At 37.2% G+C, this 59,753-nt stretch overlaps 1 protein-coding gene across 4 annotated transcripts; it reads left to right on the top strand.

Moving 5' to 3' along the window:
* Window positions 1–2,584: 2,584 nt before the first annotated feature.
* Window positions 2,585–37,140, top strand: LOC136714335 (zinc finger protein 644). Of its 4 annotated transcripts, none has more exons than XM_066691771.1 (7): window positions 2,585–2,629; window positions 10,087–10,132; window positions 25,301–28,318; window positions 28,700–29,272; window positions 32,073–32,198; window positions 32,430–32,532; window positions 35,418–37,140. In XM_066691771.1, the coding sequence occupies exons 3-7, from the start codon at window positions 25,315–25,317 to the stop codon at window positions 35,608–35,610; spliced, it is 3,999 nt and encodes a 1,332-aa protein (XP_066547868.1). In that variant the 5' UTR covers window positions 2,585–2,629; window positions 10,087–10,132; window positions 25,301–25,314; the 3' UTR covers window positions 35,611–37,140. The 4 variants fall into 4 exon arrangements, with proteins under 4 accessions (XP_066547868.1, XP_066547867.1, XP_066547870.1 ...); XM_066691770.1 differs by lacking the exon at window positions 2,585–2,629 and adding an exon at window positions 5,314–5,430; XM_066691772.1 differs by lacking the exon at window positions 2,585–2,629 and adding an exon at window positions 8,083–8,203.
* The last annotated feature ends 22,613 nt before the right edge of the window (window positions 37,141–59,753 follow it).

Here is a 59,753-nt window from a genome sequence, read left to right as displayed (position 1 = left end):
TTCAGATGTCATCAAGTCCTATAACAGTACCTGTTGTGTAAGAATATCCTTCCCCCACCCTGGCCAGTATTATCACCCAACACAGAACAGACTGGACAGTGCTGGGATGAAGCTGGGCATTACAAAAGCACCAGACATTGCCACAGATCACACTAATCTTGGCAGCATTGGTGCAGAATGTGATATATGGCAAGGGCTTTACTTGCGGTAATAGGTGACACATAAGGATATGTTTTCTGGTAACTACCCCCTGTACTTTTTAAAAGATCCCCAGACAGTATTATTAATTTCTGACTTTTGTTATGTGTCATTCATTACACTGTGTAACAATGGTTTTTTTTTTTTGTTCCTGTGTAGTAAGTGTTATTTCCTAATTGCTTATGCCTCAAAAGTATAGAAAATGGCTATTATTCCCCACAAACTTTGCTTTTGTGACCAGGACAGTGATATTTTGAAATGTACCTATTTCCGATGAGAAAACGGACGAATTTTTGTCTTTTCGTTCAAATTTCGTTCACATTTCATTCACATACAGTATATCGTAAATCTAAAAAAATGACTCACTTCGAAATCTTTTGTAGTCATTTTTGAATTGCTTTAGTATAAATACATGTTAATTTGGATTCATATGTTGTTTTCTTCTGACTTTATTCATCCGTTTTCTCATTCGAAATAGGTAAATTTCAAAATATCACTGTCCTGGTCACAAAAGCAAAGTTTGTGGGGAATAATAGACATTTTCTAAACACTTGAGGCATAAGCAATTAGGAAATATCACTTACTACCCAGGAACAAAAATTGTGTTACATAGTGTTATCCAAATGGGCTTAAGTTAACTAAGATTAATTACTACCACGTAGGACACAGTAGTAAAAATTCAGCCCATTTCTACCACATTATTAATCCTGATCACAGCATATAATGGGAGTTCCCTTGCTTATAAGTACTCACACTTTCTGAATAACTGGTCTTTCAAAAAATAAGTTGTCCAAAGGCAAAATGTAGTCTTCAGGTTCCAACATGTTTCACTTCAGAACAGAATTTCTGTGGAGGTCAATAAATACTGTCACGGCACAATTTGTATAATGAGTATTTCATTATATTTGATTAATGAAGGTAAATATGTATTTTTGTTGAAATGGTCATAATTGAGACAGGTGCTGTTTCTCACTGTTGGCACCAGAAAAGCACCAATTAGGTGTTACTCTCCCAGTGAGATGAACACACAATTTGTATAAGCATAATTCCTTTTGATATTTACTAAGCCGATTATGAGGTTTCAGAGATATGAATATACAGAAACTTGTTTAAACTCTTAGGATTATGCAGTTATCTATAAATAATACATAATTGTTAGTTTGTTTATTAAGGTAATAAAATATGAATGAGGGTTAACTGTGGTTGTGTTCCTTAAAGCAATAGGAGAATTACCACATTAAAAGTAGAAAATGTTGGAATCTCAATGCATAAAATTTTATCTTTAAAAGTCACTTGACAAACAGAATTCATCAGTTCCTACAACCATATTAGTCATGTGTTCGTACTCATGCATAATTTAACTTCAAGGCTTAAAGCATAATTTGATGCTATGCTTCAATGAAACAAATAAAATAAAACATTGGTACATAAATAAGGAAAATATTGATTCCTGCTAAGGGGGCAAAATAAGCTGCTCCAACATAATCTCCGTTTCATAAATCCATTCTCATTACTTGAATTATACATCCAAAACCCTTTTCAGATAGTATACATAAAACATCTAATCAGTGAAAACTGATTAATTTATGTAATGGTTCCCCTCCCATGATTTCCATATTTAAACATTACAAGGCACTCTAGCATACTGTAATATTGTTATGCTATGCTATTTTCTGCTTGAAAGTGTAGTAATAATCCCAATTCAACCCCATGGTTTGCTTATATACCTGAACTGTTTGTAATAATCCCAATTCAACCCCAAGGTTTCCATACATATTTTCTGCTTTGGAAAAGTAAGGATTCATTTATTTTCATTGTTAGATTGGAAAACACAATTCAATTACAAATGTATTTCTTGAGGACTGGGTTTCCAGTACATTTTCATTCAAATGTTGGCTACTGTGTGACAGATAAACAATAGCCCAAATATTCTTTAATTTTCCAGCCTAAACATGATTATAATTCAATTACATATATGCTAAAGAACTGCATTTCTGCACCTATGTATATATATATATATATATATATATATATATATATATATATATATATATATATATATATATATATATATATATATTTATCGTAGATCGAAGCAATTGAAAACATCTTGGGGAGGCCTTGTATTATAATTTAAAAAAATAGATATTGAATCTGACAAAGCCATTTGTAATGGAAAAAATGCACAATCCAGGCTATTCTGTCTAGGTCCCAAACGAATGCATTGCGGAATTGGTTTAAGTAATCTCGAAAGATATTATATATTATGGTATAACATTTGATCACTATGATTGCCGAGTAGTAGCATGTGTTAAAATAAGCGATACCCACTGACCCTCCGAGGAACAGAAAGCCACGCAGCCGCAGTCGACTCGAGTTGGGCAGATTCGAGTCGACTGCAGCTGCTGGGCCGCACCAGGACGATCGATAGGTATGACTTTTAATATAATTGAAGACCAAGCGCAAAGTTAATAAATATAATCTGTAAGTCATCTGTCAAAAACGTCTATTTTTGAATCTGTAATGTCACTGACAAGCACCCGTAAGATTTTGTTGCTCGGTAATGTAATATTTGGTTTCATTTAACCGGCGTCTCTACACCATAGCCTAGACAGTATTGTAGTATTTTTGGTCTTTCTCACGGTTTAGCTGAGATTATATACGTTCATTGTCGTACATAACAACACAGTAATTAGATTAAACTCATTGTTATTACATGACCTGGTAGGGGTGACGACATTTTCCTTACGTCTAAAGATATTGTTTTAAATTATATATTCATTTCTACCGATTTTTTTTTTAATTCATCAGTTTATTGCCTATATAATTATATATCTACACATGTATATTTTGTTCAAACTTACATTTCCTATTTGTATGACCATTTGTATAACATGTTTTCTCGTCGACGTCTTCAAAAGAAAGTCAAACGTGCACCTGGAACACGTCAGTGCGCATGCGCTTCCCGCCGACCACGACAACAACAATAATATAAGTTAAAAGGTTGTGTGAAGTGTTTATTGTTATAAAGTTTCAGTTTGGACGAGTACATCACAATAATAATATATGAGACAATGAGCAAAATGAATTAGGTTTTACAGTGCATCTTTGTAAAATAACCATTTTAAATTACACAAAGTTACAAAGCACACATTAGTATTACCTTGGTTGGTGTCTAAGAAAAATGCAAATTATTGTATGAAATAACTGTACTTTAGTATTTTGAAATGAAATGAATGTGTTCCTTATTGAGCGCATCAAAACATTTTAGCTGATATACATTTGATGAAATAGTATCATGTATTGTGTGGCTTTATAGCAATACTTGATTATGTTTGGTTAACTAAAAGCAGTTTTTGCTGCCTAAAATTCAGAAACCCAGGCAGCTGTGTGTGCATCTCTTGTTAGACTGTCTCCATGGTGTGGGAATGGCAGTGTAGAGGCTGGTACTGAATGGTTGCCATGTTCCCCCCAAGAGGAGCCATCACCTCAGTGCCTGAGCATGATTGTTTCAGGTGGGGATTTATTGTGAAGCCCTTTGGGATCCTTAGTTTTCATAACAAGAACTGGAAGGCTGTGATATCACGGGAAATATCAGTTAGACCCCACAGATCTATCTTATAGAACCCAAAAATATATAATTAAAACAGTAATGGTGTTAAATTGAGATCAGCTTTTATTACCGCGTGAATACTGCGGCTGTAGTTTCACGGCCTGACCTGTGTAGCTGCATTGCTCTGCATGTAAACAATGAGAACAGGAAATCAGTGCTGAGAACAATAGGCCAAAATGGAGAGTTCTCCATTCAGGTCTGAGTTGAGGCAATGGATAGAAACCTTTCCTGCGCCGATTCAGCCTCAGGCAGCTGTGAATTTTCTACCTACTGCACTGAAGCTACGGTTTCCATGACACCGTAACTTGAAATAACGTGACACCGTTCTTCTCGAACTGTTTCTATTAAGCTGGAAGAGTGTTCTTGTGATGCTGCGCATGGTAAAAGCCTTCACGGTTTTGCATATTCAAGTCTAAAATAATAATGACATGTTTTATACTGTTATACAGTCTGTTTCTAATATTTCAGTGCATTACTCTGCCCATGCCTGACAGTGCAAATATGAAAAGGGCACATTGCTTTGTGGAAGTGTTTTCTGTACTGACAGAAACATACAGATCTTTATTTCATGAAGCTTTTATGCTGTTGTTATAGTTGCTGATGTTGTTCAGTTTCACCTTACAGAAGAAGATTAGGCTGCATCTGTTTCTAGATATTGACATACATTTCACTGCAGGGAACATAGAACAAAAAGGGCAGATATTAAACATACAATTTATTTCATATATATAATATGTATATGTGTGTGCTTATATAACACACAATGATGTATGTATAGTTGTATTACAGTTGTACATCTCTAATTAAGTTTGGATATATATATATATATATATATATATATATATATATATATATAGATAGAGAGAGAGAGAGAGAGAGAGAGAGAGAGAGAGAGAGAGAGAGAGAGAAAGAGAGAGAGAGAGAGATTTAATTGTCTCCATAGAAAGGATGATTTAAACCAGATAATTTGCTTATGGGTCACTGAAAAGCAATATAAATGTCATTTCTAAAATTCTCCTGCAGGTTTGGGGTTTTGCTTTAAAGGATATGTTCCTTGGCATTATCTTACACATTATTTGTACCCCCTCCCCCCTCCCCAAAGAGAGTTGCCTTGAAGAAATTTGACCTCTAATCACCGAGGAGTCCTAGTTTAATGGGGATACGTGGGTATTATAAGTACATAAAATGTATATTAGTTAAAAGTCGGTGTCTCCTTCCACTCCCACCATTTTTCCAATCTTCCAAGCTGCCACTTTTAACCAAGAATTTTCCTGCTGTCTGTCTGGAATCACCCACTCCTCGAATGGGGACGTCGCTGTCTTTGTCGTTTCGGTACAACTAACTAAATAAACATAGATCAAAGTAAAGCACAAAACAGGGGTGAGAAACTGTATTAAAACGTTGTTCTAATTAGCCACACACACAGTAATTCACTCTTAACGTTAAACTGCTATTTTTGTTAGTCGAGGTAGTGCAGTGAACACCCCTTCGAGACTAATGGTTTAGCCTGCAGAATAGCAGGCAAAATGGCGGCTGTGAAATGGATGGAGGACGAAAGCGAACAATAATCAAGTGTAACGATTAAAGCGTTTACTGTTTACATTTCCTGCAGTGGAAAGGTAGGTTCATTATTCTGATACAACAATATAGGTTTTTCTATTTATTTTTCAAGCGCATTTCTTGGTTTTACGCATGCGGCGTCCTGTTGGTTGGGTCCTTGCTTTGGTATGGAGCTTTAATGGACACGGCAGCAATACAACAGCAGCATGAGATAACGAGCAAAGGAGCCAGACATGTCTGATGCAGTTGGGTGGATGGACACTACTTCGATTCCTTTCTGTACTGTGCATGCTTTCAAAGCGGGGAAATGAATGGTGCATCCCATGTTAACAGTCCGGGATTTGGTAAATTTGCATACTTCCAGCAAAACTTTGAAAGCTTAAAAAAAAAAAAAAAAAAAAACCCTCTGCAGCTGCAACGACTGTCTTAAAACTTGACGTTTTTTTCACCCTTGTCTTACGTGGCTGTTGTCAGAGTTGATCCAAGACGGTGCCAATCACCAGCAATAGTAAAACCGTTTTCCATGTCAAAACGTAGATTTGTACTTTTCATTGCCGCAGCCTATGGTTTTGATTTGACACTTCAAACCTATAAATGAGCAAACTGCATTGGCATCTTTCAGACCCTCAAAGGTGGGCTTTGGCGTATCCATGCACCTTATGCATTTGTGTTTTGCATGTTGCATCTTCTCGTTTTCACACCTTAAGACAAGCAGTTGTGTAGCCTACTTATTGTACATGCCAATGTTGTCCATTACAAGCTCTTCTAAAATGCTCTCAGGCATTGTTAAATATTATTTGGTATTGATTCCTCTTTAACTGAGCCTTTTACCCTTATTTCACACTTTTTTTTTACCATTATTGTCCGTCAGATAACCCTTTTTAATGCCAAGAACATGCACTGTGTCTACAGTGGGCTGCCATGTTTTGCTGTCTGTGGTCTTCAGATATTTGTATTTTCATGTTTACTGTATTTTCATACAGCGTGCCTATCATCTATGTTTTTATAACCTGATTTTGAAGCTCTAAGTTACAGTTAAAATTAAATCACACATCAGGGCTTTGTGTTATGTAGTTTTGAAATTGGACATTATTTGCACATGGCTTTTCAGAGAAGTGACATAAAAATACAAATAATTTAGCTTGTATAAACACCTGACGTGGTTGAAAAGTCCCAAGCTGAATAGCAATACACAGGGCATTCTATTTAAAATGGTAAGTTTTATATTGAAAACTATAAAGCAAGCAGTCCTTTCCAATTAGGTTTTTACATAAACAGTCTTCAGCCTATATAATTATATTATTTAACTGTGGGAACATTAAGAAGTTTGGATGAGATCCTCACATATTGATTCCCTATATAGTTTTCAGAGCCATATTGCAATTTTCAAATGTTACATCCAACAGCTTTAGATCCCAACCATAGGACTGTTACAGAATGCACAGCATTGTTATGGAGTTTAATGAAGTCATCAGCTTTACCTTATATATTATGTGTTTTAAAGGAGAAAGAAAATCTCTTCCAGGAAAACTGAATGTGTGTATTTTCTCTTCACTTCTTGCAACATATTTTGTAAATGCTGCAACTTGCATCTACAGGTAATGATTTCCTTTTAAATAAAATATACTTTAAAGTTAACAGACCTCTTGAATTAATCTGTGAGATATTCTATGTGTGTGCAGTAAACATCATAAATTGGTCATCTTGTTGAAATGAAAAATCACCTCACATAAAATGTAGGTTTTTTTAATGAAACCAAGGCCTGAAGAGTGCATTTTCTCCCGGAGAATCTGGATTCCTGCCACTTGTCAGAAACAGCAGATTGGGTAGAACTGTGTCACTGCGGAGGTGTCACTGTTAACTCTAAACAGTAACAGCCTTAATAGGAGACCAAATGCAGATTTTGCCAACACCCTTGTAAGGTTTTTTTTTTTTCTTCTTACTAAAAAATGATACTCAAGGAAAAACATCAATTGAAAGTAAGCCATCAGAATTTAACTATCTTTATAATAATTAAATTGATGAGGTATAGGCTAGTTGTTGTGTCTTCATATTTTGCATTTAGGCCTAATTAATTTGAGTCAGAGACCGTGTACTTCTCATACTTCACTAATATTGGATTCTTTTTCATTTGATAGCCAATTCTTTTCTTGCCATGACTTGCATCAATTGCCATTAAATCCGAGGTGAAATCTTTACCCTTGTGAGGGGTTAAATCGGTTTAACGGAAGTCTGCTGCCTTCCCTGGCTCGAAATGTACTGTAGTTTCGTTTGTGTCCTGGATGCCTTAAATGGTCTTTCTTGCATCATGTGACAATAAAGGCACAGTGTGTGCCACCTACATTTATATTCAAAAGAATAACCCATTAAATGGGGCATTTTAGAAACCATGAAGCAGTAGATTACACCTCATATTCCATACTTTTTATTGAATTTAGTTTATCCCAATAGGAAAATAATTCCCACTGCACAACTGTATTTCCCTCCTCTGTTTGTGTGTATAGGATTTTTAGTTGTATTTTTTCCTGAGCAGTTTGTCCTGACATTTAAACTAACTGTTCTGTTTTAATATTTATAATTTTAATTAAAATAATTACACATTGTGTAAGTCAACCCCCCCACCCCAGGGGTCTTGTTTTAAAGGGTATTGAAATAATATATTTTCAAGAAACAGGTTGTGACCATTTGTGATGGTGTACTTCTATTTTCTCACTGAAGGTTAACACGGAAAATATTTTTCTAATGAAGTTGTAATGAACCCCTAAACCTCTGAAGAGTATTGCATAAATTATGGAAAACACTTCAAGAGCTTGAAACGAAAACGAAAAGAAGGTAACAGAGAACTCAAGAAGTGTAATGCATAGTTTGAACTTGAAGAGTGGTTTTCTAACCAATTGCCTGTAATTTGAACAAGAAATATGTAGTATGTGACAATCAACCAGTTGTTATATTGGCATCTTTTATGTTTGACTTCCTTATATGTAAAAAATTATGGATGTGATTAACACACTCCAATCCTCTTTGTTGACCAAGTGTGTCACAGAGAATCATAAAACGCCAAACACTAAATACAATAAAAGACAGATGTACATTAATAAGGAGTTTTTTTTATTATGGAAGGAAGTTGTGGTCAAAGCTAAGCATTGCTCCTATGGGTCTGTGCAGTCTCTGATGACATAGTGGGCAACATAAAAATATATTTATGGGTGTTGTGGCTTCTGCCTGTTTGTAAATAAAATTTTAAATATTACGAATTATTATTTCTTTGACCTTCTGTTCATTTACTGACGTCAGACATACCACATTATTGACAGTGAATGAAATATCTGAATTTGGGACTAAAGGATTATATATTCTATTACAGATATGATTATTTATTAGTAGTTCTCTCACGTTTTGACCCTAACAGGCCAACAATAAAGGTGGTTATTGTGAATGTAGACACTTGTTCTTCAAACACATTACACAGTTATATATATTTCTGTATGCATTCCTTTTCAGAAACTCATTAAATTATGCTCAGAATGTACAGATCAGTACAACAGCCATCTAACTGCACAACATCAATACATCCACAGACTAATTTGGTCAAACAAACTGTTTATAATGGGAAATGCAACATGTACAATTAGAGACAAACATAGGCCTTTGGACAATGCAAATAAGTCCAGAAAAATCTATTCTTATCATTAACAAAATGCTTGTAAATGGAACAGAATCAAATATTTGTACTATGTTCACTTTCTTCAATCAGTAGAAGACATGAGAAGGGAAGATTTCATTGAAGACTTTAGTTCTTCTCACAGATTAAACATACTCAAGGAGATTGTAGAATGGGCCTTGTAAATCTCTCTTGATATAACTTGTAAAATGCAGTATTCTTTCAAAAATGGATTGGGAATCGATTGCTTGAATTAGTAATTAGTCTGAAGAACAGAGACTTGAATTATTTTAATAATTTTGAAGAATCTGCATTGAAAATCAGTGTAAATGCATCAGTATAAAATGCATGATTTAGGTATTTTAGATTGGTACACAAATTATGGCCCATCTATCAGGAAATGAAACATAGATTTAAAAGTCTTTACTGCTTTAAATAAAAATAAAAATATTTTAGTAAAGCACTTGTCATCCCCTGACACATCACCTGTGGGAATTAGGCCAATGCATAGCCCATCAGCAAAAACCTTGGCTATTGGCATGACCCCATCGTTTAAGGGGTATTTCTTTTGTTTAGTTTTTCACTTTAAAGATCTAATGGCTCAACAATTAGTGGGGCAATCCATTTGGGCTTCTTAGAATTGGATTAGCATCTTCAATTATTCTTGACCATCTACTTGTAAGCTTGGGGCATGAATGCAGTTCACAAGGCTTTCAGCACTATGTTTATTCACAGTCCTTACAGAGCAGTGTTTTCCAAACTGCTGAAGTACAGTGTGAATCAGATTAAAATTATTAGGTAGAATATTAGACTGCAGATTTGATTATATTTTAATCTGCATTATGTTTATTCAAGCCTCTACATTTCCTAAAAAAAATTCAAAAAACAGTTTCCCTTTGCCCAGTCAAGTCGGTTTATGATGATATGTTTACACATTTGTTTTCCGCTTCACTGAAGATGATTAGAAAGCTTTTAATTTCGTTTTGTTTTGTTTTTATTGCATGTTAATAGCATGCAAGTTTGTCAGTGCATCTCTTTGTGTTTACTATTGCAGATATAGATTCAGAAGAGTTTAAAGGAACACGTGCTGGAGTGAACTGGTAAGATCATTTTTTTGACTTTCCTCATTTTCAGAATCCAGTTATTTAATCAGTTATAGTCTCTGTGGAGAATTCATAAAATAGACATTACAGGTATATGTATTTGACTATAGGAGTTTTAGTCCAAGATTTTCCTTTTTTATCATAAAATAATATATATTATTGGAAGAGTTTATTTTGTCTTCCATACCTACCATCACTAATTGTTAATCTACTGGGCTCACCACTACAACTCCTACACCAGCAAGCAAGAACTTAAGACCATATACACCTGTCATTCACCATATGCATTGTCAGGCCTATACGACCAACAGGAGAAACCTTGAATGACTGTAGAAGTCACCTAGTCCCTATGGGGTTCGGCCATTCGTGTTCGGCCCCTTGCAGAATGCCTGACCCTCTGTTAATGACATGGTCCAAACTATAGAGCCATCTCTGCACTATAGCGCCACCCTCCTTCCAATGGTGGCCTTTAAAGCTCAATATTAAAAAAAGCATGATTGGAAAAACTGTAAAAATTGATCAGACAAGTATACAAGTAGTTTTAGATCTTTCTTAGTTTATGTTAAATAAATTCATAGGTGACCAGAATTGTTTCAGAACTACTCTGTCAGGTGCCTAAATACTTTTAGTGACAGAAAGCTGAACCATTGATCTGTCTGAAATGCAATTCCTACATATTGCTTCTCTAAACTTTTCTGGGGGTACTTCATTTTAATATATGAAAACACTCTATATTATTGAAACATCCACTAAAGTTATATGTTGTCTGCTTTATGTTTTATATATTTAATCTGGACAATAAATAAAAGATACCTTTGTCTTAATTTTTCTACCTGCATATCTGGGTTCTTGTTTATTTTCAAGAACAGAATTTACCCTTTTCACATTTTGACACATTGAAATAGTGATGGAAGAACACTAACTATTTTAAACATTAACTGGGTTTAAAATAAAATCTAAATTCATGTGGATTTTGTCAGGTTTGAATTCTTGTTTTTTCTTCAAGAGTCTTCAACACCACCCTCAAACACCTGTAAATACTTTGGTTTTATGTGTGGATTCTGTGGGGAAATAACATAACCGCAAAATTGTGCATAAATTACTAGTTAATTATGTGAAGACATTCACATTAATAATATAATGAAGAAAGAAATGCTGTTAATGGGGGAGAAAGGTGACTGACAAGATGCTGTTTTACACTGAAATGTGGCATGATGCTGATGTGTAGTAGTTATCATGTTTGTCTATTGCAATGTTTGCACCTCGAACTGTAATTCTGATATGTAAAGTGCTTTGAGACTGTGCCTGGGTGTGATTGCCGGTCCTTACAAATTTAAAGCACAGCTGTCAGTAACTTCTAGCAGTGCATCCCAAGTTTTCCTTTTTTTAAGCTTCCTAGCTGTGGCAGTTCTTCAGACACATTTTTCCAAAAACCTTACCTGGAATCACATCTCAGAACAAAAGGAGAAAAACACCCCTTAAAAATGATCTTTCTTTTTCAAGAACTGAAAAAACACGTAAAATATTTTATCCTACAGAATTTGTAGCTGGTTTTAAGTAGTAAAATAATACTTTTCCAGTATCTGATATTAAAATATTTCTATCCACTTTTATATATTTGTTTTCTGAGGGAATATTTTTAAGTATCACAGGAATTCTCTTTGTCAAAGATCACCATTACAGGAATGTCAAATGTAAAGGGCCCACTAGGTAAGAAGAACCATAAAGCCAGTTCCAAACACAGATCATAATCTGGTGCAGGAGAATGAAAATCTGCCCTTGAAACCCTTTTTTATGGTGTTTCTGTACAGTTTTGAATTTGAGTGTAATTAAATAGATCTTTTGCCCCCCTGAGGAGTATTTATTTTTTTCTCATGTGAAAAAAAAGGAAAAAATGTAATTTGCTATATAGGTTAAGCGCATACATTATGAGCTCGATTTCTTTTGAATTCGTCCATTACAGAACAACTACAAAAAGGCTTAATGGCCTTAGGAACCTAAGTGACAAAATAAAATTTAAAAAAGTACAATGTAACGAGTATATTTGGAAGGAAATGGCCAACTATTGAAAGAAAATTACCCATTTACCTGAATAGAAGTATTTGATCAATGTATGCTACAGTACTCATTTATGGCTTCGAAACCTGGTCACTAAACACAAGAATGTCACAGAAAATGTGGACGACACATAGAAGCATGGAGAGATGTATATTTGGAATAACAAGAAGATATAGAAAATAAAGGAATGGATCAGAGAAAAACAAGGGTGAAAATGTTAAAAAGGTAATGGGCCAGACACATTGCAAGAAGAACAGATCAAATATGGACTAAGGACCTAGAAGATGATCCCAAGATGGGAAGATGAAATCATATATTTTGCAGGCGTGACATGGAAAAGAGAAGCGGTAGTTCTAAGCAAGTGGAAACATCTTTAGGAGGCCTTCATCCAGCAGTGGATTGATGTGGGTTGATGGTGATGATGTACACTCACCTAAAGGATTATTAGGAACACCTGTTCAACTTCTCATTAATGCAATTATCTAACCAAACAATCACATGGCAGTTGCTTCAATGCATTTAGGGGTGTGGTCCTGGTCAAGACAATCTCCTGAACTCCAAACTCAATGTCTGAATGGGAAAGAAAGGTGATTTAAGCAATTTTGAGCGTGGCATGGTTGTTGGTGCCAGACGGGCCGGTCTGAGTATTTCACAATCTGCTCAGTTACTGGGATTTTCACGCACAACCATTTCTAGGGTTTACAAAGAATGGTGTGAAAAGGGAAAAACATCCAGTATGCGGCAGTCCTGTGGGCGAAAATGCCTTGTTGATGCTAGAGGTCAGAGGAGAATGGGCCGACTGATTCAAGCTGATAGAAGAGCAACTTTGACTGAAATAACCACTCGTTACAACCGAGGTATGCAGCAAAGCATTTGTGAAGCCACAACACGTACAACCTTGAGGCGGATGGGCTACAACAGCAGAAGACCCCACCAGGTACCACTCATCTCCACTACAAATAGGAAAAAGAGGCTACAATTTGCACAAGCTCACCAAAATTGGACAGTTGAAGACTGGAAAAATGTTGCCTGGTCTGATGAGTCTCGATTTCTGTTGAGACATTCAGATGGTAGAGTCAGAATTTGGCGTAAACAGAATGAGAACATGGATCCATCATGCCTTGTTTCCACTGTGCAGGCTGGTGGTGGTGGTGTAATGGTGTGGGGGATGTTTTCTTGGCACACTTTAGGCCCCTTAGTGCCAATTGGGCATCGTTTAAATGCCACGGCCTACCTGAGCATTGTTTCTGACCATGTCCATCCCTTTATGACCACCATGTACCCATCCTCTGATGGCTACTTCCAGCAGGATAATGCACCATGTCACAAAGGTCGAATCATTTCAAATTGGTTTCTTGAATGTGACAATGAGTTCACTGTACTAAACTGGCCCCCACAGTCACCAGATCTCAACCCAATAGAGCATCTTTGGGATGTGGTGGAACGGGAGCTTCGTGCCCTGGATGTGCATCCCACAAATCTCCATCAACTGCAAGATGCTATCCTATCAATATGGGCCAACATTTCTAAAGAATGCTTTCAGTACCTTGTTGAATCAATGCCACGTAGAATTAAGGCAGTTCTGAAGGCGAAAGGGGGTCAAACACAGTATTAGTATGGTGTTCCTAATAATCCTTTAGGTGAGGGTATATTTATAATATTGGATAGTTTTTGGAAGACTGTTTTAGTTTAAAACACTTAGAAACTCAGATTCACAGGTTGCTTCATGCATTGTTAACTCACCCTCCTGCGCTTCTGTCCAGACATTGTTGGTAGTCATCGATAGATTCTTAAGTTATATATTTTCCTTAACTAGTATAATGTAGTATAAAGTGGAATTACTTGAGATGTATTTAACATGTTCTGTAAAGAAAACCAACCAGACCTTTGTTAAAAGTTTCTTCTGGCTGAATCCTTTACATTGTGGCAGAAGCTTTTTCTTTTCTCCTCTCGTTAAATAGTTACTTATTATGTGTTGGTGAATAGGCTCAAGCTCAGCCTTTCACTATTGGTTCCTGATTTCATTGAAACCTCTGCCGTGCTACAGTCTCTTGCAACCACTTGGTGGCAGAATGTGGCCAGTTATGTTATGGCTTCTTTGTAACAATAGGCATCTCAGTGAAGGGTTTGCACAGTACTAGACTGCACGTTTTCTTGTATCAAGTAGGCCTAGATATATACATCTTCAATGAGCAGAAAATAATTTGGAATACTATCTTGTTTATATTTTTTGATACAGACATCATTAATTATTGATTGGAACAATTGCTTGATGAATGTGTCCCCTGCTGTTTTGGATACAATTAAGAAAGTGTCCTAGAAGAGCAAAGTTTTTGATGTTCCTGTAATATTTTAGATAAAATATTGCGTAGATTCTACTTTTTGGTTGTATGAAAAAAAATGAAAATACTGCAATTGCTTTGTTCTGGATTTACATCTCTTTTTATCCATTTTTAACATGTGTAACAATGGCTTCTGGTGCGGTCACTTGGGTTATAATCACATTTGATTTTATTTAATGAATTAATTTTCTCAGTGTATGTAGCTTCATCACAGAGTATAGGAAGACTGTCATAACCACTCCGTAGAGAAAATGGGCCTTTTCAGAAAACTGTATTTGGTTTTAGTTAAGTGGTTAGAAAAGATGTTTTGACTTGTGAAATACTGTGAATTGTTAGATAATTTCACTAATTACTTGCCTTTTTAAAAACGTGCCTTTTCAAATTGCTGTTGAAATTTAATTTTATTATTCAGATATAATAAAGAACACCACACCAAACTATATATACAGTTAAGTCCAGAAATATTTGGACAGTGACACAATTGTCATCATTTTGGCTCTGTACACCACCACAGTGGATTTGAAAGGAAACAATCAAGATCTGCTTTAAGTGTAGACTTTCATCTTTAATTTGAGGGTAGTTACATCGAAATTGGGTGAACGGTGTAAGAATTACACCCATTTGTATATGTGGTCCCCCCAGTTTTAGGGACTCAAAAGTAATTGGACAAACTAACATAATCATTAATTAAATTGTGAGTTTCAATACTTGTTTGCAAATGCCTGAAGTCTGGGTCCCATAGAGATCACCAGATGCTGGGTTTCTTCCCTGGTGATGCTCTGCCAGGCCTGGACTGCAGCTGTCTTTAGTTCCTGCTTGTTCTTGGGGCGTTTTGCCTTCAGCAAGTGAAATGCTGCTCAATTGGATCCAGGTCAGGTGATTGACTTGGCCATTGCAGGACATTCCACTTCTTCACCTTAAAAAAGTCTTGGGTTGCTTTGGGAGTATGCTTCGGGTCATTGTCCATCTGTGAAGAGCCGTCCAATGAGTTTTGAAGCATTTGTCTGAATATGATCAGATAATATAGCCCTAAACACCTCAGAATTCATCCTGCTGCTTTTGTCAGCAGTCATCATCAATAAATGCAAGAGAACAAGTTCCCTTGGCAGCCATATATGCCCATGCCATAACATGCTTCACAGATGAGGTGGTATGCTTTGGATCATGAGCAGTTCCTTCCCTTCTACATACTCTTCTATTCCCATCATACTGGTACAAGTTGATCTTTGTCCCCAAACACCCCATGAACAAGCAGGAACTAAAGACAGCTGCAGTCCAGGCCTGGCAGAGCATCACCAGGGAAGAAACCCAGCATCTGGTGACGTCTATGGGTTCCAGACTTCAGGCAGTCATTGACTGCAAAGGATTTGCAATCAAGTATTGAAATTCAAAATTTAATTCATGATTATGTTAGTTTGTCCAGTTACTTTTGAGCCCCTAAAATTTGGGGGACTACATATACAAATTGGTGTAATTCCTACACCTTTCTATGTAACTACCCTCAAATTAAAGATGATAGTCTACACTTAAAGCACATCTTGATTGTTTCCTTTCAAATCCATTGTGGTGGCGTACAGAGCCAAAATGATGACAATTGTGTCACTGTCCAAATATTAATGGACCTAACTATGTCTGTTACTAGAATATATATATAATATAATTTTTATTATTATTTTACTTCCAATAAAACTGTTTAATTTCAGATTGTAAGTAATGATGGACACAATCCTTGATTATCTAAGTCGTTTAGTTTCCACACAGATATACTTGGAACAACATCGCAAGTCCGAGAAGTCTGGAAAATTGTGTAGTTCTCAGTTGCACTGAGAGAGGTTTTTGCTTTACCACTGAGAATCAAGCACATTGAAAATAAGTGTTTATAAGGGGCTGCAGGAGATTCTACAATCAATACTACCAAGGCCGCAAGAATGTTCTATTGATGTATAAGGTTTTCACAGATTGAGCACCAATTAACCAAAATTTAAATTCAGTGCTTCTATTGATTGAAAGGGTAAGGGCAAAAGTTTGCCACTAAATTGGTAGCAAAGCACCTAAACCTTTGGCATTTTCCATCAAAGTTGTAGTTTGAGAACACTTTGCTCATTAATTTTTCAGGAAGCAATCATTTATTCCAGGAATTTGAAGTGATATTTTGGAAACTTGCTCCTGGAGAGTATAGGTTATATGCAATTAAGTGCATGCACAAGAACTACCTGCTGCTAAATGCATGCTGAGTGAAATTTGGCATTCAGAGATGGGTATTATAGATACAGTTAGTAACACTATAGTGAACCTTGCTTTTCTGTGAATTCCAATGACATTTTATACCTGCTTTAAAAAAAAAAAACATGCAGAACTTCTGCAGAATTAATGAATTTAAATGAAGTGATAGGACAGTGCAAAGATAGTGGTCAATCACAAATTAACAAAGTAAACCAAAACAATCATATTTAGGATTATATTTTCTTGTGGTGTCAAGTCTATGAAACTCTAGAAATGAAAATTGCTATTCACAAAGATTTATGGAAAGTTTTTATTTTTTGTATTTCATGTGGTGAAATGTGAACAACACTTAAATCAGTGTAAATCAAGTGATCAATAAGTAATGCATGCTGCAATTTGGAGCCTTCAGATTAAAAACCTAAGGCACTTCATTTGATAGCAGTACACACAGGTGATGTTCCAGCATAAACATGTGTTTATATAAACTAAATATATTTCATTATACATTCCAACAGCATTCCTGTCTTAGTTTACCTGCAAAAACACATTCATATACTAAAGGAAAATGCCGCCACTTCCTTCTTAAACAAGATAGTGAAGATGTTTAAGGATAGGCTGTTATGTATACATTACTGAATGTCTCTTTTGCTCCATTCCTTTCTTTCCTTCTTTGTGTAATTGGAGTCCTGAGTCTGTATCCGTAGTCTTTGAAGAACAGGAGTCTTTATTAATGGACGCACCCCTTTTGAAATGCAAATTCGTGTTTAAATGCACTCAGGAGCAGAGAGCCAGACAGTAGATTATTGGCAAAGCCTGTCTTCTTTTCATAATTACACATCTTTCTCTCAGATTTCTCTCAGATAGCTGTGGCAGATGTTGAAGATGATGTTACTTGAAAAGTGTATTTTCTTCATAATAAACTTCTGCATGCATTGTGCTGGGAAGCCGAGGAGCCATCTGCTGGTAATTGCTTGTAATGAAGCTCTCCATGAAGCAGGAAATCAGACAGTCTCTGGTATATTGCATTGTTAATGTATGTCAAACACTGCCAAGCCATAGTATTTCATCATACAGCAATAATGAATTCTTTACCTTTTGATGAAACATAATTTACAAGCTGTAACGTATGTATACATTAGACAAATAGTATGTGGAAGTATTTATTAATTTGAATGTTTGGTATACATTTATTACGTTTAATTTCTCATCTATTGCCTTATTATATATATCATCTTTTTACTAAAATTAAAGCAGCATGCAATGTGATGTATTAATCAGTGGCCCAATAAAATGTGTGTTTCAAATGAAACCGCAAAATATACAGAGCAAAGTGGAAAATATTAATGTAGACAACCAAGTGTGTCTCCTACGTGTGACTTTGTAATTGTTGAAATGTAAACTAAATGGATGTCTCAGCACCAGTAAATGAAACTCTCGTAAAAAGAAAAAAACTTGTTAACAACTTTAATGAGTGTTGAATCACAGCTAGAAAGGAAACTGCTGGTTATTTGCAACTGTAGAAAAATTATTCATTTTTCAAGATATTCATGTGTGAAGGACACCTGCAAACACTATCACACATCGAGGAGAATTAAGCAAACTGAACCGCCACCATTTTATTTAGCAAGTCAATCTTGTTTTGTCTACATTTAATATGCCTTTCTAAATCAAGATGACTTCTTGACAGCTTTTTTTTCTCCTTCATAGTAACACTAATGCAAAATATAAATTAAGTGCCAGTCCTTAGGATTCTATTTATTCTTTAAGTGTTGACCAACATCTCTGGGAAAAGCCCTTCCCAGTTGAGGTTGTCCCAGAGTTTACAGTAGTGTGTGCAGCATGGTTATTGTTAAGGTCCTTATGTCATTGTGGTAAAGCCTTTCTCCAAATGATTTCTCAATAAAAGACCATAAACTCCTCCTAATCTTTATGTTCTGCCCCACCCACTAGTACTAATATTGTGGAAACAACCCGTTAAGAGTAGTACCTTTGTGAGCATTTCTACAGGGCTGCCACAGACATGGTCATACAATGGTCATACAAACACAATACATATGACTGCCTTCATTTAATTTCTTCTTTAATAATGTCCTTTCACAGAGTGTTTGGGGTTTATGTTGTAATGATCTTGATCTCATTCCTTCATTTGGGAAAGTCAGAGATTGTGCTGCCCTCGTGAATTTGAAAGAGATCTTATTAAAATAATTGTCACATGCATGAGAAATTTAAGACCACTACATTTTAAAAGAGCAGTTTTATACTAACAAAGCCTTGGGAAATCCTTATCAGACAGGCATTCTTAATCCATTTAATTTTGAAAGGTATTGTTTAAAGCTTCAAAGTTTATATCGTTTAATCCTCTCTTGCACTACAGGCAGCAAATTAGGCCATGTCAGCATTTTGAACAGATATAATCTACTCCACACACCAGAAATCCTGCTTCAAGACAACTGAATAGGTTTCTTGTGAACTTGGTGTTTGATGTTCATACCTGCTCTCTAACATGACTTCTGTCTTAACTGAACTGTCACTTGTTCCCTGTCCCCTTTTATCACAGAGAATATATAGAGTATCCCTTTTTTTATCACAATTGTGAAAGTCACTATTTATTTATTTATCTGTTTTTGACAGTTGTCGGAGTCTAAGTTTGGCTCATATGATCATATTGCAGATGGTTTACTTGATAAGATATTTTAATGTATGTAACAATTTCTGTCTATTATCTGTTTGAATAGGAGGGGAGTTCACAAAGAGTTGTGAGTATGTGAAACAAATTGAGGATGCGGATTCTCGGGAGACAGCTCGATAACATACTTCGATCCTTAAGCTACTGTATTAATAACCAGGTGATAGTTTCATCCCCTGAATGTTAGTGGTGGAATTGGGTTTTAGTCTTGCTTGTTTATAGAATAAGGTATTTTCTTTTCTTTGTTTGTAGGTGATAATTGATATTTGTTTTGATAATTTCCATGTAGTAACAAAAGTTGCAGTGATCTGCAGAATCTTGAATTGCTTTTTTTTTTTTTTTTTTTTTTGTACTCACTGCCCAGGAAGTTAAATGTACATGTGCATTATTATAAAAACATTATATATCACACTTTAACTGTATATGTAATGTGAATATCCAAATTCAAATCAGGAAGTAGGCTGAATGAGTATTATAAAATATATAGGCCTAATTCATATATGAAAGATTATGATCCATATCAGATTGGTGGAAAGGTGGTTCAATTTCTAAACTGGGAGCAAATATGGTGGAAAAACTACCTTGTGATTCAAGAATGATTAATTTCACATTCATAAGGACATTAATTGTTCATCTTCATTTATATATTATAAAGTCTCCATAGCATCATTTACATTGTACAGCATCCCGTTTTTATTTTTTATTTTTAAAATCTCATTTCCCACCTCACAAGGGCCTCTTCAGCTAGAGCTGGCCAGTCTGGGCTTACTGTATAAAATTGTAGTTTACCAATCAAGCAGTTATTATTCAGCCTCCCGGTAGTAAAATAACCCAGTGTTGTGCAGAGCCCCTGGCTGTGCTCCAGCTTTCACAAAGCCACAAGTCCTGCGAGTCTTGACTTGTTTCAAACAAAGAGCAAAAATACTTTCTCCTTTTAAATTAGATTCACTCTCGACAACAAAAAAGAGTTTGGCAGAGTTGTTTTGACCTCTTTTTTATGTTCTTCGGTGATCAGACTCTCCCCCCAACCCCCCCATAATAATAATAAAACATTAAAATACTGTCTGATCCGTTGGTGTCTTTTTTTATCTGATCGGTTTCTCAATGTGTTTTCAAGATCTCAAGCTCTCTATTAAAGGTTATTGAATAGCCAATGCACGTAGTGGGGTCTTACATCAGTTACAAAATATTAAGCATCTTTAAACTGCACGGGGCGACTGAATCGGTTGGCAGATCCTGTAAACTCGTAAAAAATAATGCATTTGAATTTTGGACACGCTATCAGCCTAAGAATTACAGATCACGGTGAGCTGCGAATAGCTATTAGCTTCAGATTTCATTCCTTCCTTGTAGGTCTGTGAAATTACATGACTAATACCACCGGCTATAGGTATCCTATCAAATGGACTTTCAGCAAACAACTGCAGTAAGCACCATGACATTTTTATGTGGCAGCAACCTCTATTTTCAGTTACCACGGGCTTCAGATAATTAAGTTGTTGTCATCAAGGACGACAGGACTGGTGTTTCTCCTTATGATCTTGACACGCGCGGTCAAATGCAAAATCCCATTAGAATGACAAGATGCTATTATTATGTAAATATCTTTCATGACCTTTTGTGTACAAGCTCCTTTTTTTCCCCCTGTAACACTTGCAGAATGTTTTTTTTTTTAATCAAACAATACAAATTAATGTATCTTTTTAATCATTATAATTCTGTCCTCACTTTCTTTGCATTTTAATTTGAGTCCTAAAGACCATTTAGTGGAGTTGTCACAGGTTTCAGACTTATTGGCAGCCAACACAGTGCATTTTAAAAGGAGGCTATTAGAATAGTTGTGAAGTACATTGTGCGTTTATTGACCTTTTGAAAATATATTTTTTAAACAAAATATTACAAAGCAGACTATGACTTTCGTAATGGCGTGTCAACAGCTACAGATGAGCTGAATCAGGCCTTTTTGCAGTGGCTTCGGAGCAGCGTGCTGGTGTGCCGAGCCGAATGTCTGGCCTGCTTTGATATTTTTCCACATGAAAGGAAGCTTCACAAGTTCGCACTGTATCACATAATCAATAGCTCCAATTACCTTAGGAAGTTTTGTAGTCCAACGTCTTCAAACTCTGCTGTTGTTTCTTTCCTTTTGTTCCTGGTTGTATTGCACATGCTCTCTATGCAACATATGTTATGAACCGGCTCTGGCGTTTGGACAAGGAGGACTTACTAATCCCAGTAGCATCCCCTACTGTGACCAGAAACCTGACAGTTGGGTAGAAAGTCAACATAAATGATAGGTTTTCTCACTGTGCTTTGGCATGTTTGGATTCATTCTGACACTCTAAATCAGCTTACCCTTCAACGCCATAAACATCTTCCTTTCTCCTTTCCTTTGTGTTGAACAACCAGGATGATACCACCGAGATCTTTGTCACGTGGGTGCAGCTCTCACAGGTTTCAATTATAAGGCATTAAAAACTAAATGTTCAAACAAAAGTTAAATAATGGATTTTTAAAAGTTTTATTTTGTTACATTATTCTGCTCTTAGAGGTATTCTAGAAGGGAGAGCAGCGAGTTGTAGGTGTTCCAGTCATGAGGCTGTGTTTAAAAATAAGATGATGCATTGAGTTTCATGCCAAAATTAGTGTGGACACATGTACTATAAAAGAAACATTAAGAAAATGATACTAACCATCTAAGTAATTATACAGTGTGTAATAGTCTTGGGGTACATAACGCTTATGAGTGAGTCACATTAATTTTATAATTTTTGGTGATACTCCAAAATAAAATGCCTGTGTTTGATAACGAGAGGCGCATTGACACTGACGTGTTTGTGGAATTCTGGAATTGAAATTACATTGTGGAATTGGGACTTAAAGGCCATTTAACAAGTGGTAAGTTTCAGGCAAGGTTTTGCCTTCTAATGACAGGGATTTCATCTGGAGTTTTGCTGAATGCATGTCTACATTCGTAGGTTGGCAGTATGATTCATTTTTAAATAATTTAAATCATTTTTTTAAATCAATTGTAATAACAGCCTATTCTGTGAAATCATTGGCTACAAGGGTTGTAAACTGGTGTGCCTTTATTTCATGGTGGTCCAGAGAAAACAATGTTTTTTTTAAGTTACTGTACATACTTGGGAGCTGCTTTTTCACTGACAGTAGCTGATGTCACCAGTAACATATGCCTACTGTATAAATAGCAAACTTAAAGCTGTGGCGGTCTGTAATTTCTGTACTGGTTTAATATATTGAAATAAAGATGGGTATCCAGTCACTGATATAGATGCAATCTTGTTTTTGTTCCTCATATACACCCGAAATGAAAATCTCCGTTGAGTACTTTCAGTTTAAAGTCTTAGCACCAATCTCTTTATGAAAACAGTTGTATTTTTATGATGACATCATGTGAAACCTTTTTGTTGTTATCTTTTTAACATACATGCCAAGCAAATTTATTTTTCCAAGGCACTATTTTCAGATTATTCTAGTTTTTTTCGACATAACAGTGATCTAAAACTTTGTGTGATGAAAACAAAATGTTGGTGAGGGATTCCTGATAGGCAGTTCATACTTGCTTTTGTATTATTGAATATCCCAGGAAGCTTGCTCTGAGGGATTACAGAATAATTATGATAATATGCAATTATCACCTCATTTTTTCTGCAGTAACCTCAAGATGAAGTGTAATATGGGTGTTATTGCAAGTGCTGATAGTTGGGAGTTGGGAGGGGAATCCACTGACATTTGTGATTTCCAAGTCGGGCATGGTATAGTGGCCTGTAACTGGCAGTATTGTTTGGGTGCCAGAGTAAACATACCCCATTAGGACAGTTTTTTTTTTTTTACCCATTGCCAGAAAATTTTCTGGCAATGGAACATTTCTGCTCGGTACTGTTTATGATTGAGAGAGCTTACAAATCCTCTGAAAACAAAAATGATTATTGTATGAGCGGGTGCATATGCAAGCTGCTTTTTGGCTGTTGAAACCACAATCCAAGATTAGAGAGTAGAGAAAGTCACATTTTCTGTAGAAAAATACCTCTACCAATGAGCCTCTATTGAATTTTCCTCAAATCCTGTTCTGTTCTGTCAAGGTCTGCAATAATGAGCATACAGTTTTAGTGGAGGTTGGTGGCAGTAGTTACTATGAAATTAAATCTGCCCCTTTCTTCATATCATGCCATGCCACAAAAACAACTGCAGCAAATGATCTTAATAAATAAATGTACACATTTTGATCTTGTTACATGCATTGCAATAAGACATAGTGGATTCTCAGGTATGAATAGGTAAGGGTGATGCATTTCACACCAAGCAGGTAGAGAAAAACCCTCTTTTTCATTACAATACTACAATATATGTTTTTTGGTGTGTGTGTGTGTATATGTATATATATATGTATATATATATATATATATATATATATATATATATATATATATATAGTGCAGTGTAGTGGGATATAAAACATGACAGATTCAGAATGCCTTTATAACAACTAATATTTGTTTATAATTACTAATTTCTCACTAATGAATATCTCATCTATGTATCTATATATACTTATACATATCATATTTAAAAATGTGCTTATTATCCTGGGAAATAAACTTAAATATTGTTTTGCAGCCACTGCTAATTTATATCTGAAATAAATGGCTAAATAAATAAGTGATTTGCAGCACCATCGTTGTTATAAATGGAATCAGGATGTTAACTTGTGCAGACTTCTGAATAGGGAGCCCGTTAATGAGGTCTGTAATTTGAGAGCAGACATAATATTCTGATGGCTTGCCACCCTGCTGTTCAGAGGGTAGCAGTGAAGTTTGCTTTAAATGCGAAGCGTCTGTTCCTCCTCTGAACCCCTAACACCAGAACAGATGGGTAGAATATGGAGCACGGAAGGTTTTACCTCTGAGGTGGTAACAGTGAAGCCACTCATTAACACTGAATTTACCACTTCGTTAGCAACGTTGCTTCCTGTTGAGAAAAGCTAGTATAGGATGTCAAATCGACTGAGCATACATTTGTCTAACTGTATGATTATAACAGGCTTGGACATTAAAAAAACAAACTTGAAAACTTCATCTCAGCTAGCTGTTTGCCTAATCTGAAACCACAAGGGCTCGTTATCCACTGATTAGCTTTGATTAACTTTTTTCCCCTTTCTTTATCAGCGGAGAAGCCTTTTTTATCTTAAGATTGAAAGCTCGGGACTGTTTTTGCATCCATTCATCTGGTCTGCTTTTTAACGCCTGTTTGTATGTGCCCACTTGTAAGGATCTGAGTATTTAACACAAGGGGCTCGTGCTGGGAACTGTTTTAGCACCATTTTAGAGTGATAAGATGGAATATGATCTCATTGGAGGTGTATTTTGTTCCCATGGAAATTGGTCAATTTTAGCAACAGCTGAGAGTTTTAAAGGGAGAGGCAGGAAGGTTGTAACCCAAAGGTGTGGATTCCTTATGTTCTCATAATTAAAGTCCTCACAAGAGTATTCAAGGCTAACAGCAGGGTCTGTTGTGAATAGAAATGGCGAAAATGGGTGTTGAATAATAATGCGACTGGAATCATGTAAATCTAATTCCTGAGAAATTAGATACTCAAAACTTTGGTTCAGTATTAATTAAAAATATCTTTATTTGCTTTATATAATTTAAGTTTTTTTTAATTATTATTTATTGATTCATTTTATGAATGCTTTTGTTAAATATGGTACCAAGGTGAATTTATACAGGGCATACCACAGTTCTGTAGTCTGTTGACCATTGATGTAATGTATTTTGATAAGTACTACACCGTTATTGTGTTTTTGTTCACCAATGTGTACATTTTTTTTTCTCACCCAGGATAAACTGCAAGAATGGCTGACTTGAAAAAGGATGCAAATGAGGAGAAAAATTTTGATTCTCTTTGTGAAAATACAAGTATCAAGCAGGTATCCTTAAAGAGACAGACATCCTCTCCAAAGAACAACGCTTTAAGCCTGCAAGAACAGCTGTCCACGGACACTTATGAAAAACCTTTAAATGGAGCCCAGCCGATCCTATTTGTACATAGTAGTGCTACTGCTGTTTCGACTGCCGACCATACCTTGCTCACAGGAACTGTTGTTAATGGACCTGTTCCAAGCACCACGTCAGAGAAGCAGTGTGTCCTGAATAAGGGCAGTGTTTCACTCAGTAATGCCCAGCCTTTGGAGCAACCAGCTAAGATTTCCAGCCCTCCGGTCTCCAAGACCCCTCATGAGCTCAAGATACCTACAACATCTGAAGCTCAGAGCCAGGCACAGCAGGAGGTGTCAGGTTTGGTGCCTGACCCATTGGCTGCACAGAAAGTTGCCAGTTTAAACCAGCCTTATGAGGAAGAGGAGGAGTCTGAGGCAGCCAGGACCAGTCTGTCTGAGGACACAACAGAGGGAACGCCGATGATGCAGATAATGAAGAGCGAAGAAATGAACAACAGGAAAACCTGGCACTTCTCTCTGGAGTCTTCAGACAGCTCCTCGGACGAGTACGACAGTGCCCACGACCTGAACTGGGACCCTCAGAAGGAGTTCATGCAGTTTCTGTGGGAGAACAATGAAAACGATCTAGCTAGAGAGGCAGAAGTCGCTCCCCAGCCCTCTGTACAGAGACGGAGGAAGCGCAAAATGGATATGGTTGAGCTGGAGGACTTATCAGAGAATGTGTGGGCTGACTTGAATCACGCCTCCAAAAGGTCAAGAATGGACGATGTGTCCGATTATGAAGAGAGTTCGCAAAACACTATTTCTAATAAAAGGTTACATTCCTTTAGGAGAAAGCCCAATACACAATCATCTGTTGATTTATGTGAAAAGTATCCCAGTGAAACCGTAGAAGCTATCAAGCAGTTGATTTTAAATTCGCCCTCGAAAAAACATCTTGACGGACACAACATGGGCGAGATGGACAGCTTTTCCTGCATGGGCAGCAAACTGAAACCAATAAAGACTGAGCCTTCAACAGGTCTAGATGGTGAGCAAGAACCATCGTTCTTCCCATGTACAAAGTGCAATGTCAATTTTAAAGAGAAGAAACATTTGCATAGGCATATGATGTATCATTTAGATGGGAATAATCAGTTTCGTCATGTTAATGTTCCCAGGCCCTTTATATGCAGGGAATGTGGGCGTTCGTTTCGTGACCGCAACTCTCTTCTGAAGCACATGATTATTCACCAGGAGAGGAGGGAGAAACTCATGGAGGAAATCAAGGGAATGAATGAACTTCAAGATGAGGGCAGGAATGCAAGGTTACAGTGCCCCCAATGTGTTTTTGGAACAAATTGCCCCAAAACATTTGTACAGCACGCTAAAACGCACGAAAAAGATAAAAGGTATTATTGCTGTGAAGAGTGCAACTTCATGGCTGTGACTGAGCATGAGCTGGAGTGCCATCGAGTTAGTGCCCATGGGGCCAACCTCAAGCCCACATACATCATTGTGCAAAAAACTGATGCTAAAGGTCAAAAGAAGTTAGTAGCAAAATACGATATACTAGGTTCTCCCAAAAAATCTTTCACCTACTCTTGTAAAATATGCCCTTTCAGCACTCCAAACAAAAATGTCCTAAAGAAACATGTTGAGCTCATTCATCAGCAGCAATATCATGAGGAAGGTGACAGTCCACAATCTGATAAAACAAATGACTATGCAGTGCCTGAATACGAACAGCACACGGTTTCAGACAAATCCCAGAAAACCGATGCACGATTGCATTTGAAGCCAAAGCACTGTATGGAGAAGCAAGCGTTCAGAAGCCGAACAGAGATGCCCTTTTTGTCCGATGGTTTGTCAGACCTGTTTAGAAAGAATAAAAGCATGCAGAAAGCCAGGAAAGGCATGTTCAACTCCCAGTTAGCTAAGTGGAGCCTAAGCAAAACTACAAACAAGCTGTCTTCTTTACGCAGACATGACAAGCAAAGCAAGTTGACGTTTCAACCGGTTGAAAAGATCGATGTTACAACAGGTCTTCCATACGCGGATGACAGTTACAGCGATAGTGAGCAAGGATATGGAAGCATGTATGAGGTCAACCTGGAAAAGCAGAATTCACGCTCTAACTGTTACAAGCCACTGACTCCCAAAATCGAAACGTCCAGCGATGTGTACTTTCCAAGCTATGACTCTGATCAAAGCCAAGAAGACAGCGATGATGCTGATAGTGAGGATATGGCTGGCAGCAGATCTCTCCTTAGAACATCACCTAACAAAAGAAAAATATCAGTTCCATATCCTGAGGCAATGGACCAGGGGTCTCTTGTAGTTTTACCAAAACTTGAACAAAATCCAAAGAAGGATGACGGCCTGGAGAACCTGGATGAAGATGTTCCAGAGGACACCTATGACTTCAGTGACTATACCAGCGAGGCTACCGCTAACTTCTTAGACTGCAACGAGAACGAACAAAACCCCTACGCTAGGAACTATTTTATCCGTCGACAGAGGTTCCCCATGAAAGAGGACAGGGGTCTGACAAGCAGCATCTTTGAGGACAGCAGCAGTGTTGAAAAAGACAATAATGCCATACAGAAGGTGAAAGTGAAAGAAGAGTGCATCGAAACGGAAGTGTGCGCAGAAGCGTTGGAGTCCACCTTGGCTACACATGGTGATTCCTTTGCCAACTTTGACATGTCTCCCTTCACAGCAGAAAGGAAGTCGTGTCCGTACTGTCCTGCACTTTTTGAGTCTGGGGTTGGTCTGTCCAATCATGTCCGCGGTCACCTTCACAGAGTGGGGCTGAGTTACGATGCTCGTCATGTAGTTTCACCAGAGCAAGTAGCCTCTCAGGACCGAAAGCCACGCATCCGACGGAAGATCACTGCAGTCCGGCGAATTAAAAAAGGTGACTATGATGTTTTTTTTCCCCTTTGGATGTTCAGAGTGTAGCAGATGTAGAATCTGGCCCAATGATTTGATCTCCTTGTCAAGGTAGTCATTTTAAAAGTAATTAGTAGCCCATTCCACTGCTTTGGGGCAAATAAAAGACTTAATTGACATATTTAATCATATTTTTTTGTTTCCTACTCAACACTGAGTGATTTAAATATTTTGTACAGATAGACAAAGTTAAATGGTTAAACAATGGGCTTTACATACTTGAATGATTATTAACCGTTAGATCCTCTTAAATCATATGTCTGTTATAAATGCACTTTAATGTTCTATAGCATGGTCTTGTGATTTACTACTTTCAAGTGTTTGGCTCTCTCTTGTTTTTTGATAGTGGACAAGCCAGATTCACAAACTGAGCACACCTGTCCTTTATGTGGAGGCTGGTTTGACACAAAGACTGGACTATCCAATCACGTTCGGGGCCACTTAAAAAGGATTGGGAAAACGATATCCAGCACAAGTAAATCTCCGGTTTGCATTCTCAACGAGATGATGCAGGACAAGGAAGAATACAAAAACATTCTGCAGGTGCTGAACAAGAAACGCTTCTTTTCTCGACCGTTTGTGTCCCAGAAGTTTGCCTCTAGTGACGGTCTGTTCTTGTCACCCACTGGGATACCGGTCAAAATTCAGCACGCCAGCCCAGACGGGGAGACCTGGGCGCCTGCGGCTTCCCAACAGGAGGGGGAGGGCTTTGGGAAAAAACTGGTGGAAGCCAAACCTGCGGTCAAAAGCCCGCAGTCCAGCACCTTGATCGAACTCCTCAAGAAAAAAAGGCAGGACGAGGAGATGGAGATGTCTAAGATTCGCTCCCAGACGGCAAGGAAGCGTCTCACTGCCTCCCCTCCCAAAGAGAACAGCGTTGGGACGCAGGCGGTGAAAACAGAGCTCAACTGGCAACCAGGTAAGAAAACCTCTAAAGTTGATGAAGGTGTGTCAGTGCCGCAAAATACAGGGTTTTCTTGAGTACAACATTCTTTTAAGCCTTAAATCGGTTAAAAGGTTGTAGATGTTTGTAGACTGCATGGGGTACGTGGGGTGACACATCCAGGAGACTCTAGGAGATCGGTTTCCTTGGGACTAGTTATGTTTGATAATTTAACATTTCCAGGTGAGAGGCTTAACTAGTTTTGCATTAATTTGTTTTGTTATTTTAAAGAGTCTCAACAGTGTTTTTAAAACCTGATCGTCGCACACCTTGAATTTAAACACATGCAAGACAGTTCCGTGTGTATTACTAATAAAACTTTACATCTGAGTAACCAGTAATGATTGCTCTCCTCGTGTTGTTTCAGATGTTACATTGATTGTTCTTTTGTTGAACACAAATACATGGGAACCAGAAACTCAAAAAATTCATTTGCATTACAGCATGCACATCAATCGTAATGAGTGTACTACAGCAATAAATGGTCTCTTGTTTCACAGCTGTTTTGTATATTTTAACACCTCCACAGGTTGACTTATTTACTGAACAATCTTTTGTGCACCGTTTCAATAATTTGGTGTAACTTTGAATTTTTTTATCAAAGTTGTTTAACATTTTAGGGTACTGCTATTCCCTGAGCCACTTTGGGTTAATAGGGGTGAACAAAACCTAGCTAAACAAACATCTGACAATGAATAAAATTATTATGATGTGTACAAAAAGAATTAATGACACGGAGTGCTTTGAAATTAAAATTAAAAGGCAGTGAATTATTTGATGAGGAATTGTAACTACATGGACTGTGTACTCCTCATTGTTTCATGCCTGTCCAAATAAGCAATCGGTTTCCTCTGTAGATTGATGTTAAATATAGTTTTCTACTTCTCAACATTTTGATTACTATATGCCAGCTATGCTTTATATATTACACATGCTTCTTCTGCAGCTGAGAACCTTCTCTCAGTTACTTGAAACATCACATTATCTCATCAGTTCACAGTCTTTATTGGGTTTAGTTTGTACTTATAGTGAGATAAGTTGACTACGTGTCCATGTTTGACTAGTCTTTCTGGCTCATGTCCTACCCTACGACTGATTATCTAAGAAAGCGATGATTATTATTCATTTAATCATCATTAAAAATTAATTACAATTAAAATCACCTCTTTAGCAGAAAACGTTATAGATAGCACTTTCTTACTTAAATCAGATTTTTGAAGTATTTTTGAAGTAAGATGAGTATGCCTATGCCTCTTTATTATCCAGGTATATAATTTATCCTCCCAGCTTCCCATCGTTAAGTCTGCATTCGAGAAATAGTGCTCTTACACTCAGGAAAATGATTCGCTCAGCTTTGCGTCAGTAAAGAAGTCTCAAGTTATTTAAAGTAACATTTATTTATTTAGCCTGTCACCAAGACAGCAGACAGTTTCCAGTTAACAGATGTGTTTTAATAGGGGGAGGAATGGAAGGAAGCATTGTTTTATGAATCATGTCAAAAAAGCTGGTTACAGGATCGTAATGGTCTTATTCATAAATAATAAAAAAAACACTCAACAATTGTTACTCTGTGAATTTGGAAAGGGACTGAAGAGAGAATGGCACTTGAGAAGCCCTGAGTGAATTATACCTGAGCAAAGCAGGGATGTGCACAGCCAGTTTTCTGTCTCTACCAAGCAAGAGGGTTTTCGAAGCTACAGCTTTCAGTTGTAATTCCCAAAACCATGATAAACCTGTGCTTCAAGCATAAAGTCTTTAATAAATCTTGCAATGAGAATGTCCCTGTTACCAAGTGACATCTTCGGATTTCTACAGTGATTTGTCATTTGCAGCTTGATCTAAAAATGACAGCATGCTCAAAACACCATTCAAAAAGTATTGACAGTTTATTTGTTATATATGTATAATATTTAGTTGAATTTGATTTTTGTTCTCTTCACGTATATACAGCAGTGAAACTTTTGATATACCCTGGCCACTGAAACTCTACTGAGTCGATCAGCTTTCATTAAGTATATTATATTTTTGAATTTGCTTAGCTTACTGTAGTCCTTTAAATGGGGATCATTTTACATTCTATGATTTATAAAATGAAATAATTCACACTGAGCTTTGTAAGGCAAACACTTCTTACTTTGATGTGTTTTTCTCTGCTTGAAACAATTAAAGGAAAAGTAATTTGTATTTGCTGTCTTCTCTTACCAAAGTGTTGCATCCTACATGTTCACTTATATCAATCACACATCTGGAAAAATTACAGATTGTAGTAAACAGTTTATCGCTGCCTAAAATGTCATCTTAGGTTTTTTTCTTTTTCTTTCTTTTATGTTGCCGAGGATCCCCATGTTATACCTCATCCAAAAAAATAAACCCAGATGGAAGGCATTGTTCAGGCAGTTTGGGAATTGCAGTTTAACTTGTTAATCTCTGAGTACTCAGTGTGTTTGATTTCCCCAAATACTGCCACCTTTATACTGAGGGCAAAACAGAACTAGCTCATTATAGCTAGGGAAAAATATAACGCTGAATTACAACGAACAGGGATTTGAAAGGTTTTCATCTTCACAATTTATAGTACATGACTTAAATGTTAGCCTGCAATCATCAGTATCCAAAAAGGAACACAATTTCTAATGAATAAAAAAAATACACCAGATAAATTAATTAGAGGACAAGGAACTCTGATTCTGTTATCTAGGCTATTTGATTTTATATCTGTTTAACACACAATAATACATCAGATTTGATTCCGTCATGATTTTCCCTTGCATTTCAGATAAGAATGAGCTCAACAAGAAAGTGTGTGTCCACTGCAATACCACATTTCCCAGCGCAGTCAGTCTGTCCAATCACCTCAGAGCGTACGCACGGAGGAAAAGGGCTGCCCTCCTCGAAGGAACAAGTAAGGGTCTCCTATTCCCATACCTCTAGCGAGAACCTTTTAGGGTTGGTACCTTTACCAACTGTTATATCAGTACATGTGTCACAGAAAATGGCTGTTGCCCAGTGTGAATTCAAACCCGTGAATCCCGACATATCCTAGATGACAAACGCTTTTCTTGACACTGGTTTTATATTTCTTTTTTTTTTTTAAGCCTGCCTGTAATTGTGTAATTATTGAATTTAATTTTAGCGTACGACTGCAAACAGAAGAAACCTAGATCAAGGCCGGGACCGAAAAAGAAGATATTTCCGCTACCACACACAGCAGAGGAAATCTACAGACTAACGTGCAGGTACACTTTTAATTGTGGGTTTTAATTGCTTATGTAGCATGTGTTATGCTTTTGCAAGAATTGGACCAGATCTAGGTTCGGCAAGAGGTGGAATAAAAGAGAATGACACCAAGGAATTTAAGGAAACATAGGCTAATATTAATAACTTTAGTTATCAGGACTCTAGGAATCAGAAATACATCAAAATACAATAGCCAGCTTTTAAAGATAAAGAAAAAAAAAAACACAATAGTTGTCTCTTTTGTCATAGTTCTTAAACTATGTTTCAATTACAGTCCTCATCGTCCCACTCAGAGTTAGTGAGAGGGCAAGTCTTGAAAGTGTTGTTCCAGTGAGTCTAGTGTAGAATCAGATCTTCTGCATGCAATGCTGGGTGGCTCACCTTTCCGTGTCCGGAAAAGTTCCATCTCCAAAATAAAACCTGACCTATATGTTAAAACGGGGCATTCATTCACAAGCTCTAATTAAAGTAACAATACATCTACTGTTGGCTGTATAATAACCATAGTTTCAGACAACATGTAGCCAGTAAATATCTATGTCTATATATCTATATACAGTACTGTGCAAAAGTTTTATGCAGGTGTGAAAAAATGCTGTAAAGTAAGAATGCTTTCAAAAATAGACATGTTAATAGATTATATTTATCAATTAACTAAATGCAAAGTGAGTGAACAGAAGAAAAATCTACATCAAATCAATATTTGGTATGACCACCCTTTGCCTTCAAAACAGCATCAATTCTTCCAGGTACAATTCTTCTCTTACATGAAATACAGCACTTTGTATGAATAGTATCAGCTTTATTAATAACAAATGTAAATGATACCCTGCTTGAGCAAGTGGAAATGTGCTTTGCTAACTGTGTGCGTTTCATGAGCGTAAAATACTGTCAGCCATTTTGTGGCTTTTTATCTTAACTTTTTAACATTCCCAAAACAAAACTTAAAACAAAGCTTTGTGAGTTCTTACTTAACCATGTAAAACATGTAAATGCATGAACTAATTAGATAAGTTATCATTCATATTTTATCATTAAGATAAGTTTAAACCAATTTACAAAGTTTGTTTACTAAATCAACTAATCACCAGTAGCTAATGGCTGACTAACTACCTCTCATTCTCATTTACATAGAAAAGACTCAACTTACCAACTTAATTAATGCACATATATTACAAAGTGTAGATGATCAACAGCAACTCTTTGGTTAGATGCAAGTCACCGATATTATCTGCCGATATTGGCATTTTACAGAAATATCTGTATCGGCACATATTCTACTGATAATGCTCCGATATATTTTCTCAAACTATTGGCTAAATATTTTGACATAAAATCCTTCATCAGACTTCAGACAATAAATACATACAAGTTTATTTGGTTTTACAGTCGTTATTATAATTATTTCCCATTATTTATTAACATAGTTATGGTGCTTATGTTTTTGCTGGAAGCTTCAGACTCCACACTGATTCTCATGCGCAGTGGCGTCGCGTGCACTCACTTCTGAGCACTGCGGTGAAACAAACACACACCCATTGAGAAACACAGGGCTTATAAACCAATAAACATGTTTTACTAAAACCCTCATAACCAATACAAAGTATTTTTGAAAGCCGTGCTGCATTTTCATATCCATGGTTTGAATTATTTTTTATTTTCATCAGGACTGAAGATTACTGTATACTATGGCATAGAGGTGCATTTTTACTGAAAAGTGAATTAAATCGCTTCTCAAAATTTACAATAGCAATTAAAATAAAGAAAAACAGTAAATGGTCGCTGAAGATTTTGACGGGATATCAGCAAACAAAAACTGTCTCCAAATGACAAGTGAGCTCAGATCACAAGAAAACATAAAGAAAATTAGTGAAAAACGCATCTCTCAGACAATGTTGGAGAAACTATACATGATATTTATAAAACGTATTAAAATCCTACATCGTGTTTTGGCTGTTATTCGTATTGCAATACGTCTATTATACGTATTAAATAAGTTATACTTTCGAGGGCATTTTTAAATACATTTTTTTAAAACAAATGCAGCTGTGCTGTGCTGTGCTGTGCTGTGCTGTGCTGTGCTGTGCTGTGCTGTGCTGCTTGCGCTATAATAACCTGCCACTGTGTGATCGGCAGTATTGAGCACTGGATCACTTGAGAGAACCTGATATGTGTAAAATGCAAATATAAGCCAGGCCAGAACTCTAATGTATAGAACATGCATATTTTTATATTTTTCCTTTTATTCTCCCTCATTCTAACTCATTCAGTTTATTTGTACAGTGTTTGATTTGTGGTTGTTATTTATGATTAATATTAATGTTAAGTTTATTATATAAAATGTAAAATTGTAAAAATCCTGCCTTCAGTGCATATTTGACCATTTCTCTCAGATTTGAGGGATCCATGGTACAAATGTCTGTTTTGCATGCTAACAAAAAAGTAAATATTGGCAGATATATCGGTAATTGGGAAATTTTGCTTCCCGATTATCGGTATTGGTTGGGCTCTAATCTTAACACTTAGCTCTCATTTTCTTTTCACAACCTGTGTAGTTATTATCCTAAAATGGCTACCATCACTAATAAGGTGGGACTTCCTGTTTGCAACTATTCTGATTTGCTAATATTTTTAAAGGCATAGCAACCATTTCTTTATTGTGTTACACCGACTTTTGAGTTTTCAAAGCAATAAAGCACTGCCGAATGCATTGAATCACAGTTTCAAGATAAACTGATGTTCCCTGCATTGATTATGTACCGATATCTTGTTTGGAAAAGCATTCAAGTGTACATTTCTTCCTCACCCTATAAGTGACGGCCGTTAAATGTTTATTTTCAAGCAGAAGGGCGTCTCAGTAATTGTTTCTTTTAAAACTGTGCAGGTTCTGTGACCTAGTCTTCCAGGGTCCATTGTCTGTTCAGGAGGACTGGATCAAACACTTACAGAGGCACTTAATGAACACAAGCGTCCCGAGAACTGGTGCTGGCATGGTGGAGGTGACTGCCCTGCCCAAGGATGCATCTTCAGTGTCCGAACAGCAGACGCCTTTACTGGTGACCCAGGCAGCCTCCTGAACAAAGGAACATTTTAAGAGAAAAGTTTCAATCCAGATCAATGTGCAAATTTGTATATATAGATATATACACAAAAATATACATATATACACACACACACACACACATATATATATATATATATATATATATATATATATATATATGTGTGTGTGTAATTTTTATAATGCATTCAGAATTTACCTTCCCTTTTTTATATCAGCATCTTATTGTCCTTTAAGAAAATAAGGAATTCAAACATTACATTTCTGAGGCAAAAAAAAAACGGCAAACAAAAGAAACCTGGGGAACTGGACAGTGATGGGTCTGAAATCATTTCTTACTCAACATCACTTGTAAGTATTGCTAGATGTTTTTGAAACTTTTCACTGAATTTTAGCAAGCTTTTACAGTGTTTCTATTTTTAAAAGTCAGACGTTAGGTTGGCAGCATTTGTCTCTCTTTTTTTCTCTCTCCAAATTTTCATTTTAATTGACAGTGTGAACCCACTACCAAAAGAAACAACCCATACCTCAGATAGTGACAGGGTGGTGAGTCTGTAAGAATCAAATGCTGTTTGTAGGAACACTAGCAGACAAATTCTACATGTATAGTCAACAGCGCTACACTAGAAAGAATAGCATTACTAATGTTTTCATACCAGAAGAATACAATTTCACATTAACTTTATAGCTTATTGTAAATGCTTTCAGATATTTTCACAAGTTCTTTAAAATCATTAAACGCACAATAATACAAGATTAATTGTTTATTTTGACTGAAGACAACTTATATTGTTCAGCTGTTGAAACCACCGCAGCTGTATCAGTGTTTCTCAAGTGTGTGAATATGGTCAGTTTCGGTTTGGATCTCTGATCAGAGGTTTTCCTTCAGTTCGATAAACGCACGTCTTGAACAAAAAATCTCAGTGAACATTTGGATTTCAAATGTTAGAGGTAGCTGCATTCAGACAGCGGGACCTCACAACACAAATTCCTGAAATATATATATATATATAAATATATATACATAAAATTGGTGTTTATTATGTAATTTAACCAAGTTAAATACAAACATTTCTTTTTTTTTTTTTTGGTGTGACTGAACCTCTTCTGTAATGTTGTTTAATACTGTAATTCTTATAATATTTGCTTCCTAATATCAAGAACCCTCACGTACAACTACCTTATGTAAACTGATTTACTGTTTCAGGAGATATGCAGGTAAATATGTGCAGAGAATTATCTACAGATAAGCTTTTTTTTTATTTTAAATGTAAACCACATGGTAATGGTGCTGAAACTTCCTCATGTTCTGTATGCTAAATAAAGATAAAAGGTTTTAGTTTTATTCATCCTGAAAAACCTTGCGTGTTTCTGAGTAGTGAATGTAACAAGAACAAGTTATACATTTGTCTGCTTTTAATTTTTGGATGTACTGAGATGGCGGTGTTCACCGTATAATCATTCAGCTTATTGCTGTAGATATAGCAACCTTTTGCTGAAATAAAAAAGGTAAAAGCTTTTCTTTTGCTTTGTGTTAAAGATCTTACTTGATTGTGTTTTCTTTTCATGTGATTTAGAGTGTGATGGAGTGAAGATATTTAATTAATGTGTTTGGATTAACTTTAAAAAATAGGTAAATATTCTTACCACTTAAATAGTACTTGAATTGTCCTAAATATATCCTTTTCACAAGTAACACTCTTGCATTTGAAAGTAAACTTAAAACAATATCAAGGTCCATAGGATTACTTAAACATATTCTTTAGACACCTAAAAAGGTAATAGTTAAGGCAATTATTTCTGCATGGAACGGTGCACACACATATTTAGTTTAACAATGGATTATAACTTGAAATAACTAATTTAAAGAGCTGCGTTCAAATGTTAAATCATGTACCACCATTATTAGACTGTAAGTTGTTGAATTCAAAGTAATATAAAAAAAAAGAATGTTTTTCTCTGGCATATCTTCTCTGGCCTTATAGGACATCGGACTCTGCATGCAGGAATATTCTGTTATAGCACTGATTCAAAACTGTAATTCCTGAGCCTTTTTTAAAATAATTTCTGAAATGTCCCTGGTTTATCTTAGGGTGTTGAGGGACACGCACGTTATTTGGTGTAGTTGCATTTTGATAAATGCTTTTAATAGGTTTGCTAAAGATCAATGGCAAAGGGCTAATCCTGCAGTTTAGCATTTTATCTTGGGCAGTATTTAAACCAGTGATCAAAGCTGTACAAACCAATTGCCATCACGTCAGTCTGAAGGGAATTGGAGTACATTAATGCTTTTTCTTTGGGAATAATTGTGCTGCTTGGTGGCTTCATTAGCTCCCATGGCTGTATCAAAAGATGTTCTCTACGGAGGTTGGAAGTCGCATTGTGGGCAGACAGCATCGCAAGGGGGTTAATAAATAAAAAGATTATAATGAGATTGTAGTACCATGACCAAGATTTTTTTTTCCCCCTCCATGGCAGCATTATGGATGAGAACGGGAAGGGTCATAAAGAAACATGTCCCTGGTATAGAATCCTCACTTGCCATCTGCCATTGGGTCTACCCATAACAGACCAATGCATGCAAAGTCAATTTTCATTAGGCTGTATATCAAAGTACTTCCCCTAGGGAGCTTATTTTATTAAAACTGTATATAAAAGTAATCCTATTCCGATGGAAAAAAAAAGAAGAAAAAAGATACGCCCATTGACTTAATTTGAATTAGGTTAGATAATTAGTTGGCATTGTAAAGTGAGAAAATAGCATTATGTTTGGCTTAAATCACGATATTTTATTTGTTAAATCTAGTCTCCAAAAGCAATAGACTGACTAGGCAAATTATTTCATACTAAAACATTGGCCTTAGGAGGTAATTAACAATGCCTTGTGGCGCATATATGTGTCCTTAATATTGTTGAAGAGAAGTAACAAAGCAAATCATATAGGCACTTAAAGCATGATCCTTTCTTCTCTTTTTCTTTCAGCACATGAGGTGTGCCTGTGATTTTAAACGCAACAATGATTGCTGATTTTTAAGAGATTTCTCTCCTCTGAATTCTCAGTTTTTCAGAGATGATTTTTTTTCCCCCCTCTACGTTATCCAAAGATCAAGACAATTGATCATACAGTGTTGGCCGGTCATTATAAAGTCCCCGAGACCCAGAAAAATCAATAGGTTTCCATTATCGGGTCTAGCTGTGTCACTGGTCTGTCAATGAGCTGTTAGAGTTGCTGTACAAGGGTGAGACTGGCCAGTCAATCGGTGCTGACAAGAGGAAAACATGCTGACAGCCACAAGGAACAAGTCGGTACATAGATTTGCACTTCAACCAGCTGTCCAAGGAAACTCGGAGCAAGGCCATTTACAAGGTACAGGGCATGCTCAGTGGGAGGGATGCATGGGGCATCCAGCTTCAGACTTGCTTCATTGCTTGCTCTGAACACTCACGCTTTTATCCTCACATCAATTATTTACTTCTGGACACACCAAAGAAAATCCAGGCGCACAGATTTTGGCCCAGAGAAATTCATCACCCCCTTTCAATCGTGGGCTCACATGTAGGCTTGCTTTTATTTATTTATATTGTGTATGCATGCATCTCTGTAAATACATACACACTGAAACACGCCTTTGTTTCGCATCCATGATGTGAAAGAACGAAACTTAAACAATGAAATTATTATTATTATTATTTGTATTTCATAAAAATGACTGTCGCCTTCTTATGCAATTAACCAGGAAGCACAAATATTTTTTAGAATGACAATAAGAATACAAAAGAAGAGAAGAAAAGACAAAAACATGAAACTAATCATCCCACAGGAGCAGCGTGGGTAACCTTAAGAAATTCATCCCGTCAGCTTTCTAAAAAGACATGAAGAGAAACTGCACAGCCTCCCTGATGTTGACAGGTTTTTAAAATGCCTTAAGTATGCCATTTTATATATTTTGATTTACATGAATTTTAATAAATCAAATTTTGCCACTAATAACAGACATTAAAAAAAACGAAGAAAATGGGAATACTTCCAATGAAGAGCAGCTCTGGACTAATGAAGACATCAGTCAGGAAGACACAAAAGCACAACAGAAATCAATACATGTTGACACCCAGACAAAAACAAAGAAATATCCCGATCATTGAGAACTTGTTACTTGCATGTATAATTCCTGCAAGATTACATTAATAAGGTTATATAGCCAATTTAATTTAATAAACAAGAATAATAAATGAGACAACTATTAAACCTTCCAATTATCAATCATCTTGTCACCAGAAGCTCTGTATTAATTTCAAACAAATTATGAATAAACTCCATTTCTTAGCTATTATTATTATCTATAAAAACTATAATTTGCAACAAATGTCACTGCAAATTTTCATAAATATTACACATTATAAACCTATTGGTACCATTAGTAATAATTAGGAGTTTAGTCTACAGGTTAATGAGTAATAAGAGGACTTTCTTTCTCCAAATTACATGATGTAGACATTTTTATCAAGACTTAAAGCTTGGGGGCAACTTTTGACATCCTGTTAAGGCTATTAATTAATGTACGTTTCCAGGATAATGCCAAATGCGTTTCAGATTCTTTTTTCTCGCAGTTTCTCTCCTTTTTAAGTACCAATTCTGATCATGATGACTGTGGGGAATTCAGGTTAATATGTTGACAAGACTGAACAATACAGGGTCATGTTGCTCAACACGCCTGACTGGCTCGGTTCAGTACAGAGACTGACGGGTCCTAATCATCTGCCGCCCTGAAGGCATGGGGGCAGATAGGATTTTAATTACTGCATTATAGACCAGCTTCCCAGCGTTAAATTGAGACATAATTAGGCCTGGAATTTTAATAATTGTCTTCGCTAATTGGACAGACCAGTATTTTTATATTGTGCGATTATATAATTAGTAGTGCAAAATTACAAAAAAAAAAAAAAAAAAAAAGTTTAATTGTCAGTTGTATATTTTGTCGTTTTGAATGTATATGTGTCTACATTTAGTGCTGGTCAAACAGTAAAACAAAGAGACAGCAATTTGTAAGGACAATGATGTGTGTGTTTAATGCAGCCTGGGTCTGTTTCCAGCGGATACTGGTTAGAGATCATGGAAACAACACAGACAACTAGTTCCTCAATTAGGCCAAGTATTAAATAAATCAAATAGTGTCACTGCAATCCAGTCTGATGAATATCATGATTTTGTGTGTTGATGCTGGCGTTCCCCCAGCCCTGTAAACAATTGTGAGATAGAGTTGTGTGTATGGGCTACCTTATATTATTATTATTATTATTATTATTATTATTATTATTATTATTATTATTAAGATACTACAGCTCCGACAATTGTAAAGCAAATTAGAATTACAGGAGCCTAACGGTTTAATTGACAAATGTAGTTGTAGGCAGTTGAAATGCACACAATAATAATAATAATAATAATAATAATAATAATAATAATAATAATACAGAGAACGTAATAATAATAATAATGACAATAACAATTACATCAATAATAATAATAATAATAATAATAATAATAATAATAATAACTATGTATGCATGTATTGATACCATATAATGTATTATGTATCCACTCTGCGCAGTTTTCCTATTTTTCCCCTGCAAAGTGTTAACAAACTGCTGCTCTTATGAAGTGGGGAAGCGTGGCTGATGTCAATTCAATAGCAAGTGCCATTCCTTATGTGTCATTTAAAATAATAAAGATGATCATGTTGTGAAAAGTCCCGCTTGGACTGACATGCTCTGGACTGATGTGGCACCTCTGGCGATGCCATTATTTCCTATTAATTACTCGCTAAAGAAAGCCCTTAGAAATGAGGGTAGGTGTGACAGAGAGCTGGTCAGCAAGCAGCTGCCCCTCATTCCTCCGGGCACAACCTGACCTCCTTTTCTTCCTTCAGTAAACTGGGAGGCTTGTCAAGGCACAAAACGGAAAGGTTTGATTGGGATGCGGAGAGAAGGGTTGAATATGAGCCGGGAATCAGGAACCACATAGCGAGGAGAAGCGTGAATAAAATATCTTTGTGTAAAATACCCAGATCCTGTCGGCAACCCATTTAAACACATGCGCCTTACAGGAGCGGCTCCTCTGAGGGGTTTTATCTATCCTATGGCAAAAGAAAATGAGGTTGTATTTAACCACTTGTAATATACCAACATCATATACAGATACATAATAAATACACAAACCCTATTCGAGCAAAAAAAATCAAATGAAAATAGGCCTGTGTGGTATGAAATGTATTTCTTTCTAAAATTCGATTTCTATGAGATGCTATTCTAAAAAAAAGGAAGAAAGAAAAAAGATTATATATGATGCACGCCTTTCTCTGAAATAGCTGCTTAATGACAGAAATGCGCGGTTGTAAATGGCCTGACAATGATGTTCTCAGCACGTTGCTTTGGTGTTAATTGATCGTTTCAAACCAAAGACAATTTGGAGTGATTTTAACCAATCAAAAGGACATCAGAGATTAGTGTGTGTGTGTGTGTGTGTGTGTTGGAGGTTACCCTTGGCCGTGTGCCTCTCAGTGTTGTCTATAACAGCGCAGTTTTATTGTAATAATATTCATAACCAGATTGCAGGTCTGGTGTCGCCCGCCAGGGGGGGCTGTGTTTCAGTGAGAAGACCTGCAGATTAGACAACACGCTTTAATGGGGACATGATAATGCAACATCTTATTAAAAGTACATTTTAGGTGTATATTTATGTTTTTAAAATAAGGAATTGTTTTAATACATTGCTTACTTTTTACCTTTTTTGTTTTTTTGTTTTTACTTTACTGTACCTCTCGTAATTTCTCTCATAAATTAATTTTCTTTCATCTCATGTCAGCTATGCATCGCTAATTTCTACAGGGCCTAATTATTAAAAAAGCGAGGAAAGAAAAAATGTGGCTTTGATTAGTTTGGAAACTTAAAATAGAATTATGTACCGAGCGGTATTGGAGACTTTAAAATGGTAATTGCTTATTATACACAGATCGAATAACCCACACATAAAATACAATGAAATAAAATAACACACAGTGGTATTTGCCTGTCCTGTTGTTTTTTAATGTTGACATTGTGCACAATTTTAATGTTTTAAATATATATATATATATATATATATATATTTAAAACATTAATATATATATATATATAGTGGATATAGATTAGTTCTAGTGTGTAAAACGTTTATTCTTCTGTTAGGTGATTTTCGGTGGGCTTTTTGGCCTACATCCTTGAGCAAGTTATAGTCTACTGCAAAATTCCTAAATAATAATAATAATAATAATAATAATAATAATAATAATAATAATAATAATAAAAACAACGTATAATAAGTTTTGCATTTGTGTGTTCTATCTATCTATCTATCTATCTATCTATCTATCTATCTATCTATCTATTATTATTATTATGCAAAAAGAGAATATAGGCTACCACTGTCTGTATAGTGTTTTGAATCTAAGTCTACCTATTAGTTCGTAGTTTTAAACGACAACAATGACGAATTGACATTTTCACTTTATGTTATAAACGGGTTGAGAAGTGAAAGATTATACTGGAAACATACCAAATCAATTAAAGCACATCTTCCATGTAATAATAACGTGTGTGTGTGGTTTTTTTTTTAAGTTTTTTAAGGCAAATACATTCAATGTCTGTGTGTGTGTTTTATTACAGTTAATTTAGATTTAAGATTCCTAGGGTAATATGAAAATTAAAGGATTAGTTCTTTAAAATATATTACCGAGTTGAATATTATCCCTTTTGTTTCCTAAACTGATATTAATCTCTTACACCAAGGCAAATATAAAACTGTGACGCAAAGTAAGTTCCATTAGGCTAGCTTACGATCTTCTACTGATTATTCAAAATGCAGAAATCCGTATTCAGACTCCTAATGTTTAATGCCAGAGAAACCATTGGGTTTTAATTTATGTTGTTGACATAACAGAATGCGAGCAGAGTTATTGTCCATAATCATGTAATAGCTGTGCGTAATGTGCGTAATTGCGCTTTGGTAACAATGCACTTTACACGTGGCTGGGAATGACAATGGGCCTGTTAATGAAAGTCCATAGGAAAACAGGAATATGTTGATACTTCATCTCTATCGACTTTATTTATGTATTTATGGAAACATTATCCATAATATAATAAACACAGTCTTCTTCATACATTACAGTAGCCTACACACATATTTTGGTTTCTGTCGTTTTTGTAATGGTGGTGTCTGGCTCTCATTTCCCTCAACACAATGAGGCCCCCAATATTTTATGGTTTAATCCACCCCCCCCCCCCCCACCACCATCCCCTGGAGGTCACCAGCCGAACCTGGAGAGTCCAGAGTAAACGTCTGGTGTCTCCGGTTAGACCTCTTGGTAGCAGGCCTCTGGGATTTCCCGATGAGAATAGTTTCTATTAATGAAGATGATTTAAAATTAGGCCTCTGGATTGCGCATCCTATTTGGGCACCTTTGTTGTCCGCTGTGGGAAATATAATCTCATGGTGATTCACTGAGGACATCAAACAGACACAGAAGAAAAATAATGAATTGCATTTTGCTCTCCATAAATTATAAGCCTTTAGTTCCCCCAAAATAAACACAAGCACCTCTACACACATTAAAGGGGTTATAGTTCTGTATTGTATGCCCTATCTGTTTATCAATCTGCACAGCGCTCTGTGCTACCCAGTGAAGGGCGCTATACTAATTAAAAAATAATGTATTGATTCATCTTCATTCCATAGAAGACACGAGTGTTTAAAAACCTTTGCACCACACAAGTGAAACTATCTGCTTACACGTATAAACTGATGAAGGAAACCATTTTCTATTTTAATGTATTTCTTTTAGTAATGATATATGGAATCGCTGTTTTAACAGGCCTTATTTTATGTCACTGAAAACGCGCACCTGTGTTTTCGTTTCCCTATTGTTTAACACTGGAGAGAGAGAGAAAAAAACTACACTGAAAAAACGTCAAACGGTCTATTTTTTTTTTTTTTTTTTAAAGGTGTCTGGTTTTTCTTTCTGCTACAATTTAAACGCGGAATAGCTCCACAATGCGCATGGCTTTGCTGGTGCTTTTTGCTTTGTTGATATATTTAATTGCGACCCAACTGTATTCCGCAGTTGAAGAAAGTGTCAGGCGACAAGTGCATATATAGAGCAGATGACAAAACAGAAAGGCAATAACTGACAGATGAAAAGACAGGCAATGTGCAGCTAACAGGCAAACGCATCAGTACAAAGTCGCACATACCTTTTGAGGACGCAGTTTGTTTTATTGCAGATCTCCCAGGTTGTATCTCCTGTCGATTTGAGAGAAAAAAAGCAGAAGATAACATGCCCTGTTTAAGATACAAACATGCAGATTAGATCAGATTTTGACAGCGGACCCACACGGAGTCCCACAGCTCTGAGCTGCGTAAATAACATAATAAAGCACATATAGAAGCACACACTGCAATGATAAAGGATATTTACCCTCAGTCTGCAACAATGCATACACACTGACTGCACATTCAAAATGAACACTGTGTATATTTATTTATTCACCCTTTTCTAACCCATAATGTGTTTTTTAAATACAGAATTTTGTAGGAGCCTAGGATGCTCCCAAAGCCACTCATACAGATAACACTAAAATAATTACATTAAGAGCTCTGATTCAGCAAATGATTTCAGGCGCAGACATTTGCAGTATTACCAAAATATATTATTATTATTATTATTATTATTATTATTATTATTATTATAACCTATTCAGGTCCAGCCAGTAGAAAAATGTTGACCAAGTGTCATACCTGTCCAGTTCAACTTCTATGTGACACTTTCAATGCTTTAAACCTGCGCCACAGAGGGTAACAACAGGGTCGTTCAGGGGTCAATTTGAATGGCTGTAATCCCTAATATTTAGCCTATACTTAATTCTAAACTAGAGCCAATAACACATTATTTTCTGATCTCCTAAATGGCAACGAAAAGTTGCTTAAACCAGATAGTGAACTCGTCGTATCTCTGGAAATGTAATGATATATCCTTTCCCAGGGTCCTGTCGCAGTTTGAAATCTCCACGCTGACAACACGCGTGTAAAAACCCCCCTGTGCGTCCCGGGACGTGTCACCTGTTAGATATAGTACTTACTGCCTGTCACCGGAGGCTTACAGAGTCTCTTCCCCAGTAGCACACAACGTTTCTGCAACATTCAGCCACGTTGCTGCAAGGTCGGAGGATGGCTGGTGCCAAAGCAATGTTCTGACAACGTTGTGGCAACAGGAACCCAACTCTGCGAATTGCGACGTTGCCACAGCGTTCCTGAAACGTTACTGCAGCGTTCAACTGTTTCACGCCTTCACCTCCAAACGCGGTCCTCATAATCACCTGCAACCTGCTGCTCTTATTATTGCAACTCTTGCGTGACTTGATTAGCGATATATCGGCCTGCGTAAAATACATATCGGTTACTATAGAGCAAAACGCATAATTGTATCTTAATAGCTCCAAGTCATTGCCTCTATGGACACCGCGCTATGAAAATATATAAAACACTTATGAGTCTGGGTGAACGAATGCACCGTTTATTTATTTATTTTTGCATGCATAATCCTGCATCATTTTACTACATAACTTTATTTTTTAGATTGGCCACCTCCCCCCATTTTTGATGTGTGAAAGTTGCCGACAAACCCCACTTTTTCACCGTTTTCTCGTGGATAAATAATTGGTACACAGCCTGCACAAGGAAGACCGTTTAAAGTGTTAAAAAAATCCCTCTCTCCATCTGCCTCCTGGCGAGAGCTTGATTTGACACATCTAAAACATATTAAGACATGACTACAGAAGGGCACCACTTGCAGACTGGGCCGTGCTCAATTTCAAAATGCAGTCTCCGAGCAAAAGCTGTTTTTAAAATGATGCCTATGCAGGACATTTAATTATTGGCATTAAGAGAGGCATTGGTCAAGGTTTGGTTGAGTAATAGCTTCATGTCAGACAACATAAAACAGAAATGACCTGTCCCTGCAGGACAATATTGAGACCCTGGCCACCGTTAGAGGCTTTGGACGGAGAGTGCTTAATTGCCTTGCCTTGCTCTTTCAATTAGGATGTCTATTGCGCATTCAGAGGTTGATTTCTTGCTGCTATCCGCCATCTAGGGTTGATACAATCACCAGCACAACAACCCACATCTATACGAGAACAAATAATGGAGATGAAATAGACAAAAGATTAGCATGCCATGAAAAGTACAATAAGTTTCTTATTTAGCATTTAGATAACTGTCTATCCTTAGGAGCAAGCTTCAAAGTTGAACCCAGTTTAGACCAAGAGGATTAATTCTTTCTCCCGCATGCTTCATTGAATCTCTCATTACCAAACTTTGTCTGTATTGATGTAAGATTTGATTGAAGATTAGAGCATTTAGCAAATCTGGCTTTTCTGCATGTATCAGGCCTTTTCACAGTGCCCACTGGTCAATACCCCGCACTTTTATCCAGTGTCTGCTTCATTTAAACTTAATCAACTCCATCAATGAACTGGAACAGGGAAACGTCCCTGCGGTGGGATGCTGTTCTTTTGTCGGATCAGGCTTTGCTCTCTTTCCCAATCCGTTGGCGTTAAACCTAAAATTACACTATGATGAACTATTTCAATCAATATGATAATGAAAATTGGTTTCGGATGTCTGTTTGCAGGGCTTAAGTGGGAAGGTAGAGCTGTCATTACTAAAACATCTTTTCTGCTATACTTGTCGCCAGTCAGCCTGTGTTTTTTCTTTTTTGTGCCCTTCTTTTTTTTCTTCTTTCCCCCTCCTGTTTTATAGCCGCATCTTTTCATTGACATTGAATATTGCTCATAGTAGAAAATGATGCATCTTTGCAGGGGAGTCTATATGTCATTGTGGAGGCTGAAACAGAGCGATTGGCTGGATGCATTTTTGCGATGAATTATTTGCACTGCATCCCCCTACAAGTCAACAAGTTTCCCATGGTGTTGTGTAGATCCATCAGGAGTGACAGCCAGGATGTGATGTTTTTACTGTGCAGATCTGGACGTGTTGCCCTTGTGCTGCGCATCTATGGCGCCTGTACAGTACATCATTTTTATACTGCTACCAAAAGAGCCATTTCCAAAGTATTTGCAAGGAAAATGTATGTCCCCATCTGTTCCTTCCTCAATAAATGTGCCACCTTGTGAGGCTCTCCAATGGTAATCATATCTTTAATGATCAACAGACTTGTGATATATAACTTTCCATAAAAAGCATTTCACATTTTCCTATTGTGATTGGTTGTGTACATCGCTTTTCCATATGTTACACTAGCCCGACACTATGTGCTGCCATCATTTGTTTGGGTTGTAAAGATATCAGAATAAGCAATGCATCTTTACAATGGGTTTCAAAAGGCGCTTCAATGCCTTTTGTGTAGGAAGGGTATAAAACATGCCCAGGTATCTGGCAACTGCATTTTATTCACTAAAGACACTGATTTTTCGTTCGAGCTAGTCACAGTGTACATTTAATTTCGATTTTTAAACCTATTTTTGTTGTCCCCCTCTCCTGTGCATTATATGACTCCTATAATGAACCTCATCTCAGAATGAAACGATTCTTTCCGGGAATTTAATCTCATAAAAAATAACTTTAGGATTTATGAGTTGTTTTATTCCTAGGATTACTGTTTTTTATTACTCGAAAACCTCTGGGTATCAAATTACCATATTTCCTATTTCAATTACTCATCTTTATGAAAGGTTTTTAAGTCAGTACCAAGCACCCATTGCCACACGTTGATATGCAGCAATGGCAAACAATGGGATTTAATATAGAAAAATGGACTTGTTTGGCCTGGGGGGAGATAGACCTACTTAAAATTCCCTTTTATTCAAAATACTTGTTTTCGTTACTTTGTGTGCATGTGTGTTTTTAAACAGAAGACATAATTGTATGCAAGGAACAGTGTGGACCACAATATTGCTGTGTAACAACATTCCTGATTTCTTCACTTTGGCAGACTGGGTTGATTTGATTTGTGTTATGGTGATTGTAAAGGCTAAACAAACATACAAACAAATAACAACTATGCAATGCTAATCCTTAATTAAGGCACATATTTGCAATCGTTTGTTAAATATACATAGCATTATTAAATGTTCAAATAATATATATAATATTTATGTGTTCAGGAATACAATTTGCCCCGCATCCACTGCGCCTTTTCAAATGTCCAGCAGGGGGCGCAATAGAGGAATACCTAACACAACGGGAGATGCACCTGTAAATGGTAGAGTCTCTAATTGCATTTTCTGCAACACTGTTTCAGTATTTATACATGTTCCTGCTTAATTTGTGCACAAATAAATGCAACTTTTATTTTATCTACATTATTATGCTACACCCAAGCATTTTTTTGTAGACCACCGAATATGAGATTGAAGAAAACCAAACAGAACGGAACAGAAAACGATTTATCCTGCGACTTAAAGGCAAGAAAAGTTAATGAAATCATGTTTTTTTTTTCTTCCACCTCGGTCGCTGGATTCCCCAGGATGTTCACATGCATGGTGTGTGTTTTTTTTATTCTCTGTTTCTCGGTAAGTAATAAACATAGGTTCTCATTATGAGTGTAGACTGCTGAAAGCAACAGCACACATTCAAAAGTGTGATTTCTGGTGATAAAGATATAAGTAATGCACGTTATCTAATCTACTTGCCACAGTGTGAGGTCCCACTCGCAGCAGCAGAAATAAAGAAAATATAGAAATAAATACCACCCAGCCTGCATCTTCAGGGTACACAGCACACTGGGCCACAAACAGCTTGCAAACATACATGTGTGATCTATGTACGAAGGAGCGGTTGTTTTTATTGTGTGTGTGTGTGTGCAAAATATAAGATATTTACTGAGCTGAATATATTTTATATATCTTAAAGTCTGTTTATACTATTTTAATGGAATAAAGACTATAAGATTATATAACTGGCACTGAGACTGGCAGCTGGGCATTGGGCACAATACTATAATTGCACATGGTTAGAGCATGGTTAGAGAGTAAAATACAGTGGAGCTCTAGGACTGAAGCTGTTTTAAAAATAACTATTAATACAGCTTTTCATTGTTGGAATCCATGCATTTGTTGCAGGGTCTTTTTCCCCCCGGCCTCAGAGCTGTTCGAAAGGTTTTAGGTCTTTTCCTCCAGCAAGTATCATACCAGTATCTCTTCACGTGGAGCAGTTTTAACACAAGCTCCGTACTGGCCTAGGTGAGTGGGTACAAGCTTTACTAAATGACCCTTGTTTGAAGACTCCTCTGGTACATTTTAGAACAAGTTCAGCCTACATTTCACTGCCTGTTTACAGATATCACTGGGATCGGATGATGATGTGAAATTGAAATTGACTCTGTGTTTATGGTTAAGGGTTTTGAAATCATATGATTTCCCAACAACTCCCCAAACCTCATCTCCCAAGAGTTCAAAGCATATAGAGTTGTAGCAGTTGACACCAGACACGCTCTCAAGCTAGAACTTAACTTGGGCATCTTTGTGAACCTTTTTTTTTTATTTCCACCCTGAATAAAGTAGTGTTCTTACTCCATGACAGTAGAAAAAGTATAATTTCTGACATGTAAAACTCAGAAAACACATTCTTGACTGCCCAACACAGGTTGTTTGAGTCGTGTGCTTTTCCACACTTTGGCACATTGTGTGCTTTAGACTCCTCTGTTCCGCACATGAAAGCCGGTGAAAAAGACAGCAGTGATGGGTCGGACAGCTGATGGGTTATGCATTAATAGCAAAGTGCAGTCCTGGACAAATGGACCGCGGTGTGCTGTGAGTTGTGTCTCAGGGCTGCTCTCTGAGATTTCGAGCCTTGCTCCTTTTATCCTGCAGGTTTCTAATAACAACATCTGTCTTTGAATCGCTAAGGCAGGTATGCACATCAATTAAAAACCAATAGTGCTAATGCATGTGTTTAACAACATCTTTATAGTAAATGCACAGGATTCAGGTGCTCTGTGTATCATTTAAAAGAGAAATACAGCAATTAAGCAATTTATTTTCAATCTGCATGTGATTATTTTAATAGCACCAATAGGTATATCTGCAAAATATAGGTAAGAAACATTTTTACCTCTTTGTGCATTTTTTTAATTTTTTGAAGTGCATCAAAGTAACTTCTTTGCTCTGTTCTGCTTGAAATGTTAGTATTGTTAACCAGTAAAACTCGGATCCCAACAGCAGGGGTCTTCGCAGTGAATATAATCTGTGGGAGTTTATTAGGACTGGAGTATTAGTAACTGGAGACAAAGGGCCTGGGGTTTTAAGCTTGCTTATTGAAAACAATAGAGTTACACCAAGTAGAAGTTTCCCCCTGTAGGCTCAGGTAATATACTTTCCACACTTTCCTTTGTGCGTGGTTTATGGCATGTCAAAATATTCTGTCAACACCTGGGAAAAAAATCCATACATGTGATTAAGTTCAGTGTAGGGCTTTGCTTTTCACTCGTTATTCTTGGGCTGGATATCATGGTGAAGTCCGTGCTTTTTTTTCTGCTACTGTACAAGTTGTGAAATTGATGTTTGGAAATGTATTTCTTTCTTGGATTGATTTACTCGACTGTATCTGAATAACTCTGTAATCCAATCCGAATTCAGACAAGGTGGACAAGTGTCGGAGATTTCTGCCCCGGGCTCATTTCCTGTACAATGTGTGGCCGTCACATTTTCACACCAGAACTGAGCGTGAACTGAATGTAATTAAATCCATTTCTAATCATGCCTTGTTTAGCCACTGCTGGTATGGGTTTGTAACATTAATTCGTATGGTTGGTACCTTTTTCATGAAACACCACTGTTGCTTTGCCTGGCTGCCTCTCTCTGCTTGATATTCTTGCACCAGTGACAAAAATAAAACAAAAATAAGACAGAAAAACTTGGTGTGGTTCCCCAATCTCCCCATAAAGTTAGATCAACATTCACAAGATTCTGCGCTTTATGTAATCCTTTTGTCTTTCGTAGTCAGCTAGGGCTCGGTGATTAATCTCTCAGTATAGGAACGCTGGCCCACGTCTGGTGGAGCAATTTAAGGTGCCTAGAGATTGTGCACAGTCCTGTGAACAGCCCGTGTCACTTGGGTAAGATGTCATGGGGGGGAGGACTTTGGTTTCCACATAGAACCTATTAACCAGTTTGTGGTGCAGAATAAGTGAGTTGAGGGCAAAGCCTCATCCAGTTGAACTGTCCCATTTAAACCACAGCTATACAGACTGGTCTCCCATTGTACCACACTGTGTCTGCTTGCAAGCACATGTATGTGTTGTGTTGAAAATACAGGGATAGGAAACAGAAGCCTGTTCTTGCTGGTAAGAGGGTGTTAAAAGACTCTAGTAGGGGTACTCAGGTATAATGGGTCATCGTCTAAGTGTTAGTGCTGCAACTTTCAACTATTAAAGTACTGTTGATTTATTTTTTAGATTATTCAAATAATCAGGAAATGGCGTTATTGAAGCTTTTAATAATTTTAAATTTATCATTGTCCCACTTTATTAATGCCATAATTATAACATGATATAACAAAATGCAGCACCTTTATTTGTTTTTTTGTTTTTCAATGAATAGGAAATATTTGTTGAAAAATGCACAGTAGTAAAATCTGTTTAATTTTTGCAGTTAAAAAAAGATTAATTATACAAATTGGAGTACTATTTTTAAAAAGCATTTCAACATTGCTGTGCAAAAACATATCAGCATTGTCACATAAAAACGTGTAAACAAAGAAACCATGTAATGTAATTCAAAACAATTTACAAAATATTCAGTAAATTATAAAAACATTTAGTTGTTTAAAAACATGCTTAAAGGCAGTACATTTGTATTATTATCACCATCATCACCACCACAGCACAGGGAAAGGCAGAAATGTGCATGCAGGGAACTACATTGATGCCTGTAAAGACTACAACTCCCATAATGCAGTGCTATAATAACAGGAAGTCCTGCTCTCAATCAGCAACAGACTTTAAACATTTTGTTTTTAGGTTTGTTTCATGCAGAGGACTATGTTGCTTGTTCTCCTTCCGCCATTTTAAAAATCTACTACTCGACTAATATGTTTTACACTCGACTCATTTAATTATTCGATTATTCAAATTCTTGTTACCCCACCACTGTAGCAGATCAGGAAGCATTCTCTAAACATGTATGGTAGGCATATCGTATGCTACGTGGAAAAAGCATAGTGGTCATCTTAACTGCAATTGAAAGTCAATCTGTTTGTGGATGGGAGTCTGCACCGTGCCCACATCCTCCACACAATGTTATAATAATAATGGCGAGTCCTTGGTTTTGCAAGCAAAGGTACAGCGTCCTTGATCAATAAATACAGTTAAGAAGCTGCGGGCGATGAAATAATTCCAGGACAGCCGTCACATAGACTGTGCTGTAATTGCACATTATTGAGTGAGTCAACGCTAGCTGTCGAGGCCAAGAGACTGTAGGGAACTGTCCCTGGTTAAACAATATTTAACAAAAAGAATATATGCATCAAATAAAAGAGATGGAAAACATACAATTATTTTCTTTATAGAGTAAGCATTTGTGTAAGCATTCAGCCAACTGCACAGGACCCAAAATGGGCTGGTTCCAGCACCGGGACCGGCCAAACAGCAGCTCTGCCATCTCGTGCATTTTCAATTCCTCAGATCCAAGGCCAGCGCATGGTGCTTTTAGCATCTGAGTGCTGTTTGAATCCCAGATAGGAGCTAACTCCTCTTTTGTTATCCTGCCAAGGGTCCTCGGTGCTGAAAAGTAATGACCTGAGGGGGTACTTTGTGACAGCAAGGGTATAATAACCCCTCAAGTCACGGACAAAGCAGACCCCAGGGGTCAATTTTTAAATACTTTATACCAAAGGGAAGTGTGATATATAGATTTTTTTTTTTTTTTTTTTTTTTTTTAGGTCAAATGTATATTAAAACCGAGATTAAAAAAGAAACGTTTTCTGAGTTGAGATTAAGGTGTTTCAGTTGAAAGCACACTTCAAAAGTGATTGTGAAGTGTACACTCTGCACTTTTATGTGTAGTGAAGACTTACTGATGAATTTTTGGGGATTTTATTGCAGTTGTATCTGGTAGCTTTTTGGTATGTGGTCCTCATGGTCTCGAACTACAGCATCAGTACCACCACTATGACTATAATACAGAAATCATAATTTTGAGATGGGGCATATTTTCAGTCAAGCTTTGCTTAAAAATGTTTTAATTATACAATTTATTATAGCAGCAGACGTTATAGGTTTATTCACACCAGCATATATCACATTGTTTCCAATTTTATGACCATCCAGTTGACTGTCCTTCAGACACACAATGGGAAGTGTCTCAGTGCTAATTTACCTTGGCTTAGTATTGACTGAGATTTTTATTTTCAGGGGTTTGCAGCTGGATTTACATACAATCATTGCACTTCCCTGTAAGTGAAATGTCCCTCTTCTGTCCTCTCCCAGAGTGTCTCCCTCAGCATGCCCTATGGTGTTGATGTGGTGAAACAAACCCAAGCTTCCTAATGTGCCAAGGCCTCTATATGTTTTTTACACTGTGCAAAATAAACATATACAAAATAACCAAAAAGAAAAGTGACCTAGAAATTGTCAAACTGTGCTGCTCTGCCCTGTAGGCCCTGAGTTAGTCAGTCAGCGGTTTCATTTCAACTTGCCACCCAAACCCCAGAGATCAATTCAGTCCTGCGGCACCTCTGTGTTGGTTAAAGATTTGCCCTGACTGGCTCGTATTGTGGGGTTTTGGTTTCATTCTAAAAACAGCACCAGGTGGACGTGTTCTAAAAACATGATGTAAACATTTCCGAGGTAGTGTTTTCAAGCTAGTGCATAAATCCAAAGAGTATAAAAACAAGTTAGATGTACAGCTCGGCTTCTTGCTTGTGGAAGAATGTTGAGATGCAAAAAACATATAATCACATAATTAACACGTAATTTTGTATTTATTTAATTATCCGTTGCTCATAATATCCATGTACCGCACAATATAAGTGCCCTTTTAATTATTGGCATGGTCCTGCCCCTGGAAAGCTCATTGTGAGATTGGCGGAGGGCCACAGCTGCTCGGCTGGTCTCGTCTCCAGCCACGTCATCATTCATCAGCGCTTAAACAAGGCGGACGCAGTCGGAAACTCAACAGGATTTAAGAGGAGGAATAAACATTTATTGTTGGGGTCCAGAGGAATCATGAGCAGAAAACATAACAGCAATTGGAAAGCTCATATGCTTCAAATAAACGTGTCCTCTGGGACCTCACCTCCTCCTGGCACAAAGGTGATTTAGTGAACCTCTCTGCGTGTTGAGATGCAGGCCTCGCGCGTCAAATTGAGCCTCTTTACCGTTCCCTGAGTCCGCTGTACAGCTGCTTCAGCTATGTGTGTCTCTGTATGGATTCATTCGAAAGGGAAGAGAAACATCTAACCTCTTGCCTCTGCGATTGTTTTAAAAGAGTAATACTTCAGACTGAAGGCTCACCCTTGGGTCAGGCAATGCAAAAGGCCATGTCATGGGTTATATCATTATAGATGAAGAAGCCTAGAGTGCAGATTAATTCGATTTGCAGAGCTGGTTCCCAAATGGAACAGTTATTTATTATAATTTAAGTTTTTCATTTTTGTGAGTTGCCACCTGTTCTGTTTTACGTGTTTTTACGTTCCAGTTTTACGTTCTTTTTTGAGGAGATTTGAAAGCCTTTCCAGGACACGAAATGTCCCTGTTTTTGTCAGATTTTCTAATACTACATGTTCTACAACCCTCAAAACACTAAATTTACATGTTGTTCTGCACAGTTTTAGGATTGTGAGTTCTTCTGCTGCCCATGATGTATTGTGTGCTCCTGAAATTATCATAACCACGCCTTATTTACCTTACAGTACTTAGTTCTTGTGTTTCATTGGCTAGCCGCAGAGCTGCAACTGCCAATTAACTGGGCCGAACATGATCACATGTAAGCGTTCCCTCCTACCAAACTCTGGATTGTTGAGTATGGACAGTACTGTGTCAGATGGGTGAAGAAATCAATGCTAAAGCGTCTGGTACTTCCCAACCGCCAAGAATGTTTTTGTATAATCACAAATGGGAGGAAAAGAAGCATACACAACTGTGGAAATTGCACACACATAGTTGGAAATGTGGACCATTTGACAATGTTTGAGCATAGGAAATAATTAATATTATTTGTGAAATAACTCGGGTTCCTGTTTTTTTAGAAATTTGCATCAGACGTGGAAACCCTGTTAGTGATGTTATGTGTTCAGTGTACCAAACGACAGAGAGACACAGCATAACTTCTCAGGGTAGTCGCACAACAGTGTGTCTAAACTGCGTAAAGGAAAATTAAACCGCTGACAGTGTCATTTTTGTCCTTTGAATGGCCGGGCGTTGTAAGGATTCAAATGGTTGCCGGTGTTCCTTCCCGATGCTGCAGTTTGCAATCAGATGTGACACTTGCTGAGAAGAAATCTGTTCCCGATTTAAGAGCAGGACCCTTAATTGTGACCTGTGATCGTTTTTGAGGTTTGTTATTGCAACAGAAGGCATACAAATGTGTCTGGCATGTGGAAACACATATTGCTTTATGCACAGTGTCCATAACATGAGTAATTTACCATATGGGCGGTACAGGGGATTTTCACAAAACTGTATCATCTAATATAAGTGTACAAGGCTGTGGTCCACTTTGTCTGGAAGAAATGGGTTGTTCTTTTCCATTTCCCCAAAAAGTAAAGACGGTGTGTTAAATCACACTTTATAGTTGCAGTTGCATGACACAAGCATTATACTACCTGTACTATCCATGTACAGCACATGAATAATAAGAAAGGTATATTACTGTATTAGGAGCTACAGGGATGACAATTATTGTGAAAATGAATGCCGGATTATGCCCTATAATAACACAATAATGTGTGTGGTTGATGAAAGAGTCAGGGAATGCTTTATGGATGAACACCTCCACGGTTTGCTACTTGCAACACATAGGGACGAAATAATCTGAATCATAAAGCACTGAATGAGATTTTCATTTTATTGCAATATTGTTTTATGGTGGGCCTCCTGTAACATGTAGCAAACAGGGATATATTTCCAGGTTTAATCTACTTTTTCTGCTTTTAGAGAGGATAAGGAGAGAGAGAGAAAAATCTGCGTCTTTGTTTCCTGGTGGGGATATTGAAGTGAATAGTATTTGAATGTGACCTTTTGAGCATCGTAACAATGGGAGAATAAAGCAGAAAGCGTCGGTAGCAGCCATCGTTATTGTTATTGCTCCGTGTAGCTAAACCACGGCGAGGAAAAGGTTGTCTCAGATCTGGGACTTGCTTTGCCCTTCCTGATCTTTTGGAGCGGAAAGGTTTTATGAAGTGAAAGCAGTTAATGAAATTCTCAATCAAGCACAGGGAGATCGTCAATAATGTTTAATTATTGCCTCCAATGTCACCGTGTCGTGGGCGGGGAGCGGCGTCCCGTTACTGGAGCCCCACCGATGCTCTGGATATACTGCCCTGATTGGGGCTACGGTTATCCTTGCGCTTTTCTGGCAGCATGCAAAACTAGGGGATTTGAGCCTGCTATTTAGTGTCAGATAGGGAATAAAAAAGACTTCTTGTCACCTTCTGTTTTTCCTCTCCCTTCCTCCTCTCATCCATGTGAGTAATTTTCGACTGTTTTTTTTTTTTATCACTTTCCTAAGCTGCCTCATCCCTGGTCTCTCTTGTTTCATTACAAAAAATCCCAAAGAAACCACCAGGCAGGATCAATCAGACACAGGCAGCCAGACAGTTTTCTTGTACTTTATTAAAGTGTAATCAAACATCGGTTAAGTGGAAAATAAATATCCAGATCTAATAAGCTGCTCAGTCAGATCGTGTAAATGCAAATTACAAGCTGGTTCCCATCCACCCGCCGGGGGACTGAACAAGCCGCGGCAATTGCCTCATCTACTGCGATTGTAAATCAACTAAAATAATGGCTGGATAATGACCAGTTTGCAGTTTCAAGCAGATTGAATGATAACAAACTGTGTGTGTCGCACCAGCTTTTCATTTAGCATCTCATCATGGGGAGAGCAGGCTGACGAACAGCTTGGCTGCCTCATTAAGTTGTTGTCTGCGGCTTGTAAATTCAAAAAGCAAGGGAGAATATTACCCGACACACGTCCTGATAGGAAAAACAGACAATTTAATCCCACCCATCAGTCCCCTCATGCGAATCAAGCTTCATAGATCTAAGGCTCGAGTGTGCGGTAAATTGAAGGCAATCCAATGTATTGCGCTGTAAAAAACACAAGTCACACGCGGAATAATAGACATATAGATTGCTTAGTTTTCTTGTTTTCGGTGATGTTGATTTAGCTGCTAATTGGTGACAGAAACTGTCAAGTAGGTGGCACATAACAATTGCAGTACCTTCTGTCATGATTAGGTGAGAAAAAGGCTTTTCTTTTTTCAGGAGAAGGTAAAGGGAATGATGGCAGTCCCCCTTCTTGTCTGATATTTACCCAAAACACATTAAAAAGACAAAGCATAAAGAGCAAAAGAAACAATAAGCTTGGAATTATGGACGTTCTCTCTCTCTCTCTCTCTCTCTCTCTCTCTCTCTCACACTCTCACTCTCTCTTTTTCTCCCCTCCCCTATCTGTGAGATTGATCAGCGTGTTTGTTTGTAGAATTTTGTTTGTTTGCTTTCAGGATAGAGTCTAACACACCAGCATTCAACCTATTTAAACAGAGAAAGACAGATAAAGGCGGACTGCGGGATCTCTTGGGGGTGTCTCCAGAACCCTGCCTTGACTTTTCTCTTTTCCTCAGGAGCATAAAATGAACAGTAATTAGGCTTTGATACTCTGGCAAATGAACAGTAATTAGAATCTGCTACCACGAGTCCTTAACTCCGCTCCTCATAGAATATTCACACCATTATTGAACATTAAGATTAGCTGCCTCCGTGCGTACAAACAACACGGCACGCCGCAGCCCACAGATGGTCCGGAGGAAAGATGGGGAGACAATTCGTCGGAGCCTTTGGGCCCACAGAGGGGATTTTCTGGTTATTAGAACCCTGCCAGATCAGGGCCAATTATAAAGAAAACTGTCAGTCAAGGGAAAATTGCTACATGATTAGTGGAAAAGGACAAAATCAGGTGAAAAGTGTGAATCATTCCGGCAGCTTTGATTTGCTAATCAGGGAGAGGGAGAGAACAGGAAAACTCCCCAGCTGTATCCCAGGTTTACTCTTTTCATTTTATCATGACCTTCTTAGCAGTTACTGATATAATCTCTGCACAAAAAAAAAAAAAGGAAAAGAAACAAGCAGCTCTTCTAGGCACTGAGACTCGGCTCCCAGTGAGCCATAAGGGTCAGACAGTGTAAATGAGATGAACAGACCCTGATAACAATGACTGGGACATGAATAATCAAAGCTTAGGTCTCTGTAGCTACGAGGGCAAAGGATTCCTAATTATTTTAATAGTTTTAAACAGCCTAATTCCTGCTGAAAAGGTTTTTTTTTTTTTAATAAAGAAGGATAAAGGGAAAAAAATCGAGCGCTCTTACACAGGAGACTACCTTCTGAGGGAACGGTGGGCATTGTCTTTAATTTTTAAGCACAACAGTGTCTTCCTAATTTACTGCCTCACGGCCTAGCCTGACATTGAAGGGTGTGGCAGAACCTTTTGTCAGCTCTGGCGATCGCTGTACTTTTGAGGCGGTTGAAGAGACAGGCAACAACGGAGAGGTGTATAATGAAGAGCAGAGGACGGCGCAGCTGACAGCTCTGGCAGGTGATGCATCGGGCCCATGCTAATTTTTCACCAAGGCATTGATGGATCCCGAAATCTTGACCACACATCCCATTAGCCCCTGTCTGTGACAGAAGAATAAAGATATTAAAAACCTGAGGAAGTGTGCAGGGGGGGGGTGGGTTTGGATGAGAGTGAGAGGTGGAGAGCAGTCAAAAGATCTATGATAAAATCTGAAGTCTCTCACAATATTTCCCCCTGCAAAGTTATTGATGACTTAACCTTTTGTCTGAGGGTCACCAGTGATGGATACATGTACAGTTTAGAACACAAACA

Source organism: Amia ocellicauda, chromosome 19 (assembly GCF_036373705.1).
Source record: "Amia ocellicauda isolate fAmiCal2 chromosome 19, fAmiCal2.hap1, whole genome shotgun sequence".
NCBI classification, from domain to species: Eukaryota; Metazoa; Chordata; class Actinopteri; order Amiiformes; family Amiidae; genus Amia; species Amia ocellicauda.
The sequence above is the reverse complement of the archived record's forward strand: the minus strand, read 5'-3'. Positions and strand labels throughout refer to the sequence as shown.

Coding starts and splice junctions, on each gene's coding strand:
- LOC136714335 (XM_066691771.1), top strand. CDS start 25,315: ATGGCTGACTTGAAAAAGGATGCAAATGAGGAGAAAAATTTTGATTCT. Junction 29,273..32,072: donor AGAGCTCAACTGGCAACCAG/GTAAGAAAACCT, acceptor CTTGCATTTCAG/ATAAGAATGAGCTCAACAAG. Junction 32,199..32,429: donor TGCCCTCCTCGAAGGAACAA/GTAAGGGTCTCC, acceptor ATTTAATTTTAG/CGTACGACTGCAAACAGAAG.